At 41.3% G+C, this 72,089-nt stretch overlaps 1 protein-coding gene across 2 annotated transcripts; it reads left to right on the top strand.

Annotated features, from left to right (window-relative positions):
• The first annotated feature begins 20,350 nt into the window (after nt 1–20,350).
• Nucleotides 20,351–55,637, top strand: LGI1 (leucine rich glioma inactivated 1). 2 transcript variants are annotated; one of them, XM_081074290.1, is made up of 8 exons: nt 20,352–20,854; nt 21,268–21,339; nt 38,146–38,217; nt 38,313–38,384; nt 48,612–48,683; nt 51,246–51,415; nt 51,693–51,857; nt 54,447–55,637. In XM_081074290.1, the coding sequence occupies exons 1-8, from the start codon at nt 20,388–20,390 to the stop codon at nt 55,280–55,282; spliced, it is 1,926 nt and encodes a 641-aa protein (XP_080930416.1). In that variant the 5' UTR covers nt 20,352–20,387; the 3' UTR covers nt 55,283–55,637. The 2 variants fall into 2 exon arrangements, with proteins under 2 accessions (XP_080930417.1, XP_080930416.1); XM_081074291.1 differs by lacking the exon at nt 48,612–48,683 and having other exon boundaries at nt 20,351–20,854.
• The last annotated feature ends 16,452 nt before the right edge of the window (nt 55,638–72,089 follow it).

Raw genomic sequence — 72,089 nt, 5'->3', positions numbered from 1 at the left:
TGAAAGGAGACTAAAGGAGATAATGTGTGTGAAGCACCTTGCTCCATGCCTCGTACATAAAAGACCCTTAATAAATATGAATTTATTTCGAGGGGAAAATCAAGCACATTATCCTGAGAATTCTTCCTACTCACAGCCCATCAAAGATACTTCACATTAAATCACACATTTTCAAAAGAGAAAAATTGAAAGGTCACCCTTACTGGTACATAAACAGTGAAGCTGACTTTTTCTCACGTTGAGAAAATGGAAGTGAAACAAAGACATCCATCGTTCAGTTTGTACCGGTCAGAGTAGCAAGTCCTCTCTTCCCCTACTAATTTCTACTACTTCAGTTCTCCTTTGGAAATATGAAAGCTGCTTTTGAATTCCCTTTAACACAGCCAGACGACACTGGCAAAAGAGAGATCGTAAGAATAGAGCAAGAAATTTTGGCTATAAACAAGAAGGTCCTTGGGGGTAGTGACTGCTTGTCCCTGAGAACTTATCCCAGTTCGACCACTTACTTGCTATGTGCTATTAGGCAAGTTACTTTTCCCGTCCAAAACTGTTTCATCTGTAAAATAAAGGTGATGAGTTGTTATGGCAGAGACTATGTGTTCACCAAATCCTGTTTCCTCTTCTATCTGGCCATATACCTCGTGGACATTTCCCAGACTCCCTTGTAATTAGGTAGGGCTATGTGACTGAGTTCTGGTCAATGGGATGTTGGCGAAAAGTGATGCATGCCAGGCTTAGACCTTAAGAAACCTCCCATGGGATCCTCCCTATATGCACTCTCTTCCTCTCATCTCACCTGCTGGTGGGATGCAGAGTCCAGTGGAGGGCTCCAAGGTCCTGGGGAGAGTGGAGCCATGAGTAAGCAATCAGCCTTTACCATATTAAGTCACTGAGAATTGGGGACTGTTTGTTATGGCAGTTAGCCTACCCTGACCACAGCAATGGTGAAGATCAAACAAGAGAATCTATTTATAAGCAAAGTGTCAGGAACGTAGTAAATGTTTAGTAAGTAATAGCTATTTATTGTTGTGTGGTATCTGCCCTGCTTTAGGTGTAATACATAAGAGTTTTCCCTTCCCATTTTCACAATGCTATTTCTTTCCTTTGATCCAGGGACCATGGCATCTTTGGATATCTGTCCCTGCTTTGTCTTTAAGCCCAATCACAGTGTAAATATGATGCTTTTCTCTGGATCTTGTTTTACTAATAGCATTTTCTTACAAAACATGGGGACAGGGGATATGTCTATGGACATATTAGTGAATCTGAAATGAGTCAGAAGCATGAGGTCATCCGACTGGCACTGTTCATCACAGTTCCATTTTTGCTTTCCCGAGTTTTCCATATGAAGGCCACACGGCTGAGAGTTAAATTAGTTTGAGAACTGGCTGGGATGAGCAGCACAGTCTGCTCCACAGTAGACAACGTTTTGTAAAAACTACTCCTGCCGAATTTTCATGAAACTTTGAAATTTTAATTAGAAACTGGAGAACCAGATGGGTGGCAAGAGGAATGTAAGGTAATGAGGAAGCAAGTGCTCGTACACTAAGGTTAAAACCAATAGCCATGTGACTAGGTATGATTTGAGGAGTTGTAGGGGCTTCCCCAGGGGCCCCCAAGACCTCCTTCATTGCATGTCGGCTATGCCTGTTGTTCGTAACAACCCTTCACAATTACATGTCACTCTACATAATATGCCTTCATGTTCCCGGCTCACCTACAAGGTAGGGTTATGAGCATGGACATCAAAGCTCCACACACATCAAGTGATCCGCACAAGATCACGCAGCTGGTAAGAGGCAGAGCCAGGGCTCTCCTCATGAGTGTGTCCTGACTTCAGGGCTCTTTCCACTCTGCCCCAACTACCTCTGCCATTATTAAAGCTTCAGTTCGTCGGGTTAAATGCATCTCCTAAGTAACTGATCATTGAAATAAAATCTTACCTGAATCTGAGTGTGTAAGTGTTGTTCTGGCTGAACTGTGTTTAGGGGGTAGACAGGCAAGGAGAGGGGAAGTGTGGGGAAGTAGACGCAAAGCCCTAGAAATACAGTCTAAAAGGTTAAAGGGTCCAACCCCCTTTCAATGCAAATGGCCTTGGAAGAACTCTTGCTGTCATTCACACCTTGTGTCCTAGCAGATCATTTCCTGCCCTCTGAGACTCCGGTTAAAAGGCCCTGTCTGTACATGGCAAGGTAGGAAGGAAAGAAGGAGTAGGGTAAAGGATAAAAAACAACTTTACAATTTACTTGATGTTTGCTCTGCCTGTAGAGGGAATCAAATTCTTCTGAAGCTAATAAATCATTTTGACTCCTGAGCATTGGTGTTTTTATGGTACTAATACAGAAACAAAGAAGATCTGGAAATTAAAAAAGCAAATCCAATCCAATAAGGCTTTATATCACCTTAAAGTGTGATCTTTATATTCTAGGAATAATAGAATTTCTTGTACTTGTCACAGTATACTTTTCAAAAAGTCAAAACCACAAATACTCAAAATGTGTTTATTCTATATTTGTATGAACACATGTCAGAGATTTATTCGACTCATTAGTGAAGGATGGTAAAGCTGGTCCCAGAGAATTAGAGGAACTAGAATCATACAAGCACTGGAGAAAGAATGTTGGAAGAAGATGGTTGGATTAGATACAAAATTGCCTAATGTCCTACAGGCAATAGAACCATAATTTGAGGATTATGTATTCTACTTTTTAGAATTCATTTATATCATTACTGGGCACAAGTGTACAAGGACAGAGGTAACTTTGGAATGGGCCTTGGATCAATAGTAAGCAGAAACTCAAGGAAAGGTCCACGCCTCAGCCCAGCTCATTATTTAATCCTTGGGCAGGTCTAACACTGAGAGGACATGTTAACCTCCCTTTGTCTTCTTTCCAAGTTTTGAGTCCCAGTGGCTCGAATTGGGCTCAGGTAGGTCAAAGTTTTTCTAGTTCAAATTTTGAGTTGCCTTTGAACGTATGAGTTCGTTCAAACAAGAATAAAATAAAATAAATGGAATTAACATTTATACTAGTCTACTAAAGCTGCCGTAACAAAATACCCCAGACTGGGTGCCTAAAACAAAAGAAAATTCTTTTCTTAAAATTCTGGAGGGTGGAAGTCTGAGGTCAAGGTGTCAGCAGATTTGGTTTCCCCTGAAGCCTCTCTCCTTGGCTTATAGATGGCTGCCTGCTCAATATGTCCTCACGTGGCTTTTTCTTTGTTGCCTGCACCCCTGGTATCTCCTCCTTTTCTGCTAGGACACCAGCCTACTGGGTTAGGAGCCTTCTAGGACACCAGCCTACTCTTATGAGCTCTGTTAGCCTTAATTACCTCCCGACAGACCCTATCTCCAAATAGTCTTATTGGGGATTAGAGCTTCAACATATGAATTAGGTGAGGGTGAGGTGGGGGTGGGATAGAATTTAGTCCATAACAACATTTATTTAGCACTTGAATGCTCACCCCAACCTGAAGAGATATGGTCCAGGTTTTATAGATGTAGTCCATCCAGGAGGTTAAATAACTGCCCAAGATCACCCATGTAGCAGGTGGCAAGGTTGTCATCTAACTCTGGGGAGACCATGTTGCAGGGAGCCAGGAGCTAAAGGCGGGCCATTTGTAGGGAAGCTTGGAAGCTCTCTAACTTCCTTATTTTTGCAATTTGTTGTAACGCTCTGCCCTTTGGAATAAAAAGGTCCTGTGGGCTTGTTGTCTGCTAGGGCAGGGGCATCTGAAGAAGCTGTAGAGATTGAGTCCCAGGCACAGCCAGGGCTGTGAGAATCAGGATTTCAGGGACCAGCGAAAATGGGAGAAACCAACCACCAAGCTCCCCAAATTCCTGGCAGATGCAAGATGCAAGAGAAACGGGTAGAGGCCTATGACTGGGATTGGTGGGAGAAAAGCCTGGATTGGTCCTGATAAGTTGGGAGAGATCATCTGAGGAGATTCACTCATGCTCTCCCTTACTGCTTTATTCAATTCATGTTTACTGAGCTCCTCCTGTGGCCAGCACGACCAGGTGATCACAGGATCCCTTTCTTGATTCTCCCTGAAGGTTCCCTTAAACAATAATAGTTTCTCCTACCTCCACTTCTGAAACAACAACAACAACAATTACACCCTTACTGAGAAACAACAACAACAACAAAAACACCCTTACTGAGAAATGATCAATTAATTGTCTCATTTTCCTGGCTTCAAATCCTAGCTCTGCCATTGACTAGGTTTATGAACTATTTATTTCACTTTCATTTATTTAGCTTCAGTTTCCTCATCTGAAAAATGGACATGTCAATAACACCTACCTCATAGAGTTTTTATGAGAAATAAATGATATAATGGAATATACATATAAAGGTTCTTAGAATAATGCTCAGTACCAAAGCAAGGCCTAGTGAAGGGGATCAGAATATGTCACCTTAAATATGTCACTTTTCTTTAGGATTGTTTTGAGCTGAAAGCAGGTAACTCTCTGCCCTGTCCCTTCCAGTCTAAAAGCAGAGCATAAATTTCCCTTTGTATAGGTAACATAAATTTCCATTTACAAACATGTCTCCCTCTCCAATACCAGAAAAAGAACTTCTCTGGAGACAACTCTTATCACCGGAGAGGACTCTTATCTGCATGACAAACCTTACCAACTTACAACTCTTATTTACCATACATTTCTTAGTCACCATCCCGTAACTTACCTACCCCCAGAAGGCCAAAATTCCTTTTCCTCTGTCTAGCCTTTTCACACTTTATCACCCTTTGTTAAGATGATACAAGCATACCTCGGAGACATTGCGTTTGGTTTCAGACTACCGCAATAAAGCAAGTCATATTTTTTTTGCTGCGGGGGCAGGGGTCTGGCCTTCAATTTGTTAAAAATGCAACATCCGTGAAATACAACAAAGCAAAGCACAATAAAACAAGGTATGCCTATATATAAGCCCCAAATTCTAACACCTCCTTGAGTTACATTTTTTTGTGAACTCTTGTGCATAAGTCTGTAACTAAACATTCTTTTTTTTTTTTTTTTTTTTGCTTGTTAATCGGCCTTTTGCCAGTTTAATTTGTGGAGCCCAGGTACTAAACCTAAGAAAGTAGAGGAGAAAGATTTTCCTTCTCTACAAAGGCACAAAACCTTTTTTTTCTTATATTATTTTTCTTGTTTGTCAATATTCGCCTTGTTCCCTGGTTTTCCCTAGAAACTTTTTCTCGGGACCCTTGCCCATCTTTGTGAGGAAAGGAGTGAGGGTTCCCCAGACCTCTGGGAGCACAGGGACGACAGGGAGACATTCTACTGCTGTAGCCACCTGACCTCCGCAGCAAGGAAGCTGGGGCCCGTGGGGAGGCTGCCAGGATAGGTCAAGGCAGTTGGAGCCCTTAGGGTTTAGTTTACAGTTTGCTGACCCCGTAGTCGGGATTCTGTGCTGCTGGTGCTGCTCCACCAGCCTGAACTTCCCCTAACACAGCCTTCACCACGCTTTGTTTCCTCTCATTTCATTTTCTTCTCCTTTCCTAGACCCAGGGATGTTTGAGAGCAGGAGCTCCGTGGGTCTTGTCCTCTACTGACTGTCCAGTGCCCTGCTGTGCCTCACATGGAGGACACATTTAATACCCATTTATTGAATGAATGAACGGCAACAGCGATGCTGAGTGTGAAATAAGATTCGTTTGTTCATAGTAAAAAAATCCTGTGTTTACTTAGTTCCAGTCTGAGCAGCATAATTACAGCCAAATGTTGGAAGGTGGACACTTTACTTAAGCAAGAGCTGTGTCCATCACAACTCACTTCAACACTGGTCCAGAAGGAAAACAAAAGTGGAAAGTGTTTTCCTAGAAAAACTTTGTCAGCTCAAAATGCTGATGCTTTCATTTGAGAGTCCCTCTGAAATCTGGCTCTACTCTAGGGCAGGAACCGAAGGAAATGCCACTTTGGGGCTGAATTTCTTCAGGGTTCTGTGATTTACTGTCAGATTAGAATGGGGGTACCTACTACACAGGCCTGGTGTTGAGGGGTATAGTCTGGGTGGAGAAAGCACCCATTCTAGGGGTGGCCAGATGGTTCAGGTGGTTAGAGTGCCAGCTCTCAACAACAAGACTCCTGGTTCAATTCCCACCTGGGATCGTGGGCTGCGCCCCCTGCAACTAAAGATTGAAATGGCAACTGGACTTGGAGCTGAGCTGCGCCCTCCACAACTAAGATTGAAGGACAACGACTTGGAGCTGATGGGCCCTGGAGAAACACACTTTTCCCCAACATTCCCCAATAAAACTTTTTTTTTTAATCTAAAAACAAAAAAAAAAGAATAGAGTCATTGAATATTTAAAAAGAAAAAAAAAGGCAGCCATTCTAGTCTGTTCTCCCTCCTCCTCAGGCTGGATTCTTCTCTCATTCTCCCCAGCTCCTCCACCCCTCCACCAATTGATTCAGGAGGTACCTTATAAGGGTACCTTGGATATCGGAGACAGATCAGAATCATAATAGCTTACTATGTGCTAAGCACTCTCTTAGTTTATCTCTTCACCTGAAACCTGTGAGATAGATACTAATGATCTCCATTCTACAGATGAAGAAAACTAAAGATCTCCCAATGCCACTCGGCTGGTATATAGCAAAGTCAGGCCTTGAATTGTAATTGTCACACTATATTATATCCTACTGGATTGGGATGACCTGAGGGGTCCCCACGTATCCCCAGAAAGCCTCTGGAGCCAAGGCTGTGTCAGCCTCCGTTGTTTCCATGCTTCACATGTCATATAAATGAACGGTACTGTACAGACATTTTACACACTACTTGCCTCACATCGAAAAGGCCTCAAGGACTATCCATTATATATACGAGTATATCAATAGTAAAGAATCACACGATAATCATTTTGGAAACCAATAGAGTCAATTTGAAGCCAAACTCTATGGTCTTGGGCAAGTTGTTTAATCATTATCATCCTCATCTGTAGCGTGAGGATGATAATGCCTTACTTGCAAGGCAGGTAAGATGATCAATTGAGCATCTGGCCTGTAGGAGACCCAGCAAGTAATTTTTTTTATTAGTTTCAGGTGTACAAAACAATGCAATGATTACACATTTACACCCCTCACAAAGTGATAACCCTAACTAGTCTACTACTCATCTGACACCGTGCATAGCTGTTATAATACCATTGACTATATTCCCTATGCTGTACTTTACATTCTGTGACTATATATATATATATATATATATATATATATATACACACACACACACACATATATATATGTGTGTGTGTGTGAAATTTAATTATAGTTGACACTCAATATTACTTTATGTTATTTTCAGCTGTCCAGCGCAGTGGTCAGGCATCTACACCGTCTATGAAGTGATCCCTCCATCAGTCCAGTGCCCACCTGGCACCCTACATAGTCTACAATACTGACTATATTCCCCATACTATTCTTTCACATCCCCGTGACTATTTTGTGACTCCCAGTTTGTACTTTCTAATCCCTTCAGACCCAGCAAGGACTGGTTCCTCCATGTTTCTTGCTCCACCGCTGGGAGCAGTGGGGGCAGTGCCAACGGTGGGGCCAGGAGCGGGGCTCACGCAGAAGCCTGATGCTTCCCCACTATGGATGCCCACCCCTGCCTGGACCAGCAGGGCACTGATCCTGTGGTCATCACCATTTCCGTCATTCCCTTGCCATTTTCTGGGGTCAAATTCCAAGCTTCTTGGGTCATCATTCCTACCGAGACTAATGGGTGTGATACAGGCCACAAGTCACAGAGAGCAGTGGAAAGCTCTTAGTCCCACCAGAATGAGAGGAGAAAAATCAGACAAAACAAAGCAGAGCCTTTCTAAAGGGATAAGACCAAGCAAAAAGCCTGAAATCCAACATCATGAAGTTCAAGTTTCCAAAGTATGAGCAGTCTACTTGCATATTTCTCCTTTGAATTTCAGAATCTTAGACCGAAACAAACAAAAACGCAGTTAATGTCTCCTTGAAAGGATAAAGGAGTGTCACTTTTAAGAAAAAAAAAATCACTGCTAATGACTATCTGGGGAGTGATTCAGGCATAAAGTTGAAGAAGGAAGGAGAGTAATCATATTTTCAACTTTATAGTACAATAAACAAGTCCCATGCTAGCGTAATACCTATCAGAGCCACTGCTTTTCCTTAGGATCACCCCAAATTAGAATTATGCTTGTTATAGTCCCTAACAGCCATTTTTGGGTTTTTCGTTTGTTTGTTTGTTTTGTTTTTTTTTTGCTATTCAAGTCTAGTCAGTTGGAAGAATGACCTACCATAGCCTTGGCTGCATTTTTGGTGTCTGGTTCTGAATAATTCAAATATATTTCCAGAGAAAATGCTAAATAACTAAAAATCATAGTTTATCAAAAATGTTAGGATCATTTGCTTCTGCATACTTTTCTATTTATTTATCTTTAAGCTTTTAAATTTTATTTTAAGTGTGTTTTTCCAGGACCCATCAGCTCCAAATCAAGTAGCTGTTTCAATCTAGTTGTGGAGGGCGCAGTTCACAGTGGCCCATGTGGGGATCGAACCAGCAACCTTGTTAAGAGCATTGTGCTCTAACCAACTGAGCTAACCAGCAGCCCCTGCTTCTGTATACTTTTGATTTAAATTATGCTGTTTGCATTTTGCTTAACTGCAGTATATTTATCTACCATACACAAAATAAGGAAAACGAAGTCTCTCCAAGCTCCGATTTTTACAAGGTATTTCTCCTTTCTAAGAAGAGAAATTGGGAAGTTATAGAATGTCAGTGCTCTAAAGATGGAGAGACCGAGGCCTACGGAAATGAAATGTCTTGTCCAAAGCCACGTGGCCTCTCCGCAGTTCTTGCCAGGGGATATCTGTCAGTTTGTTTGGGGTTCTGTATGAAGAGCATTCAGCTTCCCTGAGTTAATGGATTATTTATTGATTAATGTTCAGAAAAATGCACAAAGAAGTTTTTTATATTCCCCACTATGAGAACTTCTTTTATTCCTTCTCAGTGGAAATCCTAAGAGCATTTTGGGCAGGACAATTCTTCGTTGTGTGTGGAGGTCCCAAGAATTTCAGGATGTGAGCGTCTCTAGTCCCATAATCACAGCTGGGGTGACAGCAGTAATGCCCTCGTGCATTTCCAGACATCTCCTAAAGGCAGTACTGCCCCGAGTTGATACCCACAGTGTCTCCCACAGATGGGGATTCTGAGATCAAAATGATGAGATGTCCTCACCTTCCGCCCTTCCCTGCCCTCCCCAGGGTCTTCTATAATACTCTCCTCACTAAATAATCATTCCTTCTTTCTTTTCAAGGTTTCTTGAGCATCCAGGAACAGCCAAGAGTGATGTTTATCCATTCACCAGCTTCAGGCATACGGTGCAAGATGAAGCAGGAGGCAGCAAGTCTCAATGTTGTCAGAACTCAGAGCACCCAAAGAGCTATTAGCACTTACTTGTGGATGTGCAAGAACCTGCTCAATATTCTCCTTGCCTTCCCATAATCTATTCTCCAGTAGGATTTCTGGCAGGGCAACTTTACTCGCATGGGATCCTGAGAAGTCAAACAGCTCAAGAGCTTTATTTGAAAACTAGGGCCTAGGTGTTAAGAGCTGTGCCCAAGGTCATACAATTCATCCATGACAGAACCAGATCTTGGCCCATTCTCTTTCTTCCATGTCTCAGAGACTAACTTCCCATATGCCACAGCGTTTGTAAGGATGAACCCTGGTTACATACCCAGACCAGCACGGCGGCCCATCCCCCACCACCTCACAGAGGTTCTGCACTCACACAGTTCTTTTCTGCTCTCGTGTGACTAAGTCGAGATGATCTTTGTTCCAGGAAACCACTTGAGCAAGGAGACAGTGCTGTGGAGTGACTAAGAACATGGAATGCCTCCGTTTTAAGCCAGACTGACCTCTTATTTTGGGCAAGCTGCCTAGCCTCTGTGCCTCCGTTTCCTCATGTATAAATTGGGAGGCAATAATAGCCAAATTATTATGCACATGGCTATGATTAAATTATAATGAAATGCGGTAATGGTTTTAAAGCACCCACAGCTGTGCCTGGCACATAATAAATGTGTTACGTGGGAGTTGTCATTGCTGTCGCCATCGTCATCATCATCTTCATCATCAGTTACATCATTTTTCCTACGCTGGAAATTTAACCAGGAAAAGTTCAATTTCTCCCACCAGCATGAGTCAGAAGGGTCTTTACCTTTGCAGACACAAGCAATGTTCTCCAATCCATAGCTAATTCAGTTTCCAGTCGACATTGAAGACAGTGATGAAAATGTTTAAATTCAGCCTTCTTATATATATGTATATATTATGTATATAATTACAAGAAGCGGAGCACAGCGTTAGGAATAGAGACAGTGGAGATGTAATGGCTCTGTGCGATGTCAGAGGGATAGTGGATGGGGGGGGTTGACACAGTGTGAGGGATATAAATGATAAACGTCTAACTATTACATTGTTTTATGCACCTGAAACTAATAAAAAAATATTCAGGCTTCTTAACTTTGGTAATAAAAATTAAACAAAACAAAGTTTACTTTTTTAAGGATAAAGAAAAGTATCAGCCTATGTCTCTAAACCATCTTTTCTTTTACAAGGCTATTTTCTGTTTCTCCTAGTTAATGTTCATTTAATCAAGGGAATAGAAAGACAAATAAATTGCAGGTCCCGCCTTTTAAAGAGACGCCTTTTTAAAGTAGCACAAATTGCTGCCATTCACCTAGGTTTTGATCTCTGATGGGCTTGGAATCTGGTGAACTAACTAGGTCAAGGGCTGAAATCCTACTGGATTCATTGACTCTCCTATTTCCTTCCTTGCAGACCACCACATTTAAGGGGGTGTTCCCCAGGCTTCTGTACTTTTCCCAGTTCTCTTAGAGCCCAGTCAGTTGTTTGCAATTGAGGCACTCCTCAATTGGAAGGGTATATTAAGTACGTTTTTAAATTTTCTGTATTCTTATGGTTTGACATCTGGGGGCTTATTGACCCGATGGGGACTTCCTCTTCTAGGGTTAGCCAATTCCTAGAGATACTAAATGACTCATCTGTGAGTGTATCTTTCCTATGAAAACCAACAAATCCAGAGTCCATATACCCATCTACCTCTCCTACTGGGCTCTCACACACCAGGCCACTACCCACCTGTCCTAATTATCCCAGAGGCAGGCATCAGGCAACTAGGGACAGCATCTATGTCCCAAAGTCCACTGAGATTATTCAAATGAGCTCAATAAGGGCTCTTGTCCACATTTTCCCTTCACTCCTCTGCCTCCTGGCCAATCCTAGTGCTTCTGCATAAGGTCCCCCAGGTGCCATGCTTCCTGCATTATACTGAGTGTATCAACTTCTTTCTTCACGACAGTCATTTCCATGTCTGAGTCTCTTACTACACATGATTAAAACAAATCTTGGCTACCCTTACAACAAAGAGAAATTAAAAGGGAGACAGAATCAGAGAAAAGAGACACTTGGGAGGTTAGAACTGAAGTCAGTAAACATGATTAGAAAAACAGGCTAATAACCCCTCATACTTGTAAAAGACAAGAGTTGATGAAATACTTTCACACACATGATTTCATCCAGCCCTTGGCAAAAGCCTGTAAGGTAAGCATTATTAATCTCATTTTATGCAAAGAAATGGAGACCCAGAGAGGTTAAGTGATTTGACCAAGATCTCACAGCTAATAGGTGGCAATGCTGGAATATGTACTCATATCTACCAGATTCTACAATTCTATGGCTGCCTCCCAGATCAGCAGGGAAAGCAAGTGAGAATGGAGAATGGAGTTGTTTATGATCTTATAACCTGGGCATTCAGTCCAGTTGCTTCCAGTGCCCTCTGAAGACAGACTTTGTCTCATGCATCTTTGCATTCCCCGGTGCCTCACGCATGAGTATTCAGAAGTACACACTGAATGAATGAATGAAGAGCAATCCAAAGGGGGCAGGTAAACAGTTCTAAGGCCCCTACAAGCCCAGTGACTCTCTCCCACTAGTTCTTGGCTCTGAAAATGTCTCAAATGCTGGTGTATCAAATGGATGAAGGAGATTTTGAGGTGCTTCCTGCAGACGATACGGGAGCTTCTGTACAAGTAATTTTAAAAGAAGTGGTCAAGAAATGTTCTGTATAGTTTTGAAGAGATAAAGGCCAAAAACACTGTTCAGGAATGGTTTGCAGCTGGCCTTGTTTTTTCTTTCTCTGCAATTCTGACTGCTTAGGAAACTTACTTCTGAGATTGAGAGATTAGTCTAACTGTCTCAGAGTACCTAAATGCCTAACTACTTTTCATCACAGATGGCTGGACCTAAGACTAATTACTAGTTTCCTTTGTTTTACCAAATAGATGTAATCTACCAACTTTAGCTGTAACATGAAATCTGTTTTTCCATTGACTTCCATCCTACAATTGAGTTGCATTTCATGAGCTAAAACAGTGCATTTTTTGACAATCAATGGCAGATAGTATCTCTTCCCTGTTACTACCCTTCAAAACTGAGCTACCCACAGGGTCACTATTCAGTTTTTCTGAATAGTTTGGCCCTACTGTGTGCTTAAAAGCTTGAATTTGGGAATCAAATATGGGTTGAGTTCCAATTAAAGTAGCTGCATGACTTTGGGCAAAAAATTTAATCTTGTTGATCTTTCATTTTCTTATCTGTAAAATGGGGTAATAATAGTACTTACTATACAAATTTGTTGAGAAGAATTAGTATACAATTCAAATATATATAATTATATAATATAATACTTATATATTATAGAACACATGCATGCAATATATTATGTATTTTATATTATGACTATATAATGTTTGAGTATTAATATAGGAAAGATGAAATATGTCTTTTCTATACGCTGGGCATGTAATCAGTATTCAATATGTGGTAGCAAGAGTTAGGCCCTTTAATTCTTCTGTTCTTGGCTGAGCAGTGTGGGCCTTTGTTGTCTGGGCTAGGTCTTCTGGTCAAAAATCCCTTTTCATCAACTGACTAGTTGATGAAAAAAATCCCTTTTCATCAACTGACTAGTAAGTCCCTGCTTTCCTTCTAACTCCTGTTTTTCCTCCTTTGACAAAGGAGAGAGACTATGTTCCAGCTCCATGTCCCGATAGCACTTTCACCCATTAATTCAACAATTTATTGAATGCTATTTCATTTGTTTCTGTCGCTGCATTGACAAACCACCCAAAACTTACTGGCTTAAAACAATCATCATTTCATTTGCTCACAGCTCTTCAATCTGGTCTGGGCTCTGCTGGGAGTTTCTTCTGCTAGTCTTGCCAGTGGTCACTCTTGTGGCTGCATTCACTTGACAGATACATTTGGGGCCAAACTCAGCCTGGATGCTGGGGTGGCTGTGTCTTTTTCTCTACATAGACTCAGAATTTCTAACTCTCTATGTGGCCTTTTCACAAGGAGCCTAAAGACTCCTAAAAGTGCAAAAGCAGAAGCTGCTAGGTCTTCTTACGGCTCTGGCCTGGAAGTAGCACAGCACCACTTCCGCCATGTTTTCTTCATTAAAGAGGACCAGCCCAGCTCCCAGGGGATGAGGCACAAGGGCATGAATATAAGGAGGTAGGGTTCACTGCGGGCTATGAATGTAACAGACTAGCAAGAGCACGTTCTCTGTGCCTAACGCTTTGCTAGGCTCATCGATGAACACATCAGACCAGGTTCCTGTCTCCATGGAGCCTACATCCCAGGGCAGTGGTTCTCAAAACTTGAGAGAGTGCATCCGAATCATCTGGAAGCCTTGTAAAAACACAGAGTTTCTGTTGCCACTTGTCTGGGGGTGGGGCCCACGAATTTGTATCTCTAACAAGCTCCCAGGTGACGCTGATGCTGCTAGTCTGGGAAGATACTTTGAGAACCACTGTTCCCGGGTTGCTTCAAGACTAGAATATATCCTCAGAGATGTTAATTCAGTTGGTCGGGGGCAAGGACCAGGTATCTGTATCTTGTAAAACATTTGCCAGGTGATCCTAACATGCAGCCAGGTCCAAGAACCACTACTTTCAAGTCTATTCTGTCTCCCTTTCTCTTTTCTTAAAAGCTTCCTTGGGGGGGGGGAAAAGTTTCCTTGAATTAGTTACAATTTGATCCATCTTTATGACCCCACTTAAATATTGCCCTCCTTTAAAAGCAGGGTTCTCAAATTTTGTTACACTTTAGAATTTCATGCAACTTTTTAAAGTCTCAATTCCCAGGTCACACTCCAGACCTATTAAAACAGAACCTCTAGGGATGTGACCGAAGCATTAAGGATTTTTTTTTAATTCCCCAGGTGATTCCAAAGTGCAGTCAAGTTTGAGAATGGGTGCTTTAAAACAGTCTTATTGACGTTTTCACAGTACACATTTCTAAGTTAAAAAACAATCTTTCCCATGGCAATCTGCAATGTCTTTCTGTGAACACTGAAAAATGCAAAGGATCTTTTAACCTAGCATCTTACCTGCTCCTCTGTCTACTCCCACTTACATAGGCATTCATGCTTCAATTGCATAATTACCCATTAGGGAGACCAGATTTTGCCACATTTGCCACTAAAAAAAATTTTTACTCAAGAAAGTGAGGAACTTTTGGTGAAGACGGGGTTAAGATGATAACCCAGTTGCATGCTGGGAATTGTAGTACAATAGCAATGCCTAGCCAGTGACCACGCTATGGGCCTTTAAAGAAGCACCCAATACCGCACGTGCCACACAGCCCTTTGGAGAGGCAGCATCTAGCAGTGGCTAATGCCATGGACATCAGAGTCAGAACACCTGGGTCAGATCCCAATGCCACTCCTCACTGGCTGCAGGACCTTGGGCAAGCTACCTCCTAGGCCTAAGTTTCCTTTTCTATAAATATAGAGGAAATAATAATGATATCTAGCCCATAGGTATGTTATGAGAATTAAATGAGTTCATATACATAAAGTGCTTAGCACAGCAGCTGGCACATAATATGCATTCTATACGTGTCAGCTTTCATTATTATTGTCTTCTCAATTTCTCTCTCTCTCGGCCAAAGTTCTATTCTCTTGGACCATAAGAGTTGAAAATCTCCTGTCCCCAGTCAGGGCATAAAAGTTTAGCTCTCCTACGAGAAATTATCCAAATCTATTTGTCTAAATTGTCCTCTGGTCATTTCTCTTTAAAAGCATGAAGTGGGATTTGGGGTGATAGGCTGCGGCAGAGGGAAATGAGATTAGCCAACAGATCCTGGCACACGTCCCATAGTGAGTGTCCTTTGGTTTTGCTTGTCCAGCATCCACCCTCTCTGCTTCTGATTGTAGCACTGAAGTTTCTTTGGGGGCACCACTCCCCCTCCCACTGTGTGCACTCTTGGTGGGATTGCCACCAAGGTGCTCTGTCTTCCCATGGCAAATAAGCAGGCACCTGACCCAGCTAAGCCCATCGGACTCTCTCCTCTGAGAAGGACCATGGGGATAAGAACTGGTTGAAGTGGATTCACTTGAGGACATTGCCCTTTAGCTCCTGGCGCCTAGATCCCCAAACTCCCACAAGTTTCTGCATTTCTGAAGCCTGCTTGGCTAGCCCTTCCTTGGATTTTAGGAGTCACTCTATCACCATGGCAATAAGGTCTTTTTAGGTTTAAAATGGCAGTCCTCAGTTTTCAGCAACGGGTCCTAAGTGACACCCTACTTCCAAGTAATCTCTAAGATCTGGTCCTCTGCTTATTGCCCTTTCCCCACTTCTCATCTAATTTTGGTAGAGTTATCAGTCGTTGAATGCCTTCTTTGTGACATGCCTTTTATATGCGTTATCACTAATCTGAATATCAACAATGAAAAGATGGTATTACTTTTACTTTATCAATATAGAAAATGAGGCACAGAGAAGCTAAGCAACTTTCCCAAGGTCACACAGCTAGTAAATAACAGAAAGCATAGTCCAACATGTCTAATTGCTGCCCTCAGTCAGTAGTGAAATTTATTGGAATTGAGATCAGCATTTCTCTGCTATTTCACAGATTCCTGGGATGGGTGAAGATCTTTAGAATCCTCTATTGTAGTTTCTTTCTTCCTTCCTCCCTTCCTTCCTCTCTCCCTCCCTCTTCCTCTCTCTCTCTCTCTCTCTCTCTCTCTCTCTCTCTGTCTCTCTCTTTCATAAACCAATTGTAAGAAACATTTTACATCGATTCTGCGCGCAACACACACACACACACACACACACACACACACACACAGAATGGAAACAAAGGTTTCACAAAGCAATAGTTAAATCTCTTATAGGTGTAATCCAATCCAATTTTGGATTCAAAACTATTTCATTCTTTAAAATTCTGCTTATACAATCTGCTTATACTAGATTGATTTTTGCAACTCACTAATGCATTTGACTCGCAGCTTCAAAAACCCTGCTCTATTGAGAAAGCTGCTTAAATTGACACCAGTTTGCATGTCTGAGTGTTTGTAAAACGAGGCAGGGCCAAGCTGGATCTTTTAAAGTCTCATAATAATGATTTGTTTACTTGCACAATATGTGTTTCCTAGGCCGCACCAGCCTGAAGGGAAAACTGGGATCAGAATCACGGCACAGGCTGTTCCTCTCTCTGCGTTCATTGGCTCTCCCAGAATCGCCAGCCTCTCCACAAAGACCCCTTCCAGTTTCTGAGGCTGCCTAGGGAACATTGCATATGTGCTCCTAAACATCACGCCCTGTCCTTCATTTTCCTTTCCTTCTGCTCCAGCTTCCTGATGGGATCATTTGTCAGTTCCTCTGATGTCTGTGGGGCTGTCACTGCTGCTGGGCCACTAAGGTGGACATGCTTTTGGTGGAAAATCCAGTGACTTTGACGACGCCTGAGTCATGAGCCTGGATGGAGATGCTGTTGGCCTCCCATCTTACGGCAGCTCTGGTGCCACAGCTCTGTGTGTCGTTCCTCCTGGCACTCAAATGCAATGCGATGGTGCCCATAAACTAGAGAGAACCGCCTTTGGTACAGGGATCCCAAAGTAGATTTCCCTCACTCTCTCTCACTTAAACACATTCAAGGGCAGGGCTAAAAAAAGAATCTCCCCCGTGTAGTCACAGCCACCTTCTTTTTTCTCCAGCTCTGGACTTTATTCTTAGACCAAATTTGGGTGTTGCTACCCTCGCCCAAACTGATGAATCCTTTCTTTCCTGGGAGTCTCCTTGGTTCCTCCACATGAATAGATTCTTGGCAGGGCCACGGTCTGTCGTCCTGCCCAGAAGTGTCTACTTCCTAGAGTGAGCGTAGACTTCAGCTAAACCCATTTTTATTTGAGTGCTTTGCTTCCCAGGAGTCACATGTTCAGAATTCAAGCCCTGTTGCAACAATTACGATGATGATGATGACGACAAATGTTTCCGATGTATCAGACCCCTCGCTAAGCACTTTAGAGACATCACTCAATACTGTATTTCTCCAAGTAATTCTCTGTGGTACATGCTATCATTCGCCTCCTTTTGCAGAGGAGGAATCTGTGGCCTAGAAAGGTGCAGCGCCAGCCCGGGAACCTCTCAGCCGCTCCTCTACAGCTGGGTCTGGGTGCCCAGCTGCCTCAGCCAGGCACCGAGCCTCCCGGGGCCCCTTCCCAGCTCCGCTTTTATCCTTTCTAGGCCCCTCTCCCAGAGGTCCCCACTGTAATCCACAGGTGGGTTGCCAAACCTTATTTAAAGGCCTCCAACTGGATTGAAACCTCAAGCTTCCACCCTCCCTCTTCCCACATTCTCTCTGTGCCCTCCAAAGGCTTCCAGAGGAGGAGACATTTCAGTTGGGAAAGAAAGCTTCATCAGCAATACAGCCCCCTCCCCAGGCCCCTCAAGACTTCTAAAGAGCAACCTGCTCTCCTCTCTATGGCTGCCTCCTCAGACCCAATTCTGGAGCCAGGAAGTGGTTTCCCCTTCCTTGACAGGCCATCAACATTCTGCGTTACCCGGTGAAAAATGCTGCCTGATTTTAGTGGGTGTTTTAATTGAATAGGGAATTCAAGTCTGGGCTGAAATGCCATAGAAAAAGAAAAAAGTTACTGTCTTTTCAGAATGCCCATTGTAATTTGTCCTTAGAGTTCCCCCCTCACACCCCTACCCCGCCATGGTCCTTTTTCCACTTGAACTGACAAACTGAACCGCCAGATAAATACAGCTGCAAAGTGAATACTTATGGGTATGATTTCTTTCCCTCATTCATTCACCCTCCTGGTTTAACCAAGCCAGAAAGTTTAAAAGACCACTCACCCTGTCTTTGACTGCACCCACACAGCACAAAGGCAAAGGCCAGTCAAGCAATCTTGATCATCTGATGCATTTGAAAATGAAACACAGGGAGTGAATTATCCTCTGTGACTTCGTGCAACAGTTTAACCAAGAATCTGCCAGAGTGCCCCTGCATGCAGAGTGGTGGCTCTGCCACTCCCCACCTGTGTCACCTCTCAGGACTTCAGTTTCCCTGTCTGCAACACGTGGAGGCTGGATCTGAGAATTCCGAGGTCCTGAACGTTCTCGTGGTCTTTATTTTACAGTTCCAAAATTTAGGGGGTGGGTGACTGTTTGCATAAAAATGATCCTCTATAAAATTTTCACCACATAATTATTTTATGGAGCAAGTTTCCACTGTGTCCTTGAAAAGCAAGGTTCAATTTACAAAAATCTGACTTGTAGCCAACTTCTAAGTGACACTTTTACTGTCTCAAGTGGGGCTTGCCCGCAGGTCACGGTTTCTAAACACACTGATAATTCCCTCCCTCCAGAGAGTCCTTAACAGTGAAGCATTACTAGAAGCCATTCTAAAATCATTACTTCTCTTGAACTGAGTTATTTTGTTTCTTTTCTGTAAAAAACATATTTAGAAACCCTCAAAAACTGCCTTCTTATAATAATCTACTGGTCCTTTGGAAACACAAACACAGATTCTATCACTTCTCTGCCTACCACACTTCACAGGGGGCCCACAGGCCTCCCGGGTCATGGCCAGGCCTTTGCAGATGCTGTTCCCTCCACCGGGAATGTTCTCAGCAGCCCTCTCTTTCATTCCCCTTACCTGGAACTTGTTCCTTCTTTAGGGAATTGTCAGCTCCCTTTGTTGTAACTCTGAGGTGTGATCTGCAGTTTCTTTGGGTGAGCACGTCCTGACCATGAGTAACCTCTGTGCTCTGTTGTCTCACGTGAAGCCATCGGGGTTGCTTGCTCACTTCGCGCACGATGCTGTCCAGACACTAGATTCACGGCAGGAGCTCTACCTTCAAGGAGCCCACAGCCTTCTGGATAAACAGACCTCAGTCAAGTACAAGAATGAGCCCGACTACTGCTGCCCGCCCCTCACAGGGCACGGGTTGTGCTATGAGAAGGAAAGGGTAGACTGTCAAAGCATCAGGCTCCCAGGGAGGATGGGTTTATGTCCTAACCACACATTTGCTCTGTTGTCCAACTCTTCTTCCGTCCTAACAGTCTTCCCACCCTCTTGGTCTGTACTGCACTGCCCCAGTGCCAGGGCCTCTTATTTTTTTCTTCTTTAAATGAATTTCCTTCCCCATATGAGCATCCTCTTTCCCAAGAAATGTGAGTAACATATCTTACCATTTTTATTTAATGTTCATAGTATTTATGAAATGGCTATACTATCATCCCCATTTTACAGACTGGGGAATAGATCCAGACACAACATCAGCTAGTTCTTGGCAGAAGTGGGACCTCAAACCCAGGCCTCGGCTCTTAGTCCAGTGTTTTCCCAGCCTCCTGGGCTGAGCCGGGCCTTTTGCAGAGCCCCGAGAATCTAAAGTTGGCTGCCTCCTGCTGGCAGGGAATTCCTTCCCGGCTTCTGGTGCTACAGAACAGAGAGTTCCAGAAGCCAGGAGGGTGGATGGTACACAGAGGCAGTATACTCTTCTTTTTCCCTCCCTCATCATGGAAGGAGAGAATGTCTTACACATTTGGAGGGGGAGGGAGGATTATGAAAACCAATAATTCATGACAGTTGATAAGTGTCAAAAAAGTATTTACTCACATTCATTCCCTGAAAGTCACATTCTCCATGTGTTCTTATTTGCCTTTCAACGATGGCATTAGTCGGGTGGACTCAGCAAGATATATCAAGGTTTCAGCCAAATGCTGCAGAGGGAGAGAGTTTCGTTTAACTTCATTTTTCCAGCCAGGGCTGGCTCCAAAGCTGGTTTTTCTGACTAGGTTGTTTGCCACATGAAAAGCAAATTCCCAGAGGTTTCTGAGATTACCGAGACCCCATGCAAGCTGACTGCTGCCACCCACCCGCCCACCCACCCACTAATAAGACATAATGCCATCCTATTTTTGGTAACAATTAAAGGGCCTCCCGGTGCAAGCAGAAAGCTGTTTATTTGCTGTTACATCACTTCACTTTGCCTTCGAAGGCTGGTCTGTATTCGGTGTTTTCGTGGTGATGCAAGTCGGCTCTCTCCTCCAGCAGTTGGATCCCTCCCATCTCACAGCACCTCACAGGTCTCTTCCCCGAGCAGTGCATTGCTGGAGAGAGGAGCAGCTCACGAATCAGCTGCAGGTCCCTGTTTTGAAAAGCAGAGATACAGAGGCAAAGGAAAAGGGTGGACTCCTATGTGACCTGGTCTCAGAGCAAGACAATCACCAGCTGAATTCCAGAAGCCCTGTTCATGTTTGGGGAGATTTTGTCGACTGCATGGAATCAGAGAGAAGCCAAAGGATGGGAAATGCCTGCATCCCTCTGAAAAGAATTGCTTATTTCCTATGTCTCTTATCTGCGCTTTTGCTGACTGAGGGGAAGAAGCCAGCGAAGCCAAAATGCCCTGCCGTGTGTACTTGTACCAAAGATAATGCTTTATGTGAGAATGCCAGATCCATTCCACGCACCGTTCCTCCTGATGTTATCTCATTGTAAGGCCCGTAAGCATTTTGCTATCTAATTTACGATTTTAAAATTCCAGCCAGTGTATTTGGGGCTTTGCATGTATTGGGAGAAGGGCATAGAGAGAGAGATTGATTCCTCTTGCACGCTTGGCCATTTGACAGTGCTAACATTTTGCTGCATTTAGAAATTTTGATTTTGATTAGCTGTTATGGAACATGCTTAGATCCCCCCCACCCCTGAACATTATTATGAGAAACCTGTGGCAGATTCATTTTTCCTACTCCATCTGGGAAGAAACAGTATCGTACTTTATAAAATTGTGTCAAAATAGTGACTGTTTTGCTAAACTGGATTAACATAAGGTTTGTTCTGTGTGTGTGTATGTGTGTCTTTTTGTGTGTGTCTATTTGTTGGTTTTGTTTTGTTTGTTTTCTTTCAGATCCTTTGTGAGATCTGGTTTTACTGAAATCTCAGAAGGGAGTTTTTTATTCACACCATCGCTGCAGCTCTTGTGAGAAATATTTATATCATGACTATTTTTAATATAGCATATATTTGGATAAGCCCTCTAGTAAAACGATCTCAATATTCATTTTGTCAAATGTGATTCTATTTCTTGAAAGAAAAAGAATATCAGTCAAGTGAGAGGTAGATGGGTTTGTTTGCAACTTGACACCAACAATGCAGGTTGATTCTTGCCGATGGTAAATTTGCTAACCTGTAATGCTGTCTACTTTCATGGCTATTTATGAAGTTGTTGGAATATTACAACAATGATCCCAAGTCCATTCCACTATTTTACTTTCATTTTTGACTTGGGAACTTTGGTTATTTGGCCCTGGAGTTGTTGAATTAGTCAGTACAGAACCCAGCATAACATATGCGCTCAAGATGTTGTCCCCTGGGAAAGCCAGGGCAGGCTGCTACTCTGTATGATTTACTGTGGGGGGGGGGGGCGGAATCTGGGTTCTTTCTAGGTAATTCCTTAAAAGATTAATTCTGGAGAGACTGTTTGCTAATCTCATCTAATTTATAACTAGTCCCTTTACAAGGAGGGAAAGAAAATATTAATATAGGATAGGGCAAAGGATTAGTCTTGGTTGTGTGTTTTGAGTTAGCCATGAGGGAACCACATACTCATTCTATGTCTCAAAATAGTCCAAAAAATAATATTTGACTCAGATCTCTCCACAGGCATAATGTCACATATACAATTTTTTCTGATGTGAAATGTGAGGCTATTGGAGCGCTAGTTCTCAGAGCAAGACCCCATGCGTGTGTGGTGGGGGGGGCGGGGTCAAGAGGTCCCCTGGTGCTCAGGTATCAGGCAACAGACCAGGTTGTAGTTATACGTTTCCAGAAGGGGATTAGCCAATTGTCAATCAACTGTGTTTTAGTTATCCGAACTGCAGGTTTCTGGACCCAAGTTTTGGAATTCTTTTTGATTGTTTTTGTTTTCTTGCCTTAACTGACCATTTGGCTGTTTGAAGTTAGATATACAGAAGCAAACAGCATAGATTTGAAATTGCATAGACCTGTGTATAAATCTCACCCCACCACTCACTAGAAACTAGACTTGTAATCTTGTGCAAATGGCTAAATCTCTCTGAGCCTCAGTCTCCTCATCTGTAAAATGGAGGTGATAACACATTGAAGGGTTGTTAGCAGAGATAAATAAGATTTCAGTAGATAAAATGCCTGGCATAAGGTCAAATGGTTACACATTTTATAAATGGTAGGCTTTAAAATTTTTACATAAAGCTAAAAAGCTTTAAAAAAAAGTCACTTAATTTGTTGTTTTGTTTATGTGAAATCCCAAAACGGGTTTGACTATTTCATTCATTCACAAACCTGATCAGGTGTTTTGACATTATATAACAGTGTTAGCTGAGGTCCTTCTACTAGCTACTGTCTTTGAGTGATTAACAATTGAGTAGAATATTCCTAAGGCATTTATGTGTTTGATTGAAGGCTAACAGTGTAATTAGGGGAAGTGTTAGCACATCAAACAAATCCAACAAAGACAGTCTTTAGCACATAAAGGGTCAAAGTCTTTAATGCTGGGATAAGAATTGGTTGTATCTCAGAAAGTGATAAATCATGCTTATGTTGTTCGTTTGTTAAATAAATGAGTGGCTCACTTAAAAAGCATCTTTTTGATGAGCTAAGGCATCTCTCTCCCCCCAGGATAAAGTTCAGGAAGTGTCAGTTGACACTCTACTCATATTTCAACACTAGGTGGACTTGAGCAGTGACACAGAAAGCATGGATTGATTCACCTAATCAGTTAGCACATCTCCACTTTGTTTTTGCTGAGTGGACCCAGCCTCGGCAAGCACAGATGCTGGACAATGTTATAGAAATAGTTCCCGACTGCTGCACAGTAATGTGATTACACGTATTTAGAATCACAGAGGGAAGCCAAGGAACTGGTTTTTAAATAGCCCACACCAAGTATGTGCCATGCCCCTGTGTCCCATGCTCCAAGTTCCTATGGAACATTCCAGCCCTTATTTCTAAAAGCAGTTCGGGTTTCAGAAATAACAAAAGGGAGAGTAATTCTTGCCCTGTATGTCCCAGCTTAACTCACATTGGCTAACCTCCACATGGCAGATTTGTGCCAGAGCATATCCTATGCAAAATCACCAAGAGTCAAAGTTTGTCTCTAATCTTCAGAACCCTGTTTCCTAAAGATTTTGCTCCCCAGTCTTCCTGCCCAATGTTCTCTGCTTCCTCCCACCCTCAGGAAAGGGTCTAATAAGCTCATTTTCACTGAGGAAATAAAAGCTAAGGCTCCAAGTATGAACTGTACCGTAATCATAACAGTGGTGGGAATGGATGGTTCACCAACAAAAAGAGTTCTTTTGTGGGACAGGGCCATCCAGTGCTCTAAAAACTGCATGGGGGCTGCCACCCCCCCCCACCCCCTCCCCATTGAAATATGATAAGTAAGGCGCCTAAATTTGCCTTTGCAGGACTTTTGCCTGCAGATCAGGCATTGATCACACCAGCCTGAGGGGTTTGCTTGGGGTGTGCAATGAATTCTAATGGCATTTGTGACCACAGATTACCAAACTGACCTGTCATATTCTGCCTGAATCAATTCTGCTTGATTAATATACAAAGGTAGTTGGTTTCTTGCCTGTTGTTAAAAAGGGCGAAGAAATGCCCCCTTCCCATCATCCATCCTAACAATTTGGTGATTTCATTATGGCCCTAAATGCTTTTTCAGACCTTCTGTAGAGACATGATGAGAAGGACTTTTTGAAATGTCAGCCTGAGGTACTGAGGGAAGCAGACATGGTTCCTCCCTAAGTACACACAGTGTTTGGGGAGAAGATGCGGGTGGGCCATCGCTGGCAGTGTGTATTAGAGACCAAGAAAACAAAAGCCCACGCTCCATATAAAGAAAAAAAATTATCCAGTTAAAAAATCATCAGATTAGTTGTACAAAAGATATATTTAAAAAAATATATTTCACTTATGGTTTTAAATAATGACAACAAAAGCTTTCTCAAAAAAAAAATGCCATTGCACTGATGTTTTTCATAGGGCCAGTTGTGAAACATAACCAATGAATATGATTATTCATTCTAGTTTGCATATCGTGAGAGGAAGTGATGTTTGTAATGAATGTAATTTACAGAAATGAGTTTTCACATGTTACAGCACTTCTCATCTACAGACTGAAATCCCCAATGATATAGGTTCATTACAGAAGTAAAATTCAAATTTAAAAGTATAAAATGAGGCCACGCTGCCAATCGTTTACAACATTTTTAATAAACTAAATGTCTGCAACTCTTCAGAGACTTCTAGTTGCAGGAAGTAAATTACAGTGTTGGTCTATGTATCATGCTCAAAAAAAAAATCTCTATATAATAATTCAGTGTGATAAGAAAAAAAATTCCATTTATTCCAGTGAGATTTTATCTTCTTTGAAGCAATAGAACTGATCTCTCTGGGGGGGGGGGGAATTATTATTTCTTTTATTAATCAACACAGAAGTGCATAGTCCATAAAAAATCAAAAAACCTGAAAAATGGAAAAGCTAATAGCAGGAACAAGATAAATAAGCCTAGCCTTACTACAGTTTTATCGTTTAGTCGCTCAAAATGTTATTAGTCCAGGGTAAAATATTCATGGCCTATCTCACCTTTACAGTGTTCCGCCTCTTTTTCTGTTCTTCCTTATCTCACAAATATAAGAGAAAATGAGCACTCTTCAATGACTACTCAGGCCCGAACTATCAGCTACGAAGGCTTATAGTGGAATTATTAGCTGGTTTTAGATGAGCATGTTTTGGTTTTTGCCCAACTAATGCCCCACAATGGACCAAGAAGTAACAATTGCAGCCATCGAGGCTGTTTTGTCTACAATTCACCCAATGACCCATGGCTCTGATTTTTAACTTTTTAATTAATTAAAATTTGTTGCAACTGTGTAAATAACTCGGTGCAAAACAACACGTTTTCCCTGAAAGTGTATTTCCTCCTCTCAATTATTCAGGCAAAAAACTTAGGAGTTCCCTGTCCCTGTCCCTCACTGTCGCTTCCAACTGGACGAGTCCCCTCTTAAACAGCAGGAGAATCTGCTGCCTCTTCTCTACCCAGGGCCATGGCCCTGGCTGCATTTGCTGTTTTGGAGCTTCTGCTCTGGCCCCCCCTGCTTCCAGTTCCCATTCAACCCACGTCCCTGAGTGTTACCTTCCGGAAACACAGCTCTCGTCATGTCACCCTCGTGCTTGGAAGCCTTTAATGGTTCCCTAGAAACAGAGAAAGTCCCAACACATGAGTTGGTATTAACAGAATTTGGCTATTTGTCCAGGATCATCTCTCACCATATTGACACCACATGCATACACACACTCACACACACACCCCAAGCTCCAAATAGACTGAAGTCCCCGACTCTGTTTTCTCAAACTCTAGGGATTTTCCTGATGTCTCTAGTACTTCCTGTCATTTATTAGAGCTGTCTGTGCTGCATCTGCCCGTGTCTCTCATGAAGGATTATCAGTAGCAAAAGTCTTAGAGAAGAGCCTCGATGTTGTAAGCCTCGACCTTGCTTACTATATATTTGTTGAATTCGATCCATATTTTGATAGATTTTATACTAAGATCTCCTGCTTTCCTATCAGTAGATAGTCTTGGTCATGGTCACACTTATGTTGGGTTTTCCCAATTGTATTTCACAGGAACTAATAATGTGGAGGTCTGAAAAGTGAGCTGAACCAAAATAATATGAAGAGATCATTTGCTCATGACATTATGATGTCAAACTTCTTCACCAGAGATTTCCAGGGTGCCAGAACTTAAAAGGCCAAGTATCCAAAGCCTTTCCTTAGACCCACTGCTTGAATCTCGTTTGTCCCACTCTGACTTCCTCTAGGCCTTCGACATGTGAAAAATCTTATTTAGGCTCCTAGGTTCTTCACTTGACTACAGAGGCTGACTAATCTCTCTCCTGTGAAGGATAGAATCCCCGCTTTCTCTGTTCTCCAGTCTGACAGGACATCCAAAGGGAAATGTTGGTTAAGCATTGTTAAGATGAGAAAAAATTCATTAATACAAAGATGATTTCCTTTTTGAGTTTTATATTTGCTTAGCTAAAACGACTATTTATTTAATGTATAGCTACAAGCAATAGCAAAATGAAACAAAAAACCTCCCATTTCAGCAAACACATTTTGGGGTTTTACTGTGCTGCAGGCACAGCACTGGCCTTTGTGAGGGACACAAAGATAAGTGACATCTCTCTCTTCCCACCTTGATATGACAGGCCCAAGCTGACGGTGATTCCTAAAAAAGGTAAATTATATTTTGCCTGTATTTGAAAATATTGTAAGGTAGTCTTGATAAGCTTTCTCATTTTGTTCAGAATGGTATTCAATTGAGTGTTAATGATGGTGAGGCTTGCCAGTCGTTGATCCTCTGGCTGATGATGTTGGCTACAAAATGACTGCAGGGGCTTTGCTATGACAGCTGTGATATCAAAATGGCTAACCCTAGTGAGCCAGCAACGTGGCAGGTAGCAAAGAACACAGCTTTTGTGGTCAGCTAAACATGGGTTCAAATCCCCACTCTGCTGCTTACTAGTTCTGTGAGTTTGGGCAAGCTTCATCAAGCCTCATTATGTGTATCCACAACATAGGGAATAACCATAGTACCTATCGCATAGGATTACAGTAAGGATTAAAGGAAACAATGCGCTTGGAACAGTTCCTGTAACTCAATAAACATTAGCTTTTATTATAGTATCTGAAAATCACTTTAATTTGAACAACCATAACATCAGAAGAGCATCTGATTGAAGAGGCTGGGTCTGCCTACAATCCCAGTTTTAAAATTTTGTTGATCTGCACATGTGTCTCCATCAGAACCTGCTAAGAAATCTCTCCTTCACATATGTCTCACAGGAAACACGAACGATATACCTTTCTGGGGAAAGGGAGGAAGAGAGGAAGCAGAACTCTCTCACTTCTTCTTCATGAAAAAACAACTGGCACCATATTTTGCAAAAAAAATATCAGATTATGTTTAAAATAATTAACACTGACCAGTTTTCAGATGAGTAATTCTGCAGTAGGCTGGTGAAAACCCTGAACTAGAAGTCAGGAGACATGGGTGTGAAATCCAGTTCAGCCACTACTGGGCTGTGTGATCTTGGGTTGGTAACAAAATATCCCTGGGCCTCACATGTTATATGTGTAAAATACCAGAGATAGATTAAATTATGGTTCTCAAACTCAAATGCCAATGAGAGTGGGGGTGGTAAAGTAAATGAAAGAAACAATTGGATATACGACAATAGGTAGTGGTAGAGACTAGGGTAAACCAGAGAAGACACGTCTTACCTAAAGAAGACAGCCTCAGATCCAACATATTATTGCTGACGAGAATATGGCACATGAACATGGGGCCGTAATTTCCCAATTTTCAGGGGAAAGCAGACACCTGGAAGCAGACTTTGAAACAGGGTAAAGACCAAACAAAAGATAAGTTGGCGTTTGTGAGCTTCACATTCAATTAATTAAGGTCTCTTCCTAGCTTAAAATCCTATTGTATTTGATTCTATCTTACAGAGTTACTCTAATATAATATAGAAAATGGTCTTGTTAAGGAAATGGACAAAATTTATTACATCAATTGTAACAAACCAGTAAATTAGATTGTGAAGTGAAAAAGCCTCATAATATGAAATTGGTTATTATGAAGTTATTATTAAAAATAATTACCCACTTCCCAAGCAGGTCCATTGAGACTTTACCAGGACTTCCCCATGATGGCTGATGATAAAACCATGTTTCAGTATCCCTCTCATGGGGCAAGGATTGGAAAGGAATTTTTGGGCCTGTTTACATGGCAAGATGGCAGGTCCTTTGCCTGTGTAAAATGTGATTTTTACACATTAAAAAAAAAATAAACAGACTAGAAAAAAATAAACAGACTAGAATTTATATGTACAAAGAACTCTCGACTTGCAGAGAACTTCTTGTGGTAGGTCATAGATTCTTCCCAGCTGTGCTCCTATGGCTAACCACGTCTAGATACTTTTCAGAATTGTCTTCACTGCCAATTTACAAGCCACGCAATAAAACCGGTTTTGTTAGGGGGCATTTGCCATTTCTATACTGCCTGATGCTAAGCACTTTATATATCTCATTTCTTATTTCATCATCACAATAACCCTGTAAGGGGATATGATTTTCTCTATTCTGCAGATGAAGCACTGAGTCCTAGAGGAGTTAGGTAACCTCTTCAATGTCACACCCCTAATAAGAGGCAGAGCAGGGCTTTCAATCCACATCCTCACTTTTAACCACTCTGCCTACTTCCTCTTGAACATGAGTCATTGGGCTTGAATTGACTTTACATAGTTTTGTTCCCCAAATCAAATTTCTTCTCAAAAGATCAGCCTTTGCCATTAACGAGTGTATTCAGGGGACTGTGTCCTGATTCCTGGAGACAATTACTGAGAAGGAGTTTCCAAAGCCCTTTGAAAGAGTGGCAGCGTTGTTGGCAAGAACATCTAGTTTCCCTAGGATTCAACTTTCATTTGTATGTGTAAGCGAGAGAGAGAGAGAGAGAGAGAGAGAGAGAGAGAGAGAGAGAGAGAGAGAGAGAGAGAGAGAGAGAGAGATTGAAGGAAAAAACAGCAAAAGACAAAGGACTTCTTTAAAGTTACACCTTAGGCCAATGTTTTCTAAATTTCTGTCCTGTGAAACGGTTGTCCTGCGAAAAAAGGGTTCTGTGCTCACATAAATTTGGGAAACTGCACATTCTATCCCTGCTTGGCTATTCACAGTGCCCCTTGGCATGGAAAAGCCTCTGGACTTATTTTGTTTCACTTTTTTTAGCGTCCTATAGAATATTGAGTCTATGGACCAAACTTACGGAACCTACGCCTTTGGTATTCATTTTATTTATTAGCTTCATTATCTATGCCTCACCTGTTCTAGAAAGGCTTGCTAGCAGAGTTAGGTAGGTAGAAAGAAATCCATCTTCAAGAACACCTTAGATCTTCTATCTCCATATGAGGAGTAACTCAGACAATTCTGTTAGTGTGGGTTCATTGAGTATGATATCTGGGACTCACGCCTTATCAGCAGGCTATGCACCTGGTCAAACAGATTGGCACACACTACTTCGTTGGGGACCTCCCAGGGGATGCTTTATCTTTCAGAGGAAGTAGATTATCACTGGCAGCCCATTCAAGAGGAAAAAGGCCCCTGAGTTTAAATTTACAATCTCACTGTTTTTGTTTGGAGCCAGTTCCTTCACAGTTATTCAACCAGTTATTAAACCAGCATTTACCTGGGTATGATCCATAGAATATTCATTTTGTGTAAAGCTCAATGATAAAAGAGTCCTGTTATCAATACCATTGGGAAACTGCATATTTAATTCCCTTTTGAAAAGTCTCAATTTACTTAAAGATAGAAAGATTCGTGTAATTAAGAACACTGATGAACTTCACATACCCGCTTTTCCCCAACATATTTATTTATTTTTGTTCATGTCAAACCTCTCGACCCATGAAGTCCTTGCATTTCAGGGCATACACTCTAGGGCCACTGGGCAAAGCTGTTCTACATTTGCAGCAGATAATGGGGATCTGATGGGACTAAAAAGAAGAAGCACAGACTTGCCCATATCCCGTTACCAGTCCCAGTGAGAAGAGCCTGAGCACGGAATCCCAGCTCTGCCAGTCATAAGCTTCTAATCCCTTTATCTCTCTCACCTCAGTGTTCTTTATATTTTTAAGTGGAGACATTTGAGGATTGAAATGAGTTAATAGATGGCAAGATGCTAAAGATGAAGTTTGGCAAGAATAGGCTTTAGAAAAAATTTAAGTCCCTTCTTAGTGTTTCAGGACCAGGGAGCTACAGACTGAATTTGTAAACAATACTGGGAGATGGGAGGTGGGCTATGCCACTCCTAGAAAGGAAGACTTTGACTATCCTGGCATGAAAGGTGATAAAACTATAAAACCAAAGGGGTAAGTCCACGCTCAGGTCTGCTGGTGTGCATGCCAAGAATATTCCAAGGGAAACTTTGCAAATCTAACGCCCACATTCTCCTTCATCCTGGCCCTGCTGCTGACAAAAGATGTGACATGGGGTAAGTCACTTACCTTCTGTAGGTCTCACTTTCTTCACCTGTGAAAAGAGGAATTGAACTACATATCTCTCTGGGGTGCTCCCCCACTCAGACTTATGTGGAGCAAAAGTAAGGTTATTCTGCAGGTTGAAGAAGTGGTGGTCTACATAAGAATCATCTGAATTACACTGAAAATGTTTTTCAAGGATTAGAATCAAAAAAAGTGTGAAATAATGTACTCATGTGTGATGCTTCCCATTTTAATGCTTTCCTATCTTGAAAGCATATTTTAAAATAGTCAAATGTAAATTATTCAAATTACTCCAATGACACATGCACTTAGAATGTGTGCGATTCACTAAAGTGAGTCATCAGCCTATCATTAATTATCATTCAACCGGCCCTATTCTTTTGGAAAAAAGGAGAATATTGGTAACAACCAGAGTCTGAATCATTTAAGCAATGGCAGCTATAAAGAAGTTGGTGAGCTCTCCAGCTGTACCCCCAAATCTTCCAACAGCTATAAGCTGTGCATCTTGCTCTCTTGTCAGTGAGTACATATATGTGCGTATATAAACATACAGACTCACAGATGTACCTGGAAGTGTGCACACTCTTGTTTACACACACTGCCACGGCTGCCTAATTCCCTGTGTGATACCTACAGGGAATTGCAGTTCTCTTGGGCAGGTGAGAGTCTCATTCAACCTGTTTCCCTAGCAGTAAAACTAATGCCCTTCACTAGCTCTAGGGGCTCTTCCAGCCCTGACATCTTATGTCTATGATCTTTGCTTAGATATTCTTCAGCAGAAGCACTGGAGACATGCTCGTATATACATTATCTCGTGTAATTCTTAGACTTTTCCAGGAAGTTTTTTGTTATTATAATTCTTTTTTTTTTGACAGATAATTAAATAGATTCACGTACTTAATGCATCATGGGCACAATAAGTGGCAGCTGCAAGCTTAGAAACCAGATTCTCTATTCAATATCTAATCAGTGCAGTCTCCAAGTGACAACTGGGTGTTTGCTGCTCATTCTTCATCCAGAATACTTATTGTAGGGGAGAGCCCCCTAAATCATCTCCCATCCATAGCCAGAAGAATCTTTTCTGGACTGGAAGACAGGATGCAGGCCATCCATTGGCCAATGACAATTCTGATGGCAGGCAAGATGTCACAGGTGACTAGAGACGTAGGTGTTGTTAGAGCCACGGGGCCCTGGCATGATCAGATGAGCCATCTGGTTTGAGACAAGGAGAGGTTTTCTCAGCCGGATCCTCCTCCCATTCAGCCATCAGCAGGCCTGCCTCCCCATGCGGAGCCCATGCCTACTCTCCCATGAATGATACCCACAGTGCTCCAAGCATAGACTCATACAGCTTTCAAGCTAGAAGTGACCAGGAAAGTGATCTAGTCTAGACCTCTGATTTGACAATATAGAGAGGAGAAATGACGTGCTCAAGGCCACACAGAGGATTTATGGCCACGTGGAAATTAAGAGCCAGACTTCCTGATTTCCTCTTCAGAATGCTCTTTCCTGGTCCCTAGAAGAGGTGAGAAGCAGGACAGGAAACCACTTCAGCGGCCCAGCAACCTTTGCATCGATACACGTGCTTGCCCAGTCCTTTTGCTCTTGTGGACCGCCTTCCAGCTGGATGTTGGGCAGCCTTAGCCCTGACCTCCTTCTAATGCAGCTAGATCCTCACTTGCTGATCTTCTGCTCCTTCCTTTACTTCTCTGTTGCCCACCGCAGGCTCCTTCAGAACTCTTGAGCTCTACACTAACCCTTTGCTTACTTTTCTGCTACTTTTCAATTAAATGTTTCTGGTCCTAGTTCTTTAGTTCAGCCAGCAACCCCCTAACAACCTTATGGCCTTGTTAATTTTTGCTTATGAAGAAGTGTGATCTGTCCCAATGCAATATCAATAATAAAATGATGAAAGCTTTTATTAAAAAAACCCTATCATCAATAGGGGATTTTAAGAATATTATTTTAAATACTTGTTGAAATCAAATATGCAATTGTGAAAAATTATTACCTACCCAAACTTACAGGATGTTTTACACAGTGGTAAAGTCTTATTTCTAAATAGTTACATTTTAAATCAGAAAGAATAAAAATATATGAATTGGCACAAAACTCAATAAATATCCTAAGGAAATCAAAAGAAAATAAATAATAAACCGATAAAAAAATAAATTCGGACGCAGTGGGAGTAATAAATAAATCCAAGATTTGAGTCTTGGAGAAAAGTGATTAAAATAGCAAACATTTAAAGGAAGCAATACTCACAAATGGGGAAGGCATTAATTGTTCAAAAAAAGGCTTTGGGTAAATTTGAGTAAATATTTAAGAAAGAATCAAGGCAGTGTCTCACCTCACATCATACATAAAAATAAGTCCCAAATGGATTAAACAGTCAAATGTAAAAAAAAAAAGGAAATTAAAAAGGGGGAGGTGTAGGTTATTTTTCATTGATCTCTAGGTATAAGAGAATATTTTAACAATAAATGGAAAGAAAAAATACACAATGGAAGTTGACATATTTTGTTTAAAATGTAAAACTTCTTGTGTAGACAGTTAATTATTAACTATTATGCTGGATATTATGATTTTTGTGGTATTTGACATCCTTTCAATACTTATAATGTTTTGGTTTCCTTTTCCATTCTAAATAAAAATTCATGTTCATATTTTTTTAATGTAAAACTTCTATGTGTTAAAAATCATGAATGAAAAGACAATCATAAATAGTAGGGAAAGGTCTTAGCATCAAATAATATAGGAAAAGAATAGATAATATTCTTAATAAATAAAAAGTGCTTAGAAAGCAACAACAATGGTCAAAGGACATAATTCCATAGAAAAAGAAACAAAAATGATAATACTAGATATTGGTGAGGATATGCTAAAATAGGCATTTCTACACTCAGAGTTGAACATGTAATTTGGTACAAGTTAGCAATAAAGAACTGGACTTTAAAAACCATCAATAATCCAATAACGTTACTTTTAGAAATCTATCCCCAGTCTATCCTAAAGAAATAATTAGGAATATGGAAAAATATTTGTATGAGAGGATGGTTATCGTACTGTTCATAATAACAAAAGATGGAATCAACAATGAAAAGGTTAAATCATGATATAATAATGCAAAATTCATGTTAAAATTATACTATTGAAAATTTATTGTCATTGGTTGTCCTTGATGCAATGAGCACATGAAAAGGAGGACACAGAACAATATAAAAATTATTATCCCAATTTTATTAAAATGCATGTATTATGTATATGCAGATCAATATCTTTGGGTAGTATGATTATGGTGATGTTTATTTTCTTCTTTTCATTGTTTTCCAGAATTTCTACAATGAACATATAGTTTACCTAAGCAGAATGCACCAAACCGCACTCAAATTTTTTAAATTCTTTACTTGAAAAAATATACAGGTTGACACGATCTTAATGTGACTTGAGACAACTTGTATTGATTAATTAATTCCTAAAAAAGGGATTGTTATTTCACTGGATTTCTTAAGTCCTTGTAAGTTGGGCAGCATTATTATGGTTGTCTGCCAGAATGTGGTGTTACGTCACTATGCGACCCAGGTCCCAAACTGAGCGGCCACCCAGTGTGTGAAAAGGGCAGTAGACCAGGAGTCTCGGGCTTCATCACCTTGAGTAAAGCTTTTAACAGCCCTCTGGGCCTCAGTTTCCTCCTGTCAAACCGATACTAACACCTGCTCTACCACTCACAGAGTTGTTCCAAAAACCGAATCAGATAATCCAGCAGGAGTCTATGAAATGTAGGCTATAATGAAGACAATAGTCATCATTTAAAGAATGAGCTGTTGCCTGATTGGAACTGATAGTTGATATATACAGTCTTCCTGAATCCCCTTCTTGGTAAGAAAACAGTCTCTTGGTTGCAAAGGGAAAAAATTCTCCCCACTTCTTCTGTAGTCCCTTTTCTTCCTGAATTCATGAGTCTGACGGCTAAGAGACATAAGTGCAAAGCCCTTGCAGGTAGGGTACCAATAGCTCAGGCCACCTCTACCAAAATTCTAGGGGAAAATGCTTGGCTTTTTCCTTTCATAAGAATAGAGGAAGTGGAAGAGACCTCAAATGTTCCCATAGGACCAGGGTCAGAGGGTAAATTCTACACCATCTCTGCACAAACCCACGGGATGGTTGCTTGGGAGGTCTGTGGAGTCCAGATCTTTGATTTGTGGCTCAGGGTAACAAGTTCATTCAGAAGGTACACTGATCCTCACCAACTCCTCTATGATGCTACCATTGTGAGGAGAGTTGTCAAATCCTAGTCCTACTACCGCAAACTCTTGTTACATGTACGTAGCTATGGGGACAGGGCAATCCATAGCGCCTCCACGTACCACAGCAATTGCTCCAGCCAGACTTGCTGCAAGGAGCAGAGAATACATCAGTCACCACATGTGAAGGGGGGCTTTTGTAACTGACTGGGAAGCTTACCATATGCAGCCCTGGTTACATATAAAAGCCACCTGGGGAACTTTCAAATATCCCTATGCCCAGGCCACACACCAGGTATAGAATGTAACCAGAATCCTTGAAGGTGAGAACTGGATATCAGTATTTTTAAAGCTCCCCAGGTCATCTCAAGTGTGATCAAGATTGAGAAGCACTGGCTTAGGATCTAACACAGATCTAGAAAGCCTTTGCATACACTTCCCTTTTGCACACATGTCTCCTCCACTTTCTGCTGTTTCCTAAGTGTGTCTTTCATATACTTTTTTGCCTGCCATTGATCTAATTCAACCCTAAGTTATCCTTTATCCTTCAGTTCCTCTGCCCACTGGCTCCATCTCTGTTTGTTGATTCCAAATCCTTAAGAAGTGACTTATCTTTAGCCCAACTCACTTTTTTGAACCAGGCTACTTGGGCCATGCCATGCTGACGGACCTCAAAATTAGCTGCTCTGGGTGAGTAGCTGAGTCCTTCCTGCCCCAGATTATTATCTGAGGAAAGGGACAAAGGTTGTATGGTATAAAACATGGTCATCAGGGTGTGACCCAAGTCTGCTGTATGTGAAGATGGGGTGGCAACAGAGTGGTGCATTTGTTACAACTGATGAACTTACATCGTCACCCAGAGTCCATAGTTTATATTGGGGTGCACGCTTGGTGGTGTACATGCTATGGGTTTGGACAAATGTATAATGACATATATCCATCGTTATGGTATCAGGCAGAGTAGTTTCACTGCACTAAAAATCCTCTGTGCTCTGCCTGTTGACCCAACCACGATTTTTTTCTAAAGTGAACATCCTTATAACCAGCACCCAGAAACTAAGCATTGTCATTACTGTGACGACTCCCCTTGTGCCTCCTTCCAGTTACACAGATCAGTGTTGCTGGGTTTTGTTCCTTATATGAGTATACTCATATAGGATGTACTTGACTGTGTTCTGGCTTCTTTCTCTTAACTTAAATTTGTGAGATTCATCCATATTTTTGCTTGCAGTTGTTGTTTTAACCAGAGGTTTTCATCTTTGAAATCTAGTTCAACAAATATTATTCAGCCAGAAACTTTGCTCAGGGCTAGGGACACAAAAGCAAATAAGGATAAGTCCCTGCTCTAAGGAACATTCAATCTAGTAATGTAGTAACGACCAGAATTTAATGTAAAGTGAATTCCTCTTTGATTAACAAATATTTATTCAGTGTCCACTATGGGACAGGCACTATTACAGGTGCTAGGAGTAAGCAATGAACAAGCCAACAAGCATTCTACTCAAAAGCCTGTCTTTTATTTCCCTGACATGTGTGGGCAAGTTCTGTTCACTAATGTTGATTTTCCACTCTGTTTTGCATCTTATTCAACATAAAGGGAACTAGTGAGAGAAGCTATTTCTTCTGGTGACTTGAAGTGCCTGATAATGAAGTTGTTGGTTCAACCATGGGACGGTTTGCAAACCAGTGAACATGGAAGTATTTCTCTGTATCTATTTCTGCCTTATTCCTTTCCCTCCATCTCTGATGCTGTGTATACAGAATGAAACAAAAATCTGGAACCTTAAGAAATCTTTGGATGTTAGCTTAGCTTGGAGTAAGGCTGAGCAATTTTCTTGTTTTCTAGAACTGTGAAGTAAGAAGAAGCAATTGCCAAAGTTGTGATTAAAATCATAAGCCTTTGAATTTGTTTTAATAACTATGGGCATTTAATATGCATGACTATTCATTAGTGTTGACTTTTCAGAGCCCAGTAAATTAGTTGAGTATAAAGCTACGACACTGGAGGGAGAATGGATAGAAGAGAATACAACATCACCCCAGAACTGATAGCTTAGGAAGAAATGCAAGAGATCATTTAGTTTTGTTTGGTTGGGTTGTGTTTCCCCCCATTTTTATGGAAAATTGCAAGCATGTAAAAAAAGTTGAGATAGTAACGAAATTCACTCCCATGTACCCATCATTCAGCTTCAAAAATTATCACCTCATCTTGTCACCTTAATTCATCTCTAACCCATTGCTGTCTCCTCCCTTGATTATTTTGAAGCAATCCTAACTATCAAATAAGTTATTCATAAGTGTTCAGAAAATGAGATCTCCTAGTTTTAACCTTAGTTAACAGGCTCAGAGAGATAAAGCCACTAACCTTCTGGCAGTTATTTTTAATTCCTAGACTATAAAAGTAAAAGTCAAAAAGGTTATAACAGAGAATATTAGACTTTTCATAGTGCAATTAAACAGTACATATGAGATGTGAATTGTCAAATTATGTCAAGCATCTGGTTTGGTCCATGACCATGATTATATTTTGGACAATGGTTACAGGCGGAATCTGAGCTTCCCCTACACAAGACCCTTAAAATGTAGACTGAATGTCATTTGAACCCCTTATAAAATTGTCAAAATAAAACCTTATTGTATCAACACTTTAGCTAACAAGGCCCATACATTAATGTTAACTCTAAAAAAAACTGTTTTGTATTATTTAACCTATGACCATCTCTTTTAAGCTTCCCATCCAGAAAACCGGCAAGTTCTCCAAGGAGTTCAACAGGGTGTGAGGACTGCTGGTTAATATTCTTTTCATCAGTAATTATGAAACCAAATCCCTACGGATTTTGAAATTGCAAGTAAATTTGTCCAAGTTAGTGTTATTTTCAACTATTTAGTAATAAAGTGATCTAAGACTCTTCCTAAATTCCTATCTTCAGCCTGTTTTATTTTCAAAGAAGGACGGTAGTTGATGTTCACTGAGTCAGTGCCAGTGGCTTAGCTACTATGAGATATCACAGCACAACTGGGCACGGAGATACTTTTCTAGGTTCCCCAGTCTTACAACCCCAAAGCACCGTTGTTTGGGCTGGTCAGAATGTTCCAGAAGTTTCTAAAGAAAAGGGAAAGATTCTATTGTGTCTTTTTCATGAAAATGTGAAAAATGTTGATTTGGCTGTCATACTGTCAAATGTTACCCAGGGCATGTGACATCCATCACTGCAAGGAGTGGGGCGTGAAGCCCCCCTTCCTTGATGAGCATTTGATGGGGAGATAATTGGGGATTAAAAAAAAAAGCTACAAAAATTACCGAAGAAATAACACTATATCAGGCAGACATCCAGACATTTTTCCATGCACAACTCCCACTCATTTCTCTGAGAGATACAGCAGTAAAAATTGACAATCTGTCAGTTTAACCATTTTCATTGTGTACTTTTTCTGGGCAGGTTATTCACATCGAACTCCTTTGATGTGATCAGTGATGATGCTTTTATTGGTCTCCCACATTTAGAGTATTTGTAAGTAAAAAACCCTTTTTTTTAACATAATGATTCAGGACAAGTGCTCTCAGATTCCTACAGCAGTCTGACAAAAATATTATAACCTATTTCAGATTCATAGAAAACAACAACATCAAGTCCATTTCAAGACATACTTTCCGGGGACTAAAGTCTTTAATTCACCTGTAAGTATGATTTTTTTTTTGATTTTTTTTTTTTTTTTTAAGGAGGGCGCAGCTCACAGTGGCCCATGCGGGGATCAAACTGGCAACCTTCATGTTATTAGCACCACGCTCTAACCAACTGAGCTAACCTAGCTAACCCTTGCTATTACTTTATAATAGCAAATATATATTATAAGTTTGCAAATGGACAATGCAGTTGGATAATCTATGGCTAAAGCGCACTGTTTGTGGGTATCCATGAAAATTTAAGAAACCCAAATGATTTCTCTCCAGGCATGCTGGCCATCGCTCCCTGTCATCAGCCAGTGGGTGTCCAGGAAATTAATTACTATTAATATGATTAGTCTAAACCGATCATAATTACAAAAACAATCTAATGCAGGGAAGTTGTGTGACTGAAATAACTTTCTGATCAGCTACATCATTAACTCACTTCATGCATAATTATGGGTTTATAGTGTGATTTGATATTTGCCGTTTTTATTTTTCTGTATATGCCCTGACATTTATACATATGTTATAACCACAGATGTGCACATAGCACCTGCACAACTTGCTTATACATGAAATATTGAATTACTCAGTGGGTGATTAGAGCCAGTCCTTCTTAACAGGAGGCAATTTTGCCTCTTAGGGAACATTTGGAAATAGCTAGAGACCTGTTTGGTTGCCAGGACTGGGGGAGGTAACTGACTTCAGTGGGTGGGGCAGCGATACTGCTAAACATCCTCCAGTGCACAGGACAGCCCCCACCACAAAGAAGTATCCAGCCTGCAATAGCATGGTGCTGAGCTGAATTGGAGAAATCCCGAACATGAACCAAATAACTTGTTTCTCCTAGGCTCCCCTGCCCCCCTATAGACACACACACACACACACACACACACACACACACACACATGCGTGCGCACACACACACTCACTCACATACACATGGATATATTGTGAAAGAAACTAGAAGGGCAGGGGAAGAAAAGGCACTAACATATTTTAAGTTCCTACTATTATGTTGGTCATTCTGCTTTACATGAATTTTCATTTAATCTTCTCAACAATCCTGCCAGATAGGTACAACAATCCCTGTTTTAGAAATGAAGAAAAAGAGGCTTGGAGGGGATATATGACTAGTGAACTGTCTAGTTGTAGAACTATGATGATATCAACTTGATAGTTGAACTGCAAGGGCTATTCATCCGATCAATGACTATTTATTTCTTAGTGCTTAATATGTATCTCATTAGTTAAAGATGCAAGAGAGCTAAGTATCATTCTTTCGACTTTAACCTATTCCCTCACAATACCTTTTCCCCAGCTCCGTTCTAGGCCCCAGGCTGCGGAAGGGGACAAAGCAGACAAGAATGCCAGCCCGTAGAGGCTGCATTCTAATGTGTCCACATGGTCATCATGCTCCCTCTACCAGGCCCTGTCTCTACTGCCGTTCAGATTTGCAGCAAGGGGAACTGATGGCCAAATGTATCTTATACAATCATTACGCCTTCCAAGGTTTCTGTCTGTAGTCATTGTGATAAAAACCAAACAAACCGCATTTGCAGTGCTGCTCTTTATGCCAGTGACACAATGTGAGGCAGAAATAAATGGCTGTGGTGGCATGAACATCATGCCATTTTGTCACAGAGCCCAAACGGCCACACCTAATTTTTTAGACAAAAGTGAATAAAAGAAACAAATATATGGAAGGAAAACTGGAAGTTCATGACCCCAACTTGGATACCCACTTGATTCACACAAATCCCAGTCAACATAGCCTTGTCCAATGCTCAGCACCATGCAGAGCTGAAGGAAGGATGTAAGACCCAGCTGTCCTCTCTGGGAACCATGGTACAAGCCCTGCCATGCCCCTTAGTTTTCTCAACTGTGTCTTCTCACCAGCCTAAGGGCCTCCTCACCCGAAGGCAGGCAGGTGGGCAGGCAGGCAAGAGGGGAGAGGAGGAGAAGGCTGAGGAAGGGTGGGAATCAGAGGAAAGAAAGGGGGAAAGGAAAAACATCTGTAAAACACCCTAGTGAAGAGCATTCATTTGTTTGATTAGGGCCTATTATGTCTATCAAATGAAATGGGAATTTAAATTTGGGTCATAATGATGCCACTTCTTTAGAGGTATGATGACTATAAGAAAGGGACACTGGTCCAGCATGTGCTTAATACCTGGAAATGTTTAAGCTCAAGAGGACACTAAACACAGGCTTCAAAGACAGAGGCCTACATCTTAAGTGTCAAACACACAGTGCAAGGGAAATCCCACCTCTTTGACTGGGTGCTGAAGGTGGGAAGGAGGTGTTATGGGAACAGGTTAAGCTTGACTGAGTCAATATGACCCTAGATCTCTTGCATCTTTACCTAACATTTAGGGGTTGATTCATATGGCATTGCCAATATTAGACTGTTTCTGATCTACAAAAATGGCAATACCGTATGGTTTATCCTAAGTAAGTCTCTAGGGTGTGCCATACAAAGATGGATAATATCCTGTTCCAACCTGGAGGAGCTCAGTCTAGCAGGAGCAATTAGACAAACAAACATTTTCTCACGGAATGCCCTTGTCCTCAAGTTATGTCCTTTCTAATTAAATTATGCTCTTTTCTAATTTCTTTTTCTTTCCTTCCTTCCTTCCTTCCTTCCTTCCTTCCTTCCTTCCTTCCTTCCTTCCTTCCTTCTTTCCATCCATCCTTTTTTTTTCTTTTCTTCTTTCCTTTTTTCTTTTCAAGGAGAGATGGGTAGGGAGGATTTGAATCTCAAATGTTTCTCTGGCTGCTCAGTACATCAAGTTCATTTTCCATTAATTACCACTTATAAATAAATCCGACATTTGTTTGAGCCATTAACTTCCTTTTTAAGATTTTAGGTTTCAAAGTGCACTTTTCTCTACCTCAGACCAATTCTTCAAAAACAAATGTTCAACCAGTGAGGAATAATCACCTCCCCCTCTAACCCGCATATGCTGCAGGAAGAGTTTACAAAGCTTTTTCACATTCCTGACCTCATGATAGTCTCCAGATGACCTTAAGGAGACAAGGCAGTAGCACGACCCCTGTTGACAAATGAGAACGTGAAGATGCTCCCTGAGTTTAAGCTGCTCCCCACTTTAGTAAGTAGTAAAGCCAGAAGTTTCCCAAGGTCTTTAACGAGCCATCTAGTGCCCTCTCCACCATGTCAGTTGTAGCAGAACCAGAAAGCTTTTATTGAGCTGGCTGGATCCTTCCATGGGACATGACTTGAGGAGCAAATACGGCTACAGAAGAGAGAGAACACCCTGAAGATAGGAACCTTACCCTCGCTGTTAAGTCTCCAAATGCAAATAGGTGGGACTACACATACACTTTCAGATCCAACTGGTTCCCCCTCTGGCCTAATATTAAAGCTGCTCCAGGGGACCTACCTGAGCCTTTATATAAATTCAGTTAGTTTCTCAAGAGGCAATGAACTTATCTCAGCTTCTTATGTATCTACCTCAGTAGACTTACCTTCTACGGACAACTTAAAAGTTCCTAGACGCCCCCTCCCTCAAGCTAGCCATCAATAAAAGGAGAGTTCCTTATATTTAAGTCCTTACAAAACAAGTCAAATCCTCGGACCTCTCTCGATTACTTTGAATTACTGTCCTAATGACATACAGGATTAACTTACATATTTGAGTAGTTGATATATTTCAGCAAGGTTTGAATTTTTCTGATGACTGTGGCTTACTTTTGAAGTCAGGGGAAACATGAATAAAAAATAGTTTATGTCCAATGATGACAAAATTTCTCAACATTAACCATGTATTCATTTTTGTTACTATTCATGAGCTTTTCAGTAATGTTTCCCTTGGCTGCCACATACATGTCACCATGGTTAAGGATCAATGGAGGCAGAATTGTTTGCATTTTTGTATAAAGATACTTGGCGAAAATTGTCATCAACCTATACCTATTGTGGGCACCTGCTGGTTGCTCAGCACTGCGGGAGTACAAACGATATAGACGGCAGTCCCCAGTGTCAGGGTGCCTGTGTGTTCCCATTCAGGCAGGCAGGGTGTCGTTTCAGCCTTCACCATACCATGCGTGGAAAGAGGCAGTATGATGTGATGGCTGAGACGGTCATGTCTGCCACCAGACCACTTGGGTTCCAAGCCTGGCTTTATGCCTTCACAGCTGTGGGACCTCAGGCAGGTCCCTCAGCCTCATTGTGCCTCAGGTTTCCTATGTGTAAAACGAGGGTGATAGCAATCATCTGTAAAAATGGGGGCAGGGACAATAAGGAGCATCTCCATCCTAAGGTTGTCATGAGAGTAAATGGGTTCATCTATGCAAAGTGCTTCGAGCAGAGCCTGGTATGCAGTCGGCACCGTTATGTAGGAATAGCCTAAACCCACTGCCTAAGCTCTGTTGGCCCTCCATCGGGATTACAAATGCTGCAGTGTTCTTATGCCCTTTAAACATTTTGTGTGAAATTAAAATAACCGCACTTGAAACACCACTAATTCAGTGAGTCACCAATTCAAACGGAAGATCTGCACCGCGGGAGGCTGGGAGCATCCCAGATGGCCATGGGCGATGCTTTCTTAGCAGCAGAGGCCAGTGGCACTGAAACAAGCGTGCTGTCTGAGCCATTCTGGTCTGCCCCAGAGAGAAGACATTCCAGTAGTTTCCACTGTCACAATCAGAGTAAACCATGAAAACACCAGAGTGGAGGAAAGGCCATTACCTCTGTCAGGAGGGGAAGACTGTCTGCCATTGAGAACGCTGGAACCTTCTCAGCTGGTCTCAAGGCAATTGGATGTTCAGTGGGGCAGTTTCCTGGATGCTTGAAGGAGTGTTTCCTAGACTCTGAATCAGGACCTAGAGCATGGTGCTCAGTGGAAGGCACACTTTAAAGAGCTTCCATGTTGCCTTGGAATTATTACCACAGTGAGGCTAAGAGGAGGGAGGTTCTTTGTGAGCAGTAGGTCCACGCGATATGTGAGTAGGTGGCAATGGCAATTCACAGGGCTTTGCACTTTCTCCCTAGTTCAGTGCCTTGGTACAGAGACCTAACAGAACCGTCCTCTCCACTTTTCTTTGTCCATATTGGTGCACTTCCTCTCCTCTCCTCCACCCAGTCCCATTCATTCGTTCATTTCAAAGTATCTATTGAGGGCTTACTTTGTGCTAGGCACTGGAGATACAGGGGTAAGAACAACATCCTTCTAGTTCTCACTACAGAATCATCCTAAAAATTAACATTGATGAAGTGTTTTTCAAACGTCTCACTGCCTTGTCTTCACTCCTCTCCCAATCAGTCCTACCGTCTCCCCCATCAGATATTCCAGTGCACTCCTACCCCCTATAAAAACCTGTGGCCAAATTCTCTGACTCAATTATGTGACTTCAAGTATTATCTCTTCTACTATTATTTTATTATTAAAGAGGAAGAAGCCTTATGCCTCTCATGGTGAAAAGTATTAAGATGTGATTTAAGAGCTAAAATAGGACTTGGAGATCATTCTGACCAAGTGATCATTCTCTTTGTAGAAAGGGAAACAGCCAGAGCTCAAACCCAGATATGCCATTCCTGGCCCATGCCATCTCCACCCCACTCTGCTGCTGAGTCCAGGGAGCCCTGACACCAGGCTAATGGGCAACAGGCAACTTAGGCAATAGCCTGGTTTTCCTTCAATTTTACCATGTAGAAGGTCTTTTTCTGGACAACTCTTGGTGGCTACCTCTGACTGCTTGCCTCTCTCTCTTTCATCCTTCTAACTTTTCATTCTCTTATTCCTAATAGTACTTGATTTTAGTTTTAAAATCCAGGACTGATTTGACCCACGCCCAGCTAACAGACTTTTGAAGAGGAAGAAGCTGTCCCATACCAATTCAGGCTTACACTCTCATGCCATCACACTCTAGAGAGAGAAGGAAGTCTAAAGACTTGGGGACCATTAGGATGGCTCTCTGGAAATAACTTGCTGTCTACATTAATGTCCCCATGAGATGGGCTCTGTATTAATGATTGAAAGAAAAATATGACAAAATATTAACAGTGGTTGCCTCTGTCAGGATAATTACTGTTTTACTCCTTTATAAAATCTTTTTGCACTTTCCAAATTTTCTTGAAGTGAAAAAATAATAATAATTATTATATATGCATGTATACATGTATCCATACATATGTATATGTGGTACTATATATGTGTGAGTATATATTCATCAGTAAAATATATACATATATCTATATGTATATCATATATATATATATATATATATATATATATATATATACACACACACCAGTTAAAGATGGGACATTTAAGAATACAAAGGCATAGAGTTCTTGCTATTTAAAAAGACAGAAAGAATAAATGATCTTAACATCCTGTATTGAGCACTTAAAAATACTTAGGTATTAATTATCACTTAATTATCAATTTTCTTTGACAACAACAAAGAAAAAGATTAATTTCATCGTCTTGATTATCTGACATAAGAGTTAAAAATTCTCCTGCAGATACAGAATTTTCCTGGAATCCATTTTAAAGGTGTGTATATAAAAATATTAGTAGCTGCATATGTTGCTTTTCACAATAAATAAAACTGATATTCTTTACTCAGTTTTGCAGATGTTGCAACAGAACCCTAGAGAGGTTAAATTAAGTTGGCTAAAGAACTCCTGAGAATGATGAAGCTCAAATTTAATCCTTTGTCTACTTGAGACCCAACGACTCCACTGCACAAAATGATGTAGAAAATAAGAGCTACGATCAGTCTTACAAAAGAAACACAATATATTTCCACCAAAGCTCCTACTGACGTAAAGGAACTAATTATAATATTAAGTTGTTACTCTGTGAAATGGGGGCAGATGGAAGGAAAGAGGAAACTGAGGAAATTTAATGAATTCAATTTTCCATTTTACTTTCCAGTGGCAAAACTCGGTGGACAGATGGAATCTGAAGAATCAAATAATCCTAAACTCAACCCTAAAATAACCCTAATCTTAACCTCAGAAATGCTACCTCAATATCTCTAGTTGTTTAAATAACATAAAAGGCACCAGGTCTCATTGTCCTACTCACCTTTTTGGCATAAGGACCAAATGCTGAACAGACTTCAGGGACATCACAGGATTTTCCTGTTTCTCTTCTTGGTAGCCCTGGCCCAGAGCCTCGGAAGCTCTCCCCTGCAGAGAATCTCTCTTATGCCCCCAGATGTCTATGATAGTTTGTGGAGCCCACAGGGATCGGTCCAAGCCTGGCCTGACTGTTGTTCTAAGCTTCCTCAGAGGACGAGGGCCTGAAGCCACGTGGGAATCTTGTGGGAAAGAATGCAACACCATTCTACAACCCATCCCATGAAAGAAGTTGACATTATCTGACCACCCAGGCACCCAGTGTTGACTTGCGACAGTTATTCGCACTCCAGCCCATAACTACTTTGAAATGCGTCCAAATGATTTGGTTTATGAATGTTTCCAAATGATTGGTTTAGATTGACTGAATCCTCACTGGTCAAAACCATTACATCCACAGATTCTAAGTAACAGGGTCCCTTTAAAAATTCAACTTTATCTTTGTTTCTTCCGAATTTGAAATAATAATACAGGCTTGATAATAAAAACTCTCACAATCCAGACATCTACATAGCAAAAGTGAAAGATTCCAGCTACCCTGAAATGTAACTTTAGTTAATAGTTTTTATATCTCTTTCCAGACTTTTCTTTATGCATCTATAGACATATAACCTCCCTACCCCAATGGGATTACACCCTATATACTAATTCTCCAACTTCCTTTTTTTCCATAGGTAACACTTCACATCAAATCATAGAGCTCAACCTCATTTTTAAAAATATCCTGCAAACTATTTCATGTTAACTATGAACCATCATTTATTTACAGTCCCTTAGTAATGTACCTGTAAGTTATTTCTAATTCTTTGGTATTATAGGCAGTGCTAGATTAAATCTTTCTTCAATTGTGCAGTGGGCCTCTAAGATTTCCAATTTCTCTTTACTTGGGAATTGGTACAAACTCCTAACAGCAAAGACATGTATAGGCGCTGACGATCCCCTTCTAGGTGTCCTATGCACCCTTCACCCTGTACCCATCAGCCTGCACTGGAAGGTCTCTTTATATCAGGACCCTGTTACATTTTTTTTGCAGAATAATTCCCAGGCTCTGTCAACATTCCTTTCCTAAGACATTCTCTGCCCAAGTCCCTGCTTCCTGCTTTCTTCTTTCCCAAATGTAACCTGATGTCACTGAGACCTCCCAGAGACAAAGGGAAGCTATTCAAACTCCAATTCCTGGTCCTCGGGCATCTGGAAGCCTCGCTCTCATTTCTCTGTCTTACTTCTTCTTCTTCCTGTTTCTTTTACAACTTCGGGCAGTCTTCGCATGCCTATCCCTCATCAAACCTAGACATGAAGAGCCATCATATCTCCTTGAGAAACAGTCCATTGTGAGTCAGTATTTGATTGAATTTTGTTTGTGAAACAATGAAGGGGTCTCATTGAGTGCAGTAAATCCTTTCACCGTTTTCCCTCTGGCACCCCTCATACTATGCTGCTCCTCCACACTCTGGTTCCTTGGGTGACAACCTCCCTGTCACAGGACATCCTTAGGAAGCATAATGCCACATTCTACAACCCATCAGACTAGCCTGTCTTTATCAGCTCCCCTAATTCTGTTGAATTCTAAGTCCTTCATCTTGTCATGCAAAATTACCATCTCTCTACTCCAGAAGCCCAGTAGCTCTGAGTCTATCTCTGACCACCTCACCAGCTGCTTCTTTGGTTAGTCTTCACCTTGATTATGTGAAGCCTAGAGCTCTAATCCTTTGGGCAGGATTCACCCATTGTTGAAAAGAACCACCATGGGCAGCAAAGCAAACATGGTGCCTCTTCCTGTGCAACCCTAGTGGCAGCAGTAATTTAGGACTTGACTGTTTCATCATTTCACACCCACTGTCCTATTACTCAGCCCCCTGCAAGCTTGTGCTTTGCAGCCAATTGCAGTTTGTGCTGGTTTCTGGGGGAGGGATGTCCACTGAGGAGATGTTTGCATGAGAACTTTAAGATCCATCTCGCCAGAAAATAAATTGAGACACATAACTTGGGAGTGACTCTGGACTTGTCCAAGACGTCAGGAAATCTCTTATTTCAACCACCAGGCAGTAAGATGAAGTGTGGAGACATTCTCTTGCATGGTCTTCTTTAGCAGTATCTTATTACGACTACGTAGGTGGACAGTCAGTGCCGTTCATTCATATGGTCAGTTTTCTCAGTGCTGTTTCTTGGGCAACCGACAAGCAGAAGCCATTTTCCATCTTTTCCCGTCTTCCTCCTCCCTGTTGCCCTTTATTGAGAGTAGTCCAGATGCCAAATACCATCCTGAGTGATCTCATTTACTTCTTCTAACAATCTGATAATATGAGGTACTATTACCTCCACTCAAAAGTGAAAGAAACTGAGTCTCAGAGAAGGTGCATTACCAAAGTCACACAGCCAACAAATAGTGGACTCGGGATTCAAACCAAGCTCAGGATGACTCCGAAGCTGTGCCCCTTTTCGCAAAATGAACTGTCACGAGATGAGAACATTCTAATTCCATAACCATTCTTATACGCCAAGGTTCATTGAAAAAAGTTTTCCAATCCAGTAGTAATTTCTAAAACTCAGAAAAACAACAAAAACACTTAAAAATCGATTTTCAAGTCTTGAATGTTTGTTTATATTTGAGAAATCTTATATTAACTAAAGGAAGTAGAAGACATAGGAGACTTCCGAAAGTGTTTGGAGCTACTGGTACTGTCAGTTGAAGGTTTATCTGCTCTCTGAAGCAAGTGAGGAGAAGAAGCGGCCTAAGTGTTAGAGGAGAGGGCATTTGGAGATGGACACTGTTTAGTCAGTCACCCTTTGGGAGACATCCCCTAGACTGAATGTCTGAGAGTGTGAATTTCATCTGTTCTTGATATGAAACATCAATCTCCAGGCATCATTTTGTTGAGGTTTTTTGGTTTGTTTGTTTTTTTTTAACCATGATACAAAAAGTGCCATAAATCCTGAGTAAGTGTTGAAGCAAAGAGTTGAAAATACAATAGCAGGAATCTGATTAGTACCTTAGAAGAAGAAAAGTAGTGCAAATAATTTAGTGTAGTCTGGGAAGAACAAAAGGAATTCATAAGTAAGCTTTATCATAAAATGCATTTATTTAGTTTATAACTACAGTTTACATCACTTTTTTTTTCCCCCAGGAGCCTTGCAAACAACAATCTCCAGACCCTCCCAAAAGATATTTTCAAAGGCCTGGACTCTTTAACAAATGTGTAAGAGGACCTACGAAATCATTGATTAATTAATTAACTTGCAGTAGCTAACAAAGAAGCCTGGTATTGATGATTAAAATGTTTAATTGGCTTTAAATTAAATTAGAATTTAAATGGGCTTACATTTTAAATTTACTTGGACTGATGTTAAAGTCTTCTATGGTATTTACCACTGGAAATTCTGAAAATATAGTACCCAGGCATTCCTTTGACAAAGTGTGTGTCTGTATGGGAAGAAGTGTGATAAAGGACTTTGAGGGACTGGAAAGAGGAGGACAAGCTAGAAATTTCAAGAATTTTTTTTTTTTTCTCATGAGGTCCAGGAAATGGGGCTACAAAAGAAAAAACATAAAGGAGTCTGGGAAACTGACAGAGTTAAGATGAAAGGTTACACCCATGGGTTGGTCAGTCAACAGAGAAATGGAGCAGGAAGTGGGGGAAGGGAGGAAAGTTTGCCTTTTCTCTCATTAGACTGAACAACAACTCCAGGCTTAATCCCCAGGAATTTGGCTTAAGCCCCAGGAAGAGAATGAACTTAATTATTTTTGACCCCTTTTCAAACAAAAGAGCTTTCAAACTTTGACTTTTAAGCCACAGAGTGAAAGATCTTTGTAAGGAATTTGTATATTTTGCTGTAAGCAAAGCAAGTAATAATGCCTAACCCTCTCAAAAGCAATTTAGCATCATTAAGTGCCTTCCAGTACCTTAGAAAGATATTTAAATGCCATAAGGCAGAATACAAGAACAAATGAAAGGATATATGAAAACAAAAGATTTCTTACTATTCAGGTGCTTTGCTATAGAATATATATTCAGAACAACTTTTCTCCAATGACAAAAAATCTGAGTCAAGTATTTTCTCCTAAGCCAGTATTTAACTTCAAATCAGTAAGCTAATGAAAAACTGTCTTTGTTCCTTGTAATATTCCCCCAGCCCCTCCTCCATGCGTATCACCCCAATTCCTCAATGATGGTTTATTTCCAAGAGAGTGCCAGTATCAGGACACTTGGAAAAAAATCTCGAATAGACCACAGTTCTCTGCTCTGGTTTACAATAGCCCAGAAAAGTTGACACTCATTATTCTGGGTCAGGGTATTCTTGGGAGATGAAGTCAGTCCTGGGAATGTCTTAGAAGTTAGATGATACTCCATGGAAAACTTGGGGGCACAGCTTATTTGGGGATCCTCTGACTCATCTTTGTGTCAGCCTGTACCTTCCACTAACAAAAATAGAAAATAAAATAAACCCCTTCAAACTGGCTCAGTCTCTCCAGGGAATCCCATAATGGGTTTGGCCCTTTTGGGCCTATTCTAATATGCCCAAGTCAAGAATTATCTAAGCAATACAAGAATCCATGCCAACTTGCCTTTTAGTGGATTTCTTGGTTTTCATGAATGTGTCCCCTAAAAAAGGTTTAAATGCTTCAACATTTAAAAATTATTTATGTTCTGTGTGAAGAGTAGGAAGTACCTATCTTAGGAATTCTGTGCGATGAAGAAGGGTTTTAGGTAGGAGATGGAATTTCTGAAGACAAGCAATACAAATAAACGAGAACTTGGTCAGTTGAGAGCATATGTGGAAATTTAAACTATCTATGCTGTATAGTTTATTGTGAACACGAGCTATGGCATGTCTGCGTTAACTCTGCTGTGCCGAAGTCATTTCCTATTAAAATTGAATTTGTAGACCATGGAATAAGGTCAAGATTAATTATGTCTGTGAGGAAAAAGAAAAGCAAATAGCTCACTCAGTTTAATTAAATATGATATAGTAACCACTACATACTCTCCTCTAGACCTGCGCTGTCCAATATGGTAGCCATACATATGGTCACTGAGCACCTGAAATGTGTTCCTAGTGTAACTGAGAAACTGACTTGAAAATTTTATTTAATTTTTTAAAAATTAAATAAAAAATAAATTTAAAAACGGATTCTCAGCTTAATTATTGAAAACTTTGAAGTCTGGTTGCAACAATTTGGGTGTGCGAATCTATTTTTTTCAAATGGAAATGTTATTAAATCTAAAAACCGATCAGGTATTTTTGATGAAAATTCAGCATCTGAATTGAGACATGCTAAAACGTAAAATACACATTAGCCTTTAAAGACTTAGTATAAGAAAGAATGTAAAATATCTCATTAATAATTTTTATATTGACTACATGTCAAAATGATAATATTTTATAAGTACTGGATAAAATAAAATATGTTAGGACTACAATTAATTTCACCTGTTTTTTTGTTGTTGTTTGTTTGTTTTTACTTCTTCTATGTGCCTGTAGAAAATTTTAAATTACATATGTGGTTCACATTTTATTTCTATGGACAGCATAGCTCTAGACTGAGCTACCTTTGAATTTAAGAGGTAGTAAAGTATGAGGGTCTATTGACTGGGGTGGCCTTCAAGGGTGCATGGTGGGAACTCTCTGAGACCAGAGTGAATCAGTGGGGTTCACGGTAGATTATGGGGCATCCTGCACATGTTAATTTCTGAAACAGAAGTCATGCTTGTCTATGTAAGGCCCTCATAGAGCAAAAGCAGCTGAAGTTTGTCTTTCAGGGATCTGAGAGGGAATTCATTTAATTGTGACTGTAAACTGAAGTGGCTGGTGGAATGGCTAGGCCACACCAATGCAACTGTCGAAGACATCTACTGCGAAGGCCCTCCAGAATACAAGAAGCGCAAAATCAATAGTCTCTCCTCCAAGGATTTTGATTGTATCATTACAGGTAATGTATTCAAAATCATTCCACTCCATAAAATTAAAATAAGGGCTGCATTTTTTTACGGGTGCAGGAACTGATATTTCTTATATCTTAAAAACCAGCTAAACAGTTTAATGTTTAAAATATTATGAACCATTACAACTTCATGTGATGAAAGCAAAGTAAAATTGCCATTTTACCATTTCTCTAAAATAAATGTATTTGTCATGGACATTTGAGATCTAGCCAAGGAACAAAGCATTAGCACGCAGTTACTTACCACCATTTCCTATTTTTGCAGAATTTGCGAAGTCTCAAGACCTGCCTTATCAATCACTGTCCATAGACACTTTTTCTTATATGAACGATGAGTATGTAGTCATCGCTCAGCCTTTTACTGGAAAATGCATTTTCCTTGAATGGGACCACGTAGAAAAGACCTTCCGGAATTATGACAACATTACGGGTATGAAAAGCCTAATCGTTTCTTTCGGTGAAAAGTTAAGCTGCTTGAGCCAAGGGCAACAGGAAAAGATGAATGATATCAATTTTGCAATTCGTGCAGGCTTAGAGACATTTAAATCCCAACTCTGCCATTTATTAGGTGACCTGGGATTGCTCCCTAAACCTTAATTTCCTCACATGTGAAACTGGAATAATACCCTCACAGGGCTGTTATAAGATAACGCAATCATATATTTAAGAAACTTAGTATAGGACCTAGTTTAGGATATATGAAATCAAAGATGGATTGGTTTTCCTCAAAGAAGAAGTATCAGACTAGGAATCATGAGTTCAATCCACAGGTTCTGCCACAAACAAACTGGCAACCTACTCACTTTCCCTGGGCTTCTCTTTTTCTTTTTTTTCTTCTTCTCATATTTTTCTTATGGGATCGGTGAGTGCCAAACATTGTTGCACAAACATTACTTCTGCAAAATGTTTTCACAAAATGCCTTGTGACAAAAAGGGTTTTGTGGTCCAGTAAATCTCTGAACCATATCTTCCTCTTGGAGATTCATACTAATACACATTAGGGGCTCTGAGATGTTCTGCAGTGAGGAAACAAGCCTCTTTCTAGTATTTTTTACATTTAATTTGACCTTGGAAGCCAATTTCTTTTTCCATGAAAACTTTTTACCTAGGTGATCTCTTAAATTTCTTTCTCATTTCAACAACTTTAAAAAATCTTAAGTCATAAATTTTTTAAGTCAACATGGGGCTCCCTCTGCAATATTTACATCAGCCTTATCTTCTAACATCTTTAAATCTGCTCCTAAAAGCACTCAAACATCCCCCTGTGAGAAGAGACTGGGAGGGCCCTCATTCGAGTTTGTTGGTGGTCATCAGCCTGTTGCTCAAAGGATCAAGCCAGGTCTGGGCTTGCTTGAGACAGGTGCCCAAATGAAGGAATCCCCTCCGAACTGAGGTCTTATCCAAAATCCTCCTTCTTTCTCAAGGAGGAAGGCTGTGCTTCCCTTTCTCCCTAAACCCCCTTTGTTTTCCAATGGATGGCAACAGGGTTTTGTGCAGTCTAAACCAGGTTCTTCTACCTATGTACACTCTTTCCATTGCTTTGAATGAATCTTTAGATGAGCACTTGAAAGAGAAACAAATCATATATTTGCAGACTTTCCGAGGGCATCCATTAGTCTAGCATGGCAAATAGATGTCACATATGCGGTCACAATCCCCCCCGCCTCCCCAGCCCAGGCTGCACTGATGTCTTGGTGCCCTTCCTTGCAGAGTGCAGATATGCCACAGAATCCTTCTCAACACAGTTCTCCAGGCACTCACAATCAACCAGTCAATCTATGCTGGCACGTGGTTGAAACCTAGCGGCCATCCCTGATCTAGTTCCAACCCTCATTGTACAGAAGAGAAAACTGAATCCCTGAGAAGTTAAATGATTTTCCCAAAGTCACACAATTAGTTGAGTCCTGAAAAGGGTTACAAATAGAGTAATTTTGCCTATGGTTGGAGCCAATTAGTACAACAAGTTGATGCAGAACTTACTGCCTCAAAGTCCCCTAAACTGCAGTCAGAGAAGGCCTGGGGCCTGGATTTGCCCTGCCTCTCTTTGGATTTTCTAGAGCCAAGCTCCCTCTAGGAGATCAAAATCTATGAATAAATATTAAACTCTTACCAAAAGGATACTGAGCTAGGCCCATTGACAAACCCCATATTGTTCTCTGAGATTTTCCAAAGTGACATGCAGGAGCATGGCCTATCGTTGGACCCCTTTTCACTTTTCTCAAGGATTGCTCTTCCTTCTCTTCTCTCCTCCCACAAGTGACCTAAAGCTTCAGAAAAATAACAAGTGGCATCACTTTCCTTTCTCAGGGGAAAGTCAGGGTATTCTAGAGCAAGAAGCAGTTTACACTCAGAGCAAACCTATTACAGGTAGAGCGGTGGGCTGCCCAGATCCCCACTCAAAACTTTGTGGGGTTGTTCTAGAACGTTGTGGGATCTTAGCTCAAGCTGGAAGCCCTGAAACACCTAATTCCCCACTCCAGGTTAAGTTAAAAGCATAGGGATGCTGGTAGACCTGGGTTTGAATCTTAACTGCCTTCTCCTGGCAGCACCAAACCTCTCTGAGCTTCTGCAAAAGGGAGAATAATAATATTTATGTCTTACGCTTGTTGGACAATCTTAGTGAGATGATTTAGCAAAGCATAAATGCCCATTTTTACTACAATTACAGTGATTAACTCATGATGTATCAGGGAAAGCAATGCTTTCTTTCTGCAAGAAGTGAAAGAAGAAAACTCAGGCGGTAGCCATGGGCCCTGAACATTTAGTGCAGGTCGGATGTTCAATTGTTGGTACCTGAACATGACAATTCAATTGTTGGTAACAAGGCCCCATGAAGCGCAAAGACGCAGAACTTCAGGATCCTGATACCGTTGGGCCTTGGAGATTGGCCTTGCTTAATCAAACAAGGAAATCTTTTATTTCAGGCTGATTTTGGTGGAAGTTGTATGGCCTCAGCTTACATGCTTGCACACAAAAAAGGTATAGCCATCCCACTAATCTCTCATTTGTCTTTTCCCAGGCACGTCCACCGTAGTATGCAAGCCTATAGTCATTGAAACTCAGCTCTATGTTATTGTGGCCCAGCTGTTTGGCGGCTCTCACATCTATAAGCGCGACAGTTTTGCAAATAAATTCATAAAAATCCAGGATATTGAAATTCTCAAAATCCGAAAACCCAATGACATTGAAACATTCAAGATTGAAAACAACTGGTACTTTGTTGTTGCCGACAGTTCAAAAGCTGGTTTTACTACTATTTACAAATGGAATGGAAATGGATTCTACTCCCATCAATCCTTACATGCGTGGTACAGGGACACTGATGTGGAATATCTAGAAATAGCCAGAACACCTCAGGCACTCAGAACGCCTCATTTAATCTTGTCCAGTAGTTCCCAGCGTCCTGTCATTTATCAGTGGAACAAAGCAACACAATTATTCATTAACCAAACCGACATCCCAAACATGGAGGACGTATATGCAGTAAAGCACTTCTCAGTGAAAGGTGACGTGTACATTTGTCTGACAAGATTCATTGGTGATTCCAAAGTAATGAAATGGGGAGGCTCCTCATTTCAGGATATTCAGAGGATGCCATCACGAGGATCCATGGTATTCCAGCCTCTTCAGATAAATAACTATCAATATGCAATTCTTGGAAGTGATTATTCTTTTACTCAAGTGTATAACTGGGATGTGGAGAAAGCCAAATTTGTGAAATTTCAGGAATTAAATGTTCAGGCACCAAGATCATTTACACATGTGTCCATTAATAAGCGTAATTTTCTTTTTGCTTCCAGTTTTAAGGGAAATACACAGATTTACAAACATGTCATCGTTGACCTAAGCGCATGACACACATATTCTGTGGCTACCATCAAAAACTTTCTACAGTACATGGTCCGGATGAACTCAATGCATGATGACTCTTCTTATCACACTTGCAGATGAATGCCTTTCAAACATTGAGACTGCTAGAACCAAGCACTCCCAGTATCTCCATCCTTAACTGTCTAGTCCAGTGGTGTGGGAAGTTCCCTTTTCGAAGACAAAATTGAAGTGTGTGACTGTTCTTTGCAGTGAAGATGTGTAAATAAGCGTGTCATGGTATCTGTTACTCCAAAAAGAAATATTAATATGTACTTTTCCATTTATTTATTCATGTGTTCAGAAACAACTGCCAAATAAAATGTTTACATTTTCTTTCATATCCCAAAGGTAATTATTTATGGGACTTGTTTTTCCTTGGTGATGGTGTGCTGAGGAAATAGTTTTTATTTAATAGGGTTATAAGGGAATCAAGAATTTATGGCTTGAGTAATCAGTGAAGACGAAACCCTGATATTGATAACCTGTAATTTCTGAATAGGTTTATCAGTTGATTTCAAACATTTAAAGGTGTTTCCAAAGGTCATGGCTTTTAAGAAAACTTTGAGGTAAAGTGATGACAAAAGAAGAGTAGAGAAATTTGCTTATTACAAGAAGACTAATTTGAAATAAAGAACAGTAAGACCGATCCTTTCCTATCCAATAGCTCCAGCTATAACCATTATTCAGACAACTTATAGGAGAACCTAAAGCCAAGATTTTGGATTTTAAAAGCCCAATTCGGGGACTTTCTAAATGTCTGACTCTAGAATCATTGACAGCTGATAGAGTAACATTATAGCACTCGCTCCAAATACACCTGAAATGAAGGCCTCTTAATCTGACCAAGGTCAGATTAAGACCTTGGTCTTAATGCTTTGCTTCTAAACGGCAGTTTTGATACGTTATTGACATGCTGCACAGTGCCCAGGCGGCTCCTATTTTATTTTCTAAATTCTTCCTCCTGGATCACAAGGGTCGTTAGCACCTAGCACAATGCCTGTGATACAGTAGGCTCTCAAAAATGCTTTTGAAGGTACACCTGTTATAATATAATAATAAAGTTTATGAGGCCCTTTCATCTAATCAGTTGGTATTTACTGAGTTCCTAATAAGAACAAAGTATCACTCCTGTGGTGAGGGGAAGAGAATTGAGGAAGAATAGGGCATGATTCTTGACCTCCGGGGCCACAGAAGACTCATTGGGGAGTTAGAACACAACAGAGCAAGCAGTAAGTGCCAAGTGTCATCTGAATATTCTAAGTATCATGGGAGCATCAGAGATAACTTCCTGTAAGAAGTGGTCCTTGTTTGAACTTAAGGGAAGATATGGTTTCAAAAGGGGATCATGGCAGAGAAGATATTCCTGGCACAAAATGGTTCTGTGTGCTGCCTTTAGGGAAGGGATCAGAGCTCCCTCCAGCTCATTGCTCCCCAGAGTCTTTTGCAAAATGGAGGCCGATAGGGGGACAGCACCCCGTCTGCCAGCACATATCTGGAAAACTTGATATGGCATCAAAGGTATACACAATAATTGCATAGATTCTGGGAAGCAACACTTTGGGGAGTTCTGCACAGGAACCAGACTCTGTTACAACATGGGGAAGATACGAACTGACATCAGGGTACTAAGGAAGAAGAAGGTTTACCCACTCCCAATCCTGCATGTAGGGAGAACTGGCCTTTGAATGTGTTACTTTTTTCACTTCCCATTTCCTATAAGCAGCATACATGCTCTTGGAGAACACCTGCTTGTACAGATTGGGTTTAAGTTCAGCCCTGTCGTGTACTGGCTTTGCCCACAGACAAGTTACTTAACCTCGCTAAGCCTCAGTTTCTCCACCTGTAATGGGACAATAATGCCTACTGCAAGGGCAGTGGAAGAATTGAGTGAGATAATGTGCACGTAGCCGATTGAACCTTCCAAATGTGGCAAAACATCTCCTATCCCACATGCTCTATGAGGACCTTGTCCCCACCCCATCAACAAGCAGTGCCGATTCCCCTGTTCTTAAATCTGAATGGGCTTGTAACCAATAGAATGTGGAGGAAATGATGCAGTTTGACTTTTGAAGCTGGGTTATAAAAATGATGAAGCTTCTCTTCTGCCTTGCGAACTGTGACCCTTGCTTTTGGAGCCGGATCTGCCACCTAAGACTCCCACTAACCTGAAGCCACCATTCCGTGAGGAATACCAGGCTCTGGTTGGCAGCCCCAGCGAGGTCCCTGCCAACAGCCAGCGTCAACCACCAGTCACGTGAGTGATGCCTCCGGTGATTCCCACTCCCAGCTGCCAAGTCACCACCAGCCATTATAGCTTCCCTACTGAGGCCCTGGACATTCTGGAGCAGAGACAAGCCCTCCTCCTGCCCAAACTCCTGACCCATCGACTCCATAAGCATAATAAATCTGTTGTTTTAAACAGCTGAGTGTTGGGGTGATTTTTCATACTGCAGTAGTAATGGGAATAGCACTCGAAGTGCTAACTGGCACGAATTAGTACTCACCAAGGGCTAGACATTACGGATGGGTTCCACACCCTGAATACACTATGCTTTTGGGTCACAATTTACCTTATTGTCTTAATGTAATTCACCATCATTTCATTTTTACAGGTGACGTCCTATTTTCAGTGTTATCTTTGTTCTTACGCTGTGCCAGGCACTGGGCTGAGTTCAGGAATACAGTGATCAAAGACCTAGATTTTTCCCTGTTTGTTTTCAGAAAAGCACTGACTATTTAAGTTAGCGAACCAATTTTCTAAATTACCTTAAACCTGAGCCCCAGATGTGAAGCGAGCTGGGAGAGGTAGGCTACAATCCAGGCCTGCTGACATTGGGTCCATTCTGTTGTCCATCACATGGTGCTAAAAACGCCACCTTCATTTCAAACCTGGGATTGTAGAAGGAGAGAGAGGTGAGGAGTGAGGAAGCTGACTGAGAAAATAAGTTTAAAAAAGACCAACGAGGAGGACTTATGGTAGGATCCACTTTTGCAGGAACCGACCAGTCTTTTCTGAGAGTTGCCCTCTCTCTGTACCTTTCATTTACCCCACACTGTATGACTCTGCCCTTTCTCCAGCCACAGACCATTGGACCTGGAGTGAACTCCTGATCCAAGTGTTCAACCCAGAAGTCAATCCAGTCGTCCCTCTTGGATATTTGGAATTAGGACAGCAGAGGCTGTATCATTAGCTGTAGGCACCAGATTTGTAAGGTGATGATCTTAAATCAGGTTCCCTTGAAGCAGCAGTAGTTACTGAGGGAGTGTTTTCTCTACACCTGCAAGTCAGTAAGAGAAGCATAGGGCAGAGGAAGACGCTACGCTAGGATGTCGTTTCAGGAGAAGTCTAGCTTCAGCCTAACCCCATGTGGAACTCTGGAGCATGAATTGTACCACAGAGTGTGTCCTGTCTTGAGGCAAGGAGAATGGACTGTTATACCCCCTCATCTGACAGTCATTGTTGAAAAGTGTGAGGCATAACCTCCCAGGCGTCTCTAGCAGAGAAGGTTCCAGTTGGCTAAGGGTACTCCTCCAGAGAGGGGTACAAACATGAGCTGTAACTAACCAGCACCCATATCAGCCACAGGATGGGTGCTTCAGCCTAGTAAAGGGCATGTGGCTGGGATACCAACAACATAAGCCACAGCGATGGTGACTGAGGAGCTGAAGACACTATTTTGGAGCAGCCATGATGGTCCATGTACCAGAAGAGTGGAGAGTGAGAAAAGTGAGAAGAGAATGAAGTAGAAACTCAGAAAGAAACAGGGGTGAGAAACTACGTAGTCTGAGGGAGAGTGTGAAGGAAGGAGAGAGAAAAGAGAGGGAGGTAGGGGGGAGGGAGGAGAGACGAAGGGCGGAAGGGAGGGAAAAAGGGAGAGTAAAAAGGAAGTAGGGGAGGGAGAGTGGAAGGAAGATTGGGAGGTCTCATGATTCAGGTTGGGTCACTTGAGAACCAGACTCTGAGAAGTTAACGTACAAACCTTTATAAGTTAGTACCCTTGAGAGCAACACCTGGAAAGGAGGAGAAGGAAGTAGAATTTGACAAAGAGAGCAGCTGAGCTGTGATGTAGTTTCCAGCAAAGCAACACTGTAGGGAGCTCTAGAGCTGAGATAGTGCCAAGATGAAGCCAGGGAATCAGGCCTCAATATTTCCAAGGCAATCTCCAAAGAGGGCAGACAGCAGAGGCCAATCTCCGAGCAGCAGTTGGAAAATAAACCCTTACTCGTGAATAAGATCTGGGCAGTGCAACACAGCATCTACCACAGAGGGAAAGAGAGAAAGTGGGAGACAGAAGAGGGAGGAGAGGCAGCCTCGATTACATTTCCTGCTCCATCCCTCATTAGATCGAAAGGTACTGCCCGTCCTTGAATTCCTTGAGGTGCTTCTGTAGCCTTCTAATAACAACCCCTCTCCCCCACACATTTTGTTTTATTTTAGATTAGTCTGAGTGGATTCCTGTATTTCCCACAAAATTATCTTCTACTAGGAAGGTTTAGGCACAATGTACTAATGTAGATATGATGGTGAGTACCAGATACGTCAATCTCTTTCCTCTCTGCTATTCAGACTGTATAATTTCTATTGATCTATCTTCAAGTTCATCAACTCTTTCTTCTGTCATCTCTGACCTAAAATTTGTCCTAAAAGTAATATTATTTCAACAAAATCAGAACTTCTCAACTTAGATAAAAACTTCCAATGTTAAAAAAAATTTGACCCATGGAGATGTAAAAATCTCCAATGTATTTTAGACCAATGTATTTCCATTTGTATTATGGACGACTATTTTTGAAAATTAGAATGAAAATGAATTACTAGGAAAATGGTCACATGCTTGGTTATGGAAACCATGTCACACGATTATAACAGTTTCTAAAGGTTTCCTCTCAAATTCTATGCTTATCTCACCCCAAACTGATTCCAAACTCTTCATGGACTGTCACTGGTCTTAGGACCACATCTATAGGTACACTGAACTAGTCAATGAGAGCTCAACTCATTCATTTCAGCTCTTACCGTTATGTCAGTCTTAATGTGGGACGTAGATGCATTGTATTATGATTGCTATCAAGAGCCTGGGGCATCCAGGGATATCACAAGCTTAGGAAGACCGAAAATGGCCCTATAAGGTCCTGAAGGTGCAATTCAAACTGGCCCTGTGTCCTCTCCTACTCTGGCATCCTCCACCTCATTCACATTCCAGTCACCCACACAATTTGACAATCCCTACTTATCTAAGCACATGCTTCTGTGCCCAGGCTGCTCCAGTTCCAACAAGGCCCTTTCCCCAGTGTTTTACTTTTTGAAATCTTAGTCTTTCTCCCACCAATTAGATGGGATTTCTCCTTTCTCTGGCTTTCTCAGCCCATTGCTTTTACCACGAGCAAGACTCATGATTCATTCTGCCTTGCATTATGGGTAGTTGATATCCCCATCTCTCCCACCACGTTACACATCCCTGAGGATCACGACTGTGTCTTAGGCACCTGGCATTCTTCTATCTCACCCCAGCCTCCATCCCCTAGAAGAGTCCTACTTTGTAGAAAGTCTATAAAGTTGGTAGCAATGGAATATCTTTAAGCCTAGCAGCTTCAGCCCCTCTGTTTGCATATCTGAGAAGCCGCCACATCCCCTGCTGCAAATTCTCAACCCCACAAAGAATCCTGGCCATGGATTACCCCAAAGAATAGGTCTTCCTAGGCCCACCTGCTTCCCAGGGGAACTGGGGTGCGTTGGAAGGTGGAAGAGACATAATTAAATTTTCTGAGTAAATCCTTATTAAAAGACACTGCAGATCTACCTAAAACCTGGTCCACAAAACTAAAGGATGTGTACTGATTTAATTAATCCATATAGTTCAAAGGGCAAGAAGATTGATAGTAACACTTTTGGAAAGTCTATGCCCTTTAAAATTTTTATCCCCACAGCAGGATCCACATCCATGGTCAACACCACTCAGAGATGCCCCAGGGGGAGCATCTTCTCAGCTGAAGCTTTTAAAAATATTTCCCAGCAAAACTGTGTTCCAGAAATCAGTCCTCTTAACAGATCCCAGGACAGCTATCCTTTGTCCTTCAGTCTCTTGATCCTGTACACCCACACATATTTAAAACTTCTTAAAAATTAATGTAGAAAATATTCTTTAATATTTATCTTAATTATAATAATAGGTGACATTTACTGAGCACTTACTACAAGCCAGGCACTATACAAAGTGCTTTACCTGTATTATCATTCATTATCATTATCGTTACCTGTATTGCAGAATTACAGCGCTGTAATTCTGTAATACAGGTAACGATAATGATTATAGAATTGCAACTCTGTAATTCTGTAATAACAGTATTGTTTTACAAATGAGAAAGCTGAATCTTAGAAAAGCTAAGTAACTTGCCCATAGTCATGTAGTCAGTTAAGAAGCAGAGTTAAGTTTCACTTAGGTAGTACCCAGCAGTAGTACCATGCTATGAAGTATTTAAAGACTAAATAAATACGTATTAAAAATTTAGAACTCTGTAAATTGCCAGATAGATACTTCTTAGGAACCTGGAGGGTCCCCACCAGCCGAAGGCTATTGATTGGTACTTATACCCATGGACACAATGAGTTCAATTTTATTGAAGACACCACTTGAACACCTAGTGTGTGCAAAGCACTGTGGAAGATGATACAAAGAAAACAAAAAATTAGCAAGAAGTTGTCCCTACCCTTAAAGGATTTACACACCACTGAGGCTTATTTCTAAATTTCTTATTTGCAGTATGCAAAAAAATAAAAGATGCAAAAATAGGGATTCTATAGGGATTTAAAGAAGAAGTGAAATATGACCCGTATATTCCTGGGTTTTGTCTGTAGGTCTATCCCACAATATTTCTCTCTTTGGAGCAGTGGACATAGTGGTTAACAGCATGTGTTCTAGATTCAGCCAGACACGAATTTGCATCTCAATCTGGCTACTTACTAGCTCTCTGACCTTGGGCAAGTTAATTTCATTTGTAAAATGTGAATAATGATCATCATAGAGTGGCCTGTAGATGTAATATAAACCTTCCAACTACCTCAGGAGGTAGTTGCTATTAACGCCTCTATTTTACTGATGAGGTTAGTAACTTTCCTACGTACCCACAGCCAGAAAGTCTGACCTGGGAACCAGCATCAGACCACTCCATTCTGCTAAGTTGGGGAATGTTGCAAAAACGGTGTATTGCCGTGTAGGAGCTGTAATCACTGATCAGATTAGGCGGAGGATATCTATATACCATCACATCAATTTTCTGTCAGAGCTGAAGTTGTCTGTAGGCTCCTAGGAGAGGTGGGAGAAAAAGCCAGGTGATCTTGCCATTAGAGGCAGCCGAGCCCACCAAGAGAGGGGCAGGCAGATGACTAGAGGGAAATGAGCAGACCACCCTAGCAGCAGCCCGAGCTCCAGAATGGAAGATAGCTGGAGTCATGGTCTGTGATACTACGCATACATTCTTACTGAGAAACATTGCAGGACTTTGGCCCCTAGGAAATGACCTAGATTTTCATAAACTTGCTCTGATTAAAATGTGGTCAGTGTTTGTATCCATGGAAGGAACGTTATGTGCAAAACAGCTCTTCAAATTTCTGTCTGGCTTTTATGTCAATAAAAGCTATGTATCCCTGAATGATAAAATGGAGCAATTTCAATACACTGTCTTGCCAGCAAAGTCATATTAAGTGATGTGTGCCTTTACTTTTTAAAAAGTATATCTTTTTTTATTCTAAAAGAAGACAGACTCAAGCTCAGACGGGGTTTACTGTATTGTAGCTAGTGATTTTGGCCATGTTTCCTCAAACAGCATCATTATGGACTCCTAGTGGTCTTGTGAGGAAAAGCATACTCCCACTTCCTGTCTCCAAAGCCTGTCCACTCCCAATGGATGTATCAGAATTATCTGTGGGGATTTCCCCAAATAAACATGACCATTTCTCCACCCCAAGTTCTGATCCCTGAGTAGACATAGTGGTCGGAATTCTTTTGGTTGTAAGTTGCTGAGATCCAAGTAAACTAGTTTAAGCATAAAGAGGCAGCGAGCTTCAGAAATACCTGGACCAGATACTCAAGATGATATTTGCTTGATCTGTCTTTCTCTGACTCTTGGCTCTGTTTTCCTCTATGTTGAACTTCTTTCTAAGTCAGTCTCTCCTCGCACTGTGGAGAGATAACCACAAGCAGTTCCAACATTACATCTCACAGTTTAGCCATGCCCAGTAGAAAGACAACACCTCTTTCCCAGTAGTTTCAGCAAAAATTCAGGGCTGATGCTCATGGCCCAGTGCCTGCCCCTGAGGCAATTGTTTTGGTAAAGGATAGAAGCCTCTGATTGGCCAAGCTTGGGTCATGTGCCCACCCCTAGAACCCACGGATAAGAACCTCGTGGATTGAGAATGAGGTAAGGGTGATTCCCTACAGTAAAATTGGAGTGCTATTCAAAAGAAGGAAAGGACGCTGGGCAGGAAAAACAACAGCAGTCATCAGCAAGAGGTGTGGTCTCTATTGAGAACCTCTACTTAGAGAGCCAGAGTTACCAGGGGATACGCCACACCCTCAGATGTGTCTAGAACCCCTTCACTAAAAGGTTTTAAAAAGCCTTTCCAGCTCTTATTTTGCAAAACTTGACAAAATATAATCTACCATCTTTATCTATTATTCATGATGATTCACTGTTATAATTTCTATATACATTTTTTAATGGTGTTCTCTCAAATATTGTGTTTTAAAATATTTAAATTGATATCCTTTGTTTCAAAACTATGTTTTCCCAAGTGAGGCTGAGCTGCCAATTCTGATTTAGTGGCTACCCATTCCTGGGAGACGAGACCAAGTGTTCTTAGATAACTTTCTGTTCTCCTGGATGTGTTTCCATTTCAGATCAATCTCCATCTGGCAAGGGCAGATCTCTCCTTGCTTTAATCACCTTGAGGTTGGCTTTTGCAGATTAAAATCTTAGAGTCTCCTTAGTGGCTCAGGACTTTTCCTGACTTAGCTTTTCCAGCAGGTATCTAGTTATTAACTGAAAATTATCATAGGCCAATCTCAGCAGAGAATAGAATGTAAAACACTGACTTCTGTTAATGATGGTTTCCCAATCTTGTTCCCAGAGTCACCTAGAAAGCAAACTAACTATACAGATTCGTGGGACCCCCTCCTCAGACCCACTGAAACTGAATCTTCAAAGAATGGAACGCAGGAATTTTTATTTTTAAAACATCCCTGAGGTGATTCTGGTGTCGATAGCCCATCACCAGTCCACTGACTGGGATTTGGGGGCCCCTGCTCTAAATAACCACGTTGGACTGACCAACAGAATGTCAAGAGCACCAAGTCTATGGCTACAAACATTGGCCAAAGCTCTGGAATGTGCTAGCTTTAAGTATTCACCTGGGCAAGACATTTGAGGGTTTTTATTGGCCTCAATTTTCTCCGTAAGATATTGAAATCGGATCAGGTCATCATAAAGGTCCTTTCAGCTCTGAAAATTCTGTAACTTTCTGTTATAGTGAGAAAAATATTAGCTTGGAAGTTTGGAGATCTTGGCCCAATGTGACCACCTTTATAGTTTTGTGATCTTGAGAAGTGACTTTCACTCCCTGAACCACAATTCCCTTTCTTCAAAAATGAATCGGTTCAGGTACATGAGTTCTTCATCTTTATAATTCCAAGACAGCTCTAAAATAACAATTAAGCCTTAATAACAATAATCTGTTGAGGTGTACAGTATGAAGAAGCCGAGGGTGATCACAATTTCCTGTTGACTTGGGCTTGCTGGGTTGAGGATCTGCAAGCAGCATTTGGTATGTTGGTGTTTAATGGATATGACATTTCACTGAAGCAAATGGGAATGAAATATGTTTAGCACAGAATCCAAGGTTTAGTAAAGAGGGCTTGTTCTCTGAATGGAGTGTGAACAGCAGAGATACTATTTTAAAAGACCAAATATAAAAACCCCTTCCCCTCCACTATCACAAAATTATCATATGTAGACTTATATTCACCACAAAGCTTGAAGAACTTAACCCCTTTCTGTGTCTTCTAAAAGGCAGTATTTCATCTATTTTAATCACTCTGTTAGCTCACATACATTCCTTCTGTCTTTATATGGCCTGCGTAGTTATGTTTAGCAGGCCAAAAACATTGTTAATGATTAAAAGCAGTATAATAGCTACCATTTGTTGAGAACTTACTATGTGAAAGACATGTGTTGAACATTTTACATGTATTTAGTCATTCAATCGTTGGAACAATATCATCAATATATTCTAGGTCAGGAACTGAAGTTCAGAAGTCTACCCAAGGCATGGAGTTAGTAGAAAGCAGAGCCAGGATTCAAACTCAGGTCTGTCTGAAATCAGAGCCCTACTGATTGATTGTGTTAGTCAAGATAGGCTGATTATTTGATAATTCTTTGGTAGTGTTCAAATGTTACTGGTTTATGGGGTAGCTGGTTAGCACAGTTGGTTAGAGCGTGGTGCTGAAAGTACCAAGGTTGCCGGTTCGTTCCCCTCATGAGCAATTGTGACATTGTGAGCTGCACCCTCCTTACAAAAGCTCTCTCTATATATCTATATCTATATATATATACGTATATATACACATACGTATATATACGTATATATATACACATACGTATATATACATATACGTATATATATACATACGTATATATACATATACGTATATATATACATATATATATATATATATATATATATATATATATATATATACAGAGAGAGAGAGAAAGAGGAAGAGAGAGAGAGAGAGAGAGATCATTGTCTGACAACACATCAAATGACAGTAAGAGCATAGTTAATGAACTCAGACATTTTCTGGCCATATTTCAGGGCCCTTCCCAGAAATGACCCATTATCCACTGTGATGAGTGCCAGAATCATTCACCCGGATATATTAGATAACCTCTACCTGTAAGCTGCAAGATTGCCTCGTGCACTTCTCCTTAATAAGAGGGTTTGGTACCTGCTAAGGACTGCTGAGGAAGGAGAGGTTAGCGGTAAGAATCACAGCTGTTTAGGGAGGGGGACAAGACCGATGGATAACAAGCCCACTGTGGCCAGAAGAGGGCAGCAGTACTAGGATGTCCCTGAAGGTGGCTCCTGTGACCCTGTGGCAGCTGCAAGAAACATCCGTGTTCCAGAAGACCAGGACCACAGCAGGTGGTCCCCAGAAAAGGTATACTTAAAGTGGAAAAGGAGGTTTGGGGAAAGAGATTTCCTTCCGAAAGAGTGGCCAGAGAGGCTGCTCTGGACATTCCAAGAACAGAGTCCAGGGCTGTGGGGGTTCAAGAATCATAATGATGACTAAAGTTTTGCTGAGTAAGCTTTGCCCAGGTCCTGCTTCAGTCAGATGAGGAGGCAGCAGGGGGCCAGAGGAAGCATCTGAAACCGAAAAAGGATTTAAACAGCATTCTTGCTTTGGTTTTCTAAATAGAATTTCTCAGTGGGAAAGCAGTACCCAAAACCTGTCCTTTTTGAAGGTTGTGTTCTTCCCTGAAATCAGTCCCCTGGCCTGCCTCCTGAGAGCTTGGATGAATCCTTCAGAGCCTGGTCATCCTAAGAGGACAAGTCAGCACGGCAGCTTGAATCATGCAAAGCTGAGCACTAGAACAGAGCCTCCTCATGACTCAGCCCAGATATAAACAACTAATTAAATTCAGTGGGAAACAACCACCCCTCCTTCCTTTCACGGCCCAGCAGATTCACCACTGTCCAGCCCCTCCACAACAAAGGAGGGGTAGTAGAAACACTTCACTCTCGTCTACCCTGTAGATCTGTGCTCCAACCTCTTCTCTGGAAGACCAATGTGCTCACTCAGAGGATGGTGAGCAGGGCAAGGGTGGTACACACCAAGAGAGGGTCTGCTTCATACCAACATAATTTGCCTCCCTTTCTTCTTTGGATAAGCTGCAGATGGCTGTGGTTGGATTTTACTGCCTCTGAACACAGGAGACTCATTGAGCGGCATGTGTAGGGTCAAGTCCCGAGTACCAAGAGTCACTGCTCATTGAGATGGCTATCCTAATGCATCTGGACAGATGCTCGGATAGATGCTTAAAGGAAATTACGATGAACTTTGTTCTCAAAAATGTAAGTCTAACCAGGCAAAATTGCTGATGCCAACGTAGTTCCAGCCCTTTCCTTGGCCATATAAACTAAAGAAAGTTCTGGGTTTTTTTCTCCTTTCCCATTGTCCTCCCAGCAAATCCCTGCTTGGGGGACTCTCATGAAACAGAACTGGGAGGAGAGTAACACAAAGAAACTCACAGATTAGGCAGAAGGAGGGTGTCTGAATCTGTTTTTGAAGAGAGAGGCCCAGAAGCAGCTGTGTAAGAGGAGTGGGTGGGTGAGGTCCAGACTCTAAGAAGTGTTTCTGTGGGTTACAGTCCTTTCATGACATTAAAAAAAAAAAAAATCTTGCTTGACTGATCATTTGAAGCAAGTCTTCTTTGAGACTGGACCCTGTAAATCATAGTATCAATAGAATTATAGAGGAGACTAACTTAATTCTGCCTGGTCCTTTAAGTGAATATTTGCATAATTTAAGTAGGTTATCCTGCAACTCGGGAGGAGCAAGGAAGATGATCTAACTCATGGTTATCAAAAACCAAGCAAACCAAAAGCCCTGATCTTTGCTTCCATGTTATTTTATACCTAAAGCTTTCAAGAATCATTTCTGCTGCTTTAAAATTGTTGAAGACGTTTCCACTCCACCTTCCTGGAAAGTTTCTTCTTCTGGGGACTTTGACTATAACAGCTCACTACATACATGCCTGTGGGCTGTTGAAGGGGAGCAAAATTGCAACCCCAAAATATGCCTCTTTGGGATGTTATTTTAAGCTGGTTGTTTTTTTAAAAAAGAAAAATCCTTTGACCTCCCCCGCCAGCTGCTGAAAAGGAATTCAGATAGAGGACTTGCTCCAGGAAGGAAGTATCATCACAGATAAGTATAGTTTAATAAAAACTAGTGTGTGATAGAGAGAAACTTAGCAAAGCCCATTTGTTCAAAGTCCTCTCAGTCCCATTGTTAAGATAGCCCAGCAGACATTTATTTACCAAACATTTGCTTTTCCATCTCCATGTGAACTGCCTCCCGTACCACAGCCCCCCTTCTACTTAGCTCTGGAATGGTATATAAGCCTCAATTGCCCAACCTGACTTTTTTTTTTCCTCCCAGTTCCAAATGGATTTTAAGAACTTATTAGGCTTATTAATTTTAAGAAAGGTAGAACAGATCAAATAAAGAAGAGGGGGAAACCCCACACTCTAATTGTCTAGACCAGTGGTTCCCACATTACAGGGGAAAGGAGGCATACACATACCAGAGGAAACGGGCAATACCTGGACACATTTTTGATTGTCAAAGCTTGGGGGGTGGCAACAGGGAGGGGGTGCTGCTACCGGAGTTAGGGAGTAAAAGCCAGGGGTGCTGCTAAACATCTTACAATGCACAGGGCAGCCCCTCACAACAAAGAACGATCTGAGCCAAGATCTTAAGAGCACTGTGGTTGAGAAACCCAGTTTGATCTTGATAGTGTCCCTTTTCTTCGTTCAATCACACTTTTTGGTTCTTCTAATACCTCTTCTCCTGATCTAATGGGTTCTTTTGAAACATTAGCTTCTGAAATTAGGTTACCTACAGCTGCAGAAAAATATCAAGTTTTTCTCCAAATCATTGGTCCTCAACATCCCTTCTGCCCATTAGTATCGCCTGTGGGAACTAATGTGGGAGATTTTTCTGTGCCAGTGCGGGGATCATGTCTCGTGAAACAGACATGGAAGCGCGGATCAGGAAGAGGTGGGGAGCTGTAAATGAGGATAGTTTATTAAAAAGCAAAGAAATACAGTTCCTGAGTGGGAGGGGGTACCCAAATGGGATGTCCCCCATGACTTCTGCTCTCATATTCTTGTCACCCAACGTGTACATCCATAATACCGTGTCCCCCCCAAAATAAGACCTAGCCGGACAATCAGCTCTAATGCGTCTTTTGGAGCAATAATTAATATAAGACCCGGTCTTATTTTACTATAACATAAGACCAGGTCTTATATAACATACTATAATATAAGACCGGGTCTTATCTTAATTTTGCTGCAAAAGATGCATTACAGTTGATTGTCTGGCTAGGTCTTATTTTGGGGGATACACGGTGAATTTTAGACATATTCTCCTGTTAATCTGTCTCTGTTAGTTGGATTATTAGCCAGAAGAACTTGGAAATATGGGAGGAAAATAATTTTTTGCGCCCCCCACACTGTCCTCCAAAACCTCTCACTGTGACCTGGACTCATCAGGCTGATGTTTTCTATGCTGATGTCTCCCCCATGTGACAGACCAGGTGTTCTTGGTTCAGTTCCTTCTGATGCCCTTTTAAGTTCCAGAACTGGAGGCATTTAAAGAAGAAAACAGTAGCTCAGTGTTATTGCAGCCACAAGGCCAAAAGGCACTTCATTAACTAAGTGTTAATGTGGCGTTAGGTTGACACCAGAGTAGAAGGCAAGGGGTCAGGAATGGCTTTTCCCCATAAAGAAGGAAAACAAAAAGAAGAGGCAACATTAGCTCGAGAAAGTCTCCTGGTTACAAAGAATTTTGATATCTGAGCTGCTGGGATGTTCTCTCTCTCTCTCTCTCTCTCTCTCTCTCTCTCTCTCTCTCTCTCTCTCTCTCTCATTTTTTTCCTTTATTGAAGGAGGATAAGGGCAGAGATAACTGAGAAGAGTTCGAATTCACTGTGGAAATTACCTCAGAAGCAGGCTATGGAAGAGGGCACCACAGAAACAGGTCCCCATGTAACCATGGTGACGAGCTGAGGAAGGAAGGGGTGGGGAGAGAGGGAGCAAACTGCCAGTGCAGAGAGAGAGCAGGAGGGAACACAGGGAGGGGAGGGGAGACCCAGGTCAAACGGCTGAGTGACAGGAGCTGTGAGTCTTTTAGGCTAAATTCAGGTTTTTTAAAAGAAGAAAATTTATGTCTGTGATTAATTAGGAAGGCAAGATGCATGTTATATTACAGATTCTTTTTACATTTAAAAAGTGTTTTAAATGTTTCTTTAGAGTTTAACTATTTTAACAAAACAAGTTTAGGAGTGAGCAGTGGCAAGTTGTGGTTGAGTTGGACTTGGGGGTGAGGAGGGTTGGAAGAGGAAGGAAGACAGGCTCCCAGCAACCTAGAAACCCGGAGACCGCAGCCACGGTGAGTGAGCACAGCCTTCGACTGCCTCCTGGTGGCAGCTGTCACAGGTAATTCACTCGCTGAGGCTGAAGGGGCAAAACCAGAGGCATAGGCTATGGCAGGAGGGCCAGATTGAGCAAATAAAAACACAGGCTGCCTAGTTAATTGTGAATGTCAGATAAACAGCGAATAACATTTTAGTGCGTTTGTGATCCATGACAACCTTAATAAGGTGGCACCCACCGATTAAATATCTTCTTGTTGTCTCATCCCTTTTTTAAACAGAAAAGAAAGAAGGAAGAAGGAGGTAGAGAAGGAAGGAAGGAAGGAAGGAAGGAAGGAAGGAAGGAAGGAAGGAAGGAAGGAAGGAAGGAAGGAAGAAAGGAAGGAAGAAAGGAAGGAAAAAAGGAGGAAAGAAAGGAGGAAGGAAAGCAGGAAAGAAGGAAGTATCAGAACCCCAAATGGTTAGTTTCTCCCTAATTACCTATTGACACTCCATAGGACACTCCCTAACTATTCCCTACAATGTCTTCAAAAAAATCAAATCAGAACAAAATCACACACAAACCAAAGCTCTCCGGCTCCTATAACCCCAGACTGTCTTTTCGTGGGGGCTAATTGTGGATTATGTCACCCCCTCCAGCCTCACCTATGATCTTCCACATTGACCTCACTACTTATCCTTCTTGCCAGCTGACCCCACCTCTGAGCTCCCCGCTGCCACTTTTTTCAGGCCTTATCTATGCTTACTGCACAGTTATTAAAGTATTCACTAATTAAGTTACAGGTGTCAATAAATCCTGTCATGATAACATTTCAAAGAAACATTTTATAAAATGCATCAATGGTTCAGTACCCGGTAGGTGGTAATGGTGTTTTTTGAGAGATTTTTCTCACACATCCTACCTCAGGTCCAACTAAAGCTGAGTGCTCCCAGTCCCCAGCTCCTGTCTCCAGCCCTAACCAAACACCACTATAGGAAAGTCCAGAAACAGATAGTGGTTCACAGGGCATCTTAAAACTTTGATCAGATAATAACTTTCTGCTTAAAACCCTCCATTGCTCTCCTGTTACATTTAGAATAAAATAAAAAATGTATATAATAGCCTATAAATTCTGTAGGATTTTCCTCCACCCACACGGCTCTCTCTATTTTTCACTCCCTATAATCCAGCTACGTGGAACCCCTTTCGGTTCCTGGAACCCCTTTTGGTTCCTGGAAAATGCTAGGCCTTTGCCTAGCTCAGGATCTGCTCTTGCTTTCCCTTCTGCCAGGAATGTTTCCCCCTGCCCAGCTCTTTGGACGAACAAATCCCTCCAATCCTTTAGGACGCTGTTATGGGATGCTAGAACATTCTATATTTTGAAACTTGTGCGCTTTCCTGGATGGATGTCCCACCTCACTAAAAGCTCACATATAAAGTGGACCACCTACACTAGCTCACTACCACGTCATTCTTTTCATTTTCTCCTGTGGGTGATCACAATGTAATATTCAGTTTGATTTCTTTATTCCTAGAGCAGGAGCTGACAAACACTGGTCCACTGGTCAAATCTGGTCACAATCAGGTTTTGTAAAT

The sequence above is a fragment of the Rhinolophus hipposideros genome (assembly GCF_964194185.1).
Source record: "Rhinolophus hipposideros genome assembly, chromosome: 15".
In the NCBI taxonomy this organism is placed as follows: domain Eukaryota; kingdom Metazoa; phylum Chordata; class Mammalia; order Chiroptera; family Rhinolophidae; genus Rhinolophus; species Rhinolophus hipposideros.
This window is presented reverse-complemented; position numbering and strand designations above follow the sequence as displayed.

Bases quoted from the DNA above. Each gene is read 5' to 3' on its own strand.
- LGI1 (XM_081074290.1), top strand. From the start codon at position 20,388: ATGCAAGTCGGCTCTCTCCTCCAGCAGTTGGATCCCTCCCATCTCACA. The intron at 20,855-21,267 runs GTAAGGCCCGTA...GTTTTCTTTCAG, and splicing joins CCTCCTGATGTTATCTCATT to ATCCTTTGTGAGATCTGGTT. The intron at 51,416-51,692 runs GTAATGTATTCA...CTATTTTTGCAG, and splicing joins TTTTGATTGTATCATTACAG to AATTTGCGAAGTCTCAAGAC.